The sequence below is a fragment of the Salvia hispanica genome, chromosome 2 (assembly GCF_029641045.1).
Source record: "Salvia hispanica isolate PSC_SH4W2 chromosome 2, Shi_PSC_v1, whole genome shotgun sequence".
Lineage (NCBI taxonomy): Eukaryota > Viridiplantae > Streptophyta > Magnoliopsida > Lamiales > Lamiaceae > Salvia > Salvia hispanica.
Window position 1 is genome coordinate 57,649,279 of NC_142693.1, and position 59,616 is coordinate 57,708,894.

Here is a 59,616-nt window from a genome sequence, read left to right on the forward strand (position 1 = left end):
TCTATATAAGTGTGGATAACCCTCCCCCTTATGAAGCCTTTTAAAGAGTGAGTGGCCCATTTCTAATATTGTCTTTCTTAACAAAATTAAAAAAATTAGAACTATTGGCTTCATCTTTTAACTCTTTCACTAGCGGTGTTCTTGCCTCTGACAACTGTGAATGCTCTGAGCACGTTTTTGGTAATCATTAAAAATTAATGATTGTTTTGCTTAAATATCTCTTTAGCCATCTAGATCATTCTACATTCACATTTATTAGAATGTACAAAATTCTATAGTGAAAAGCCAAATTTAAATTCTACAAGTTATTGTCCACTAACTAAAGGAATATAGTTATAATTTCATCTTGGTGTGGATAGGTACAATATACCTTACCGTATTCTTTATTGAAAATTTGGTATACGAAAAAATCATACATTTAACTTATCAAAAGGTCTATCGTATTTTCGGTACGACAAATTTCAATTTCGACACCGTACCTCATTATCGATATACCGTACTAAAATTCAGTATACCGTACTTTTGCGGTATACCTGAATTTTCAACATTAATGAAAATAGAATATTTGATTTTTTTATAATATTATTTATATCTAATAATTTAATTAATATATTAAATATATTTTATATATAATTATATTTATATTTCACAATAGATTTTATAATTTAAAAATATATATTTATATTTTACTGTACATACCTTAATTTACGGTATATACCGAATTTCGGTATGCTGCGGTATACCGTGATATATGAAAATTCATACCATTACCTTACTGAAATCTTTCGGTAAGGTATCATACCGTACCGAAAATTTGGTATTTTCGATATTTTTTCGGCATGATAATTGACGGTATTTAAGTATTTTTCTCTAGCCCTATTTTCAACGCCAAAAAATGGGCAAAGGATCGACACTCCAAAATCGGAAAGATCAATTTTATGAATTTTCTTTTAATACATCTAAATTACTTCCTCCTATATGTACACATGTATACTTGTTTTAATGTCGATTCGTGTATCCTTAATCAAGCCTTAAATTAAAATTATTTCAAACATCTAGTTGCTATAAAATAATATTCACCAAAACTAATAATTGATGATATTGAATTTATTATCAGATAATCTTAAATCGATCATTTTTCATCGAAATACAAGATTCAGTCTAACCCTGTAATTAATATACAAGTCAATGCAAGTATAATTATTCAAACCAAGCGTACAACGTGTTTAAATAGCACAACTTCTTATCAGTCATGAATTGATAAGACCTTTTTTCTTGTAATTCTCAACAGAATCGAAAAGAGTTTCTTTCAATGGCTTATATTTCCATCCAAGTCCTTGCAGTTTTTCCGAACTCAACTGCGGTGTGTCCTTACCTTCTTTGTACCTACAAAAATGGAACAGCTTCAAATTTTTATCATGCTTTACCATAATTTAAAAGTGATAAATGAAGTTTATTACCTCTTGGGATAGTCATAGTTAGGATAGATTTCCTTAACAGTTTGGACCAAATCCTCAATGCTGATCATGTGAGAAGTGCATATGTATCGACCTCGAGCTTGAGGTGTCTCGTATACTAGTTTGATTGCTTCAGCCACGTCACGCACATCTACTATTGCACGTACGCTGTTCTCAGTTACCTCGTACCCTTCTATTGAATCAAATTGTATTCATATCAGATTATGGTAAAATTAGAATAAGTTGGTTCGTAGTTGCCAACAATATTGATGTTGAATACACCTAAATATTGTGGCTCCCTTTTCATATCAAATCAACAAAATACATTCCTACATGAGTGCTGGTTTATTTAAATATTTACTACTACTACTACTACTACCTTTCAAAAAGTTTAGGAGGAATATACTGCTTAAATTTGGTGTAGGCTGCAGCATTGGGCCAAGGACAATGCTCGGGCACAAGGTGATTAAGTCGAGCCCGTTAGTCTCTGCATATTTTCGAGCCTCAGACTCGGCTAATGTTTTTGAGAAATGATACCAATTCTGCACACAAAAATTAATCCAAAAGCTAATTGAACATAATAAGATAGGATTATTAAATAATCATCGAAAGGGGAATGTTCGAACTTTTTCACTAAGTAGATCAAAATTTAATGAAATTCGGAAAAGAGGATTGCACAAATTGGGAGGCTTGAACATAGAAATTCTTGAAACAAAAAGTTTTTACATTAGTTCTCTTGCAGAATTCTGTATCGGACCAACAACTCTCATCCAAAACTTTATCCTTAGGCCAGTTGGGGTTCATCACGACCGCAACACACGACGACACAACCACGACACGACTCACGTTTGCCTCTGAGCATGCTTTTAGGACATTGAGAGTGCCCTTCACTGCCGGCTCAACAATTTCCACCTAATAACATGTAATGTACTACTTCAAAATCAATTTTTTAAATTTAAAATAAAAATAATCAAGATTTGTAGTAGCATTTGACTTGATTTACATAAGTTTTACTCGTACCTGAGGATTGGGTACCGATGCAGAAGAAGCAGGGCTGGCGACGTGGAAAAGACCATTACACCCTTTGACTGCAGCGAGAATGGAGTCAAAATCTAGTAAGTCTGCTTTGATGAGTCTCAGCTTTTCAGCTGCATTCTCAAAGCTCAGCAAATGAGCATTTTTGGCATCATCTGCATTAGATTCAAATGAGTTAATTTGTCTCTTACAACAAAATTATTGTTCGATTAAAAGTATTTGGAGAGAGAGAGAGAGAGAAGTAACCGGGATTTCTAACGGTGCCGTGAACGGTGTAGCCTTGAGAGAGAAGAAGATTGATGAGCCAAGATGCTACGTAACCTCCGGCGCCGGTTACACAAACACTCATACCATTCTTTGCCATATTATTTATGTATCTCAGATATTGCTACGGATCTATATATACTTGGAATTAATACTACTCCCTCCGTCCCACTGAAGATGACCCATTTTCCTTTGTAGTTTGTCCCAATCAAGATGACTCATTACTTAAAATGGAAATCTCTTTATCTCTACTTTATTCTCTCTCTCTTACTTTACTCTCTCCACTTAACACACAAAATAAAATTGCATAAAATCCCGTGCCGTCCAAGAAAGGGATCATCTTCCTTGGGACGGAGGAAGTATTATTTATTCATTTTGGTAGTTAGTAGTAGTGCAATAATTTAATCAAACTAATCTTCAAATTATATTTAAAATAGAAAATAATTCCAATTTCCAACTTCCATGATTCTCGTGGACATATAATATAGCACATCTATATATACTTGGAATTATTACTACATTTATTCATTTTGGTAGTTAGTAGTAGTGCAATAATTTAATCAAACGAATCTTCAAATTATATTTGAAATAAAAAATAATTCCAATTTTCAACTCCCATGATTCTCGTGTACATATAATATATAGCACATCACGTCAATACGTAACTTGGTTGCCTTTTTTTCATTGGCACTTTAAAGTGGACGACCGAAGCTCGAGCAATGAGACAGTTGGGCACAATCTTACTCTGCTTCTTCAAAACCCTCAACCCACAGTACTAAAAACTAGTATAAGAAAGTAAGGATCGAATCCCACAGAGATGGAGGCGTAAGAAAACATGCAAGAGAATTTGGAACTGGTTTTGGCTGCTGCCACGCACTTTTAGGGTTGAGTTTTAACTACTAGACTCTGGAAATGTAAATAATATATTCTAACAGCTAGACCTAGGCAAATATAACGGAAACATGCATCATGAAAAACAAGACGTAAGCAAGATAACCCTCCAGAGATAACAATTTACCAGACCTAGTGAACAAATTTTCCTAAAATTAGCCTAGACAGAGGAAAGACAGATCGTGGGGACCATTTCCCAAAATAGCAAGGTACGAATGAAAAGCTGCAAAATAACTAACTAAAGTTCAACTAACAACTAGCTTCATCTTCTCTAACGATCCTTATCACAAAATGCAGAGAAAAACAGAGTAAACTATAAAACAAAACAGAGCAAGCTGAATTAAACCATTTAACTACGATTAACTACGAAAATTAAACAGATCTAATATCACCATTGGACGCCCGATTAACTATGATCTCCACACAATTCAACTCAACAACTCAGATCAATCGCCAAAAACATCCAAAGTAAAACAGAAAAGCAACAATAACATGAAACAAAACCATAGCGAGAACTTTCATAGCTAAACAAGTGCAGATTCAACAGAAATTCAGCAAAATAAGGCCGAGCTTCGAACAACGAAGACTCGGGAAATTCAGAAACGGGAACTTAAAACATAAACTGTAAATTGTATCTTCGCCTCGCGTAGAGATGGTGTTGCACAAACTGATTCCCAAACTATGAACCGAACCCCCAAATTTTTACCCCCTAGATTGTGTGTAGAGTGTGAGAAAACGAGCTAAGAGCTAAAGGATGATGGATGATTCTTTAAAATGCTTCTCGCGTGCTCTTATTTATAAGGAGTTGAGCTTCTAGATCCTACCTTGAATTCTCCATTCTGCTCTTCGTCTAGGATGCTCCTCTGTCTGGTGAGTTTTCTTCTTTCTGCTCACTTTCTCTGTCAGACTCCTTCTCCAGGCAATCTCTCCTTCCTTCCTAGATCTGACATTTTACTCTACACACCTGACTTAAAATATGTGTTAGACCCAAGAAACTACAGAATTTAACCCTATAATCAATGCATGAAATTTGTCTTATCAACAACACATTATTTTGATTCAGTCCAAATTACTGTACTTCCCAACTAAAAACAAAAAAATCTTATCTTTTTATTTTCGTTTGTTCACCGTAATAGAAAGTCACGCCAAATTAATAATTCATTTTTTACTTTTGCTCTTTTTATTCACATTTTCTTTTTGTCTTTCTCTCTTCTATACTTAACAATGAAAAAATAAATAAAAATTACACAAAGTACTAGTGTGAGAAAATAAAAATACAATACATGAATAAATTCATTATAAAAATAAAAATGCTAATGAATTAACTACGAAAATCATAAAAAATAAATTAATTAATAGACAAATGAATTAGTATAAGAAAATTCAAAAAAGAAACTAATTATAAAAGTGAATTCATTTGTAGGTAAATGAATTACTAAGGCAAAATATATATATAAAAAAAAAAAAACAATTCCAAAACAAGGGTCCTAGTTCTCAGCCCAGCATTTTAACCAACTAAGCCAGTGAGCTAATCTGTAAGTGGTGTAACCATAGTATCTAATATAGCACGAATGGCTGGGGTCCAAGGAACCCCCATGCCCCTACGTAGGGTTTTCAATGATAATACTGTATTTCATTTATAAAAATAGTTTCATTTTTGTCATTTTTGGTGTCTAAAGAAAATAGTTTATTTTAAAAAATAAAAATTTTATCTCATACTTTATCCACTTTTTCTTCTTTTCTCTTTCTATATCCTACTTTATTTATTTTTTCTCTCAATCTCTCTTAATTTATCTAATTTTTTGAATAATTTATCTAATTTTTTGAAACCCATGTTCTCCTCAAATGAGACTATATTTTTAGACGGAAAGAGTGCTATATTTATGCTCATTAAATGCATTCACTATGGTGGCCGATGGCCACCGCCGAGCGATCGGTCACCCCATCGGCCCCCATTGTGGTGAGCGGGCCGACCATCATTGTTAACCGCCTCCGCCCCGAAGCGATCCAGCAGCCGAGGCGATATCCTTTTTTTATATTCATTTTTTATTCACATTCATCCCACTTCATTTTATCTCACTCTACGTTTTATTCACGTTCGTCCCACTTCATTTTATCTCACTCTACATTTAACTTTTTTCTAGTCACAATGTTTTTTGTATTTTTTTAAATATAGGATATTTTCTTTTTAATAAAAAATTATTTTTTTATTGAGTTGTCTTTAATTTATTTTTCTTATTTTATTTCACATTAACAATTAAAAGTGAAAAATATAAAATAGTGAGGGTGTGGCAGTGAAGGTCTCTGGAATGTGCTGCTGACGTAGCAGGACGAAATGAGATAGAATCTAAAATGAGCTCCAAATTTAAAGCCACACTACAGATGCTCTCTATCATCGTGAAAATGGGTAACACTAGCATGTGATATTAAAAAAATGGGCCGGCAGCTACACAGAGATATAACGTGATAGAGAAGCATACTACAATATTAATAAGGGCAAACTGCCTTAGAAGTCACAAACCTTTTTCATTTTCCGGTTTTTTCCTCAAACTAAAACATTGATGTAAAATGTAATGAACTTTACATTCAATTGTCGATTTCCCATGACTGATTTAATTCCGGCCATGAAGCAAGCTGACGTGTCTTTTTAAGTTGACGTGGCTGCTGAGTGTATAAGTTGATGTGGCTGCTGACGTGTCAAACTGCCCAAAAAGTCACAAACTGTTCCCATTTTCCGGTTTTTCCCACGAATTAAAAAATTTATCCTGCTAAGTGTGTACTGACGTGTTAAAGTTAAGCTTACTCGTATTTTAACCCACAAAATCCAAAATTTATCCTAATTCACACTCCATTTTTTACCCTAAATTCATCCACAAATTCCTTTCACTTCACTCTCAAATCGATGTCAACGACAATGAGCACGATGGCGGCGAGGGGCTTCTGTGTGGTGGCAGAGGAGTCACTTTCATGTTTTTCTAAAGCCGCCACATTGACTGACGCGACTTCTTCCTGCTCTGCTTCCTAGACAAGATAAATAATAGTAACAGCAAGAGAAATCACCGTAAAACAGATCCAATTCATTTCCCGCAATGGCGCCGCCGGAGAGCTTCTTCTTTCCTTCGCCACCGCCACTCGTGGCAATAGCCAGAGTTTTGGGGCACACAGTGTCAAGAGGCTTCCCACACAGAGAAGTGTCGAGAAGTTATTCCTTCGATTTTACTACAAGGCATTTTGGAATGGAGTCGTTTAATTTGTTAAAAGATACGTTGAATTGGTCAAGATTTGGGAGCTAGAGTGATTAATCTAAAAAAACAAAATTGAGATTGAAACCATACATGCAAAACAAAAAATTGTCTAATTTTGAACTAATAAAAAATCGCACATTCAATCAAAATTGACCAAAAATTGATTGTTTGAAGTGGAAAAAATTGAAATTGGATTACGATTGAAATCCGGGGAGAATGAGACAAGTTTGTGGGGAAACCGGAAAATAGGAAAAGTTTGTGACTTTTAGGATTAATGAATTTCTGCTATTTTCCACGTCAGATTTCAGGCTTGCCACGTGCGCAAGATTTTGACCGGAAAACTCTAGGGTGGGTCAAATGGGAAATTCCAACAACTCGGTAAAGTTCATGACACTATAAGACAATTTCTTAGTTCGTGGAAAAAACCGGAAAATGGAAAAAGCTTATGACTTTTAGGGTAGTTTGCCATAATAATAATAATAATAATAATAATAATAATAATAATAATAATAATAATAATAAGATATTATCTTTCTAAGGATTTATTTAGATATCCTACTTCCTCCGTCACCTAATAATTATCCATTTTGATTTGAGCACAAATTTTATGAAATATAAAAAAAATTGGATTGACAAAGTTAGTAGAATATCGGTTCTACTATTGTATATTCTTTCCGTCCTAACAAAGTTGAGTCAAAACTTTTGAACACAAAGATTAAGAAATTGTGTCAAAAAGTATGAGAGAGGAATAAAGTAAAGTAGGCCATGTAATAAAATAAAAGTGATTAGATGTTTTGTTTATTGTCAAAAAAGAAAATGACACGATTTAGTTGGGACATCATAAAAATGATTACGACTCAACTTAGTTGGGACGAATGAAGTACTCCGTCCGTCCTGAATAATTGTCACATTTCATTTACTGCACTCATTTTGAAAAAATGATACTCCCTCCGTCTCAGCTCAAATGATTGATCTCTTTTTGGCCGTTGTTTTGCGAAGATGATAATAAATAGTTAAAGTAGAGAGAAAGTAAAGTAAAAGAGAGAATAATATAGAATAGAGTCGTATCTACATTATTCTCTTACTTACTTTATTTTCTCTCCACTTTAACTATTTATTATAATTTTCCCTAAACACGTGCCGAAAAGCAGTCAATCACTTGAGATGGGACGGAGGGAGTGATAAATAGTTAAAGTGAAAAGAATAAAGTAAGAAAGAGAATAATGTAGAGAAAAGTCTTATATAAATTATTGATAAGTTGTATTCTAAGCCTTGGTTACTGGTTAGTATGTCGTGATTTACATGTATTATCCACAAGGAAGTTGCTTAAGTGTGCAGGAAAAAGGGGTCCAAGTCAGTAAGAGACGGTTCGGACAACTCTGGTGGAAAAGGACGCTAGAAGGGTGCAATACTGATCAGGATGCATGCCAGAGAAAAGGCTCGAAATGGAGAAGAAGGATCGCTGGGATGATCAACCATAAACAAGGGGCAAGAGAGTCATTTCGCTAAGGAAGTCTACCCTAAAAGCAAGGGCAAGCCTCCCTATAAAAGAAGCCACTTGGAGAGAGATAAGGAGTTCTTAGTTCGAAGTCCAACCACCACACTTAGTTAGAATTCTCTCTCGAAGATCAGTTCCTTCAGCATTGCCCACATTTTTCTCGTTCCTCGCCACAGCCATGGTCATTTGAAGTTTCAGATGTCCACCGGAGAGTCATCATCCACCGTTCCAGCCAGTTTGTCTAGTAGTAGTAGCAGTTTCATCGCCCGGAGTGGCATAAACAATCTTTAATCGCTTTCTTAGTTTAAACTTTACTTTCTTTCTTCGTTGGATTTGTTGCAAACTTAATTCTTGTTGCCTTTTGAAGTATTCCGTTAAGATCCAAATGTTTTAGTTATTAAATTTGTTTTTCGCATCTCTCTTTGGTTTGAATCTGCTTCATTCTGCCTAGGAAAGTTAGATCTAGTTATCGCAATTGTCTTCTAAGTGTTTATGCATGTCTTCGCTTGAGTAGCCTAAATCTGGAGTTGTTAATTGAAATTTCAAAGTTCATGTTTCAGTTTATGTTTTCATGCATGAGTTTCTTATTTTGCGTTGTCATGACCACGTTGCATGTTAGCCAGTAGGAGTAATCTGGAGTTATTAGCCGTTAATCTTCAAGTTTAAGCTTTTTAATTAATGCATCTTGTGTTTGAAGTTGAGAATCTAAGTTTATCCATGGAGTTTGTGTTCATATAATTTCTGTTAATACTTGTTGAAGAAGAAAACATCACAATCTACTTTTGCTTTGGACCACTTGCTTTTTAGTTACTTTTTACTTTTGTCCTTTAATTTAAGTTTGTACCTTCCAGACCTGTCAGAGTTACCACCCATCCACCACATATCCCGTGTTGTTCTATATTTCCTTATTTAGTAACTGTCTACTTTTCACACGTCCCTGAGATACCTTGTCCCTTATTTTTACGTACACAACCACATGTCGGTCATTTTCACGCCCACTAGTCAGTAGAGTACCATCTTTAATTTCTGTCTAGATAGAATCTCAACCCAAAAGCGTGGTAGCTAACCAAAACCTCCCAAATTATCACCACAATTATCCGAACGTGTCCATCTCTATGGGATTCGACCCTTACCTCCATTATACTAGCCAGTAGAAGTGGGTTGAGGAATTTATTTGATACCAGGTTCCGGTCGTCGTGCCAACGACTCAGCTAGGTTGGGATTTTCATCCTGATCATTTGGACGCACCCTTAATTTAACACAACACGGACAACCTGCACTTTCAATTATTCTCTCTCTCACTTTACTCTATCTACACTTTAACTATTCATTATCATTGTTTTAATTTACTAAACACAACTTTTTTAAATCTTGTACCGAAAAAAAATGCTTCAAGTAATGTAGAATGGAGGAAGTAAAAAAGAGTGGACAATTAGTGAGTGATAGAACTTAATTTGTAATTTATCAGATTAATAATATACGTTCACTTTTCCTCCATATGTGAATGTCAAGGCTAACTGTAAAGACTAATTTTATAGATCCATAAATTTTATTACTTCCTCCGTCCTATAATAATATTCACTCTTATTGAGGGCACAGATTTTAAGAAATATAAGAAAAAATTAGTTAGAAAAGTTAGTGCAATGTGAGATCCATCTTTTTATATTAATTTTATAATAAAATATGAATGAAGTGAGTTAGTGAGATGTGAAACCTACTTACCAAGTATGGTGAATTGAAATGTGACAATTATTATGAAAACTAGTATATCCCCCGCGCGTTGCGCAGCTGAGAAAATTTGTAGTAAATCATATAATTTGTGCGAGATATGAATAAAGAAAATTATTTAACACACTCTATGCCTAAATGTTTTGTACCAACTTAATTGGGACAAAGGGAGTACAATATTTAAGAATACATATTTTCTTATAAATTTATAAGAAAAACATACTCTCTCCAGTTAAGACTAAGGAGATTATTTTAAGATATCCCCAGCGCGTTGCGCAGCTGACGAAATTCGTAGTAAATCATATAATTCTTGTGAGATATGAATAAAGGAAATTATTTTAACACACTCAGTGCCCAAAAGTTTTGTACCAACTTAATTGGGACAAAGGGAGTACAATATTTATGAATACAATATTTAAGAATATATATTTTCTTATAAATTTATAAGAAAAACATACTCTCTCTAGTTAAGACTAAGGAGATTATTTTAAGATTTCATATCAAAAAGTTATGTACCAACTAAGTTAGTACAAACAGAGTACAAAACTTAAGAATAATATTCACCTACAAATCTATAAAAGCAATAACTACTACAATTACACAAAATCAATTACTACCTCAAATCTTCTCTCAAGTCTTACAGCAATTACATTTTCCAAACTTTCTCTTTGGCAACGGATGATTAAATCAACAAAAGATGTATATTTCGACGTTGATATGCGAAAATTCTTCAGAATATTTCCCCTAGAAGAACAATAAAAAATGGTATGCATTTGTTAATCATAAACATATGATAAAAAATTTATTTCGAAATAGATTATCATTTCTATTGCAATTTGTTTAGCATAGTAATATTTTTGCATATATCATATTATGACATTGACATTCACTGCAACACAAAACTACTACGATAATACATCAATGATACAATTTTATTAATCTCTACCCATTCTTCCGTTTTTTTTTTAATTTTCTTAATGACACTTTTCCACAATATTTCTTCCAAATTTAGAGTAGTACTATTCTTTAAATATTAATGATATCTCTTCACGATAAGTTTTATAAAATATTATGAGTAGTACTACTATTACTTTTTGTCATAAAAATAAATGATTTAGTCACTTTGAAACTTTACAATATAGGAAAATTACTATTAATATACAAAGTACAACGAATTGAATATAAGTAATTAACGATTAATATTACTTTGATATATCACGATGAAATATGTAATATAAATGTATGACTACAGTCGAATCCCGTTAAAATATGTAATTTTGATTTTGATTCTTTAATTTTTAAAATTTCAATTTCTTTAATTTCTTTTATGTTTGGAATGCTACAGTCGAATCTCGTTAAAATAATTCTTGTATTCTTAAATCATCTATTTCCCATTTTAAAACTATATGATTGATGTTTTCTCCGTTTCTTTATAAAATACACTTTGCAACAAAATCAATTGTTTATACTGAATATGTCATATTAATATTAATTTAGTTTACCGTTGTGATTTTAATAATTTCATAATTTTAATTCTCCATTATATTTATATCTTTTAAGCTCTCTAATCAAAATCAATAGAAACATAATCAAATCTTGCAATATATAATAAAGTGATTTGAATTTCATGAAATTTTAATTTTTGAACATTACAATCGAACATCGCTTGTAAAATCACATGTTCTTAACTCATCTATTTAATATTTTAAATCTATATAGTTAATATTTTATATTTTATATAGAATATTGCATAGCAAAAAGTACATTACACAATGTTGTTAACTTGTAAACTATGTTGCTAAGTCAAGACTACAACCTAGCCCTATGGATTACTAAACCCTTTGGGGGTGGATTTAACTTCGATCACCAGTGAACACTATGTCATTGAGTCGGTGCTACACCCTAGCCTCATGGTGCTACACCCTAGCCTCATGGACTAAACTCTTGGAGTGTTGTGCCCAAATCACATTTAATTGTCAATCAAATGACATTCATATGATTAGTAAATTTGTACTTCAGCTCAGCGCGATGCGCATATGACGATATTTATAGTAATCAAATAAGTACGTAATCATGTATTATTGATACATGTGAACTTTAGTACTGTTATATAGTACTATCAAATTGTTATACCTGTGAACTTTTTGATTGCACATTGGAACTTTCGTAAATTCATGTTCACAGTAAAAAAGTCTTTAATTACTAATATACTCAACTTTATTGCGCATAATTACAAAAGACATAAAACTTTTTTCACCAGCAACATTTGGTACACTTATTACATTCTTTTAAATCAAAAGGTTAAATTAATCATAGTTTCAACTTTCAACTCACCGTAGAATTGTTACATATTAAATTAAATCATAGTTTCAACTTTCAACTCACCGTAGAGTTGTTACAGATTGTATAACCAAAAATTAAATATTATAATGTCGTACACATTTTTCTACTTTTCATATTATTATATCATACTTTAGTGACACATATAAACTTCGTGTATATATATATATATATATATATAAAGGGTCTTGTTAGGTTGAGATTTTTGAGCCTAATTGAGAATTGAGATGCAACCACAATCACTCATTTGCGCGATGTCAACAGCCTGTAGTTTATGTCAACAGGGGGTATTTTTGTCATTTCAGTTCTAAAATGTTTAAACTGTATTCTAAATACGCTGTAAAACTTTGAACGGTTTCTCAAAGTTCTCTCCCAAGTTTCAGTCGCGATTCATCGCGATTCTAAATACAATTTTGCATCTTCTCTCCTTTTCGTCGCGATTCATCTCCTAATCTTAGATTTCGATCAGTTTTCTACATCAATTAATTTCGAAAAATGAGGATCAAAGAAATAGTTGAAGCTGAAGCGGCGATTGCATCCAGAAAAAGGCATTCCAAATCGGCGGTCGTTGAATCGACTTCTTCAGGTTAAGAAATTGATTCAAATTTTAAGTATATTGCTTCGATTTTAGTGTATTACAACACATCTGGATTTGTTTTCTTATGAAATCGATTTCTGCTGATTTTTTTTTTGTTGATTAGCGATGGTAGAATCGGAAGAGATGGAAAGGAACAATGCTTCTGGAAAAAACAGAAGAGGACACGCATCACCTTCCAGTTAAGGATTTGTTTAAATTTTTAAGATTATTGACATTTTATACAATAGCTACTGACCTAGCTATAATAATATATTGTTGACATAGTGTACGATTGTTTGAATGACTGTTGACATAATTATATTGACATAGTGTATGCTTGTTTGACGAAGTGTATGTTTGTTTGAATGGTTGTTAGGATGGTTGTAAAAAACATATGTATGGCTGTAGTAGCATGTCAATAGCTATTGACATAGTGTATGCTTGTTTGAATAGGTGTTGACATAATGATATTGACATAGTGTATGCTTGTTTGACATATTGTATGCTTGTTTGAATGGCTGTTAGGATGGCTGTAGAAAACATATGTATGATTGTAGTAGTATATCAATAGCTATTGACATATTGCGTGTTTGTTTGAATAGTTGTTGACATAGTCATATTTATGTGAACAGAGTATGCTTGCCATAAACTTTATAAGATAATCAACCGGGTATGTCAACATTATAAACTTAACTATTGACATAATAGTAATAAGATAATTGTTCTTGTTATATATGGGATACCCCTGTTAATGACAGAGTATACTTAATGCTTAAACTTTTGTTAATTGTGCTTGGTATATCTATTGACATAATTTTAGTAATATACATGCACTTGCTGTCAACAGAGTATACTTGTTATTGTCATGATATTGTGTATAATTGATATAGATTTATTATATTTGATGTTAAACCAATAACAGAAAAATATCAAAGCGAAAAAGGAGTACCTTAGTATCTCAGAAAGAGTTGATGATTATTGAGAAAAAACAAAAGAAAAGTGTAGAGGATGAAAAACAGATTGAGATTGCTGAAAATTTATTTCAAAGGCTTCTAGTGAAAAGGAAACCATTATTTTTTGTTGATGCAATAAGCAAACTGAATTAGGAACAAATTAATGATGTGAAGGAGTTGGGTTTTGAGAGTATCCTACATTTCAACATTGATTACATTCCTAGTAGATTAGCATTCTCATTATTAAAAAGTTTTGATGAAAAAAAGTGCAAGATAAAGCTTTATAATGGGAAAAAAAATCATATCATTGAAGAGAATCTGTTCACTTATGTTCACAGATATTCAAGGAGGAACACAGTTCAAGAGAATGTTCTTGGTCCTGTTAGAATCAGCATTGATTGAGCAATCAACATGTGGAATGATAAAATCTAAGATTGGAGAGATAATTGATGATCTGGATAGCGTGAGAAATATCAACTGTTGTTCATATACAATGTTTGTGCTCAAGTTTGCAATGGAAAATTGGTCGAAGACAGAGAAGAACGCCTTTGCAGGACCACTTCCCTTCCTTATGGTTTGTTTTACATTTTGCATTACACATTATTAACCGTTAACATGATTACATTAGGTTGTATGTGTAAGTGATATAGCTTGTACTATAGTTGTAATAAGTTGTATTAGTTATTTAAGTGGCTTGTGAATTGAGTTGACACTACACACTAGTAATTGACATGCATTTTTTAACATATGCAGCTCTGCTACTTAGACAGAGTTACACAAGATAAGCGTTCTGTTCCTCGGACATTTCCATTAATGAAAGGATGGAAAAGTGAGCATGTTTAGGCTAGAGAAGATAGAGAGACCAGTGCAGAAGTTTTTGGTTTAGGACGTATAAAGAAGAGATACATTCGTAATGAGGAGTAGCAGCAAGGGAATGAAGAACAAAGTCTTGATGTAGATGACAGATGACAGTGGAGTTGGGTCTTCTTCTCAGAACCTACTCCCATCAGATATGGTGACAAATGTATTGCTTCACGATGATTGCATCAATTTACAATAACCAGAGGTTGCCGATGTTACAACTGACTCATGATTGGATAGAAGCAAACATGGACAAATTGTTTGAGCTAAACAACAAGTACAAAGAGTTGTTTAGTTGTAGAAACAAGAATTGAACAAAATGTGATTTTAATGTTTGATGTTAACTTATTTTTTGGATGAGTTTTAAAACTATTATTGTGGATTATGACTTTTGAACTTATCAGTTATATCAAATGTTAATCAGTTCAACAAATTATAATGAAATGTCAACAACCTATAACCAAATGTCAACAGCTTGTATAAAGTGTCAACAACTCGGAAAACAAATATTATACTCCCTCCGTCCCATCGTATTCCTTTTTGGGTTATCCCAAGTTACTTGAGTCATTTCTCTTTTTGGCTAAAAACAAAACATCTAATCACACTTACTTTTTTCTTTTTTTACTTTACTCTCTCTTCTTTCTCTTACTCCATCCGTCCGCGATTAGGAGTCCCGGTCATTTTTGCACACCCGTTTTATAAAAATCATAAAAAATAGTTAAAGTGTAGAAATGGTAAAGTAAGAGAGAGAATAATGTTGACATCTTGTCAACATTATTCTCTCTCTTACTTTACCATTTTTCCACTTTAACTATTTTTTATCATTTTTATAAAATGGGTGCGCAAAAGTGACCGGGACTCCTAATCACGGACGGAGGGAGTACTTTATTCCCTTCTCTACTTTATTTAACTCATTAAATATAACTTTCTTAAATCCCGTGCCGAAAAGAAACGCCTCAAGTAATTTGGGACGGAAGGAGTAATTAAAAAAGAAAATCATACGATAGATGTCAATAGAGAGCAAAATCAAATATCACAAACTAATAAGAAAATGTCAATAACTTGTAGTATATGTTAACAACAAAAAAACAACTCTGATTGTTGTTGACATGGCTTGTACGTGTAGTTGACATGACTTATAATTGTTGTTGACATGTTTTCTATGAGTAGTTGACATGGCTTGTACGTATAGTTGACATAGTATGTAACATAGTTGACATGACTTGTATGTGTAGTTGACACGATATGTACCGTAGTTGACATGACTTGTATGCGCCGTTGACACAATGTGCACCATAGTTGACATAATTATATTAGTTGTTGACACGGCTAGTATATATAGTTGACATGATTTTTAATTGTAATTAACCTTAAAAACATGAATTGTAGGCAGGATTGGGGCAGTCTAGACAACCTCATCGGCGAGGAGCACGGAAGGAAGCCTGACTCCAACTTATATTGAAATGTCAACTTATAACCAAATCTCAACAGCTTGTATAAAGTGTGTACAACTCAGAAAACAAATCTTAAAATTAAAAGAAAATCATGCGATAGATGTCAATAGAGAGCAAAATCAAATATTAACAACTAATAAGAAAATGTCAATAACTTGTAGTATATGTTAACAACTATAAAACAACTCTGATTGTTGTTGACATGACTTGTACGTATAGTTGACATGACTTATAATTGTTGTTGACATGTTTTCTGTGTGTAGTTGACATGGCTTGTACGTATAGTTGACATAGTATGTAACATAGTTGACATGACTTGTACGTATAGACATTATTTATGTCAACTACGATGTCAACAACGTTATTTATGCCAATTATTATGTCAACAACAACATTCTACAAATAATTAATGTCAACAACATATATTTTCATGTCAACGACCTATATTATTTATGTCAACAACAACATTTTACATATAATTCATGTCAACAACAATGTTTTACATATAATTTATTTCAACAACATTTTTCATAAAATTTATGTCAACGACCTATATAATTCATGTCAACAACACACGTAATTATGTCAACGAGCTATATAATTCATGTCAAGAATAAATATTTTCATCTCAACAAACTATATAATTAATGTCAACTGCAACGTTTTACATATAATTAATGTCAACAACAACATTAAAAAAGGGAGATGGCTAATTCCCAATTGAGGAATATCACCAAACACCTAGAGTGCATTATGATTAAGCTTATTCCCCAATCCAATCCAATCCAATCCAATTCCTCCAGACTATCATCAGCAAATCACAGATCAAAAGAGGCGGTTGGAGATGTAGGAGAATGGAGTTAGTGCCGACGCGGTGGAGGATTTCGCCAGCGACGGCGGATGCGGCGAGAAGTCAGGGTACTTGACGGCGGGGACGGCGGCGGAGCATAGAGAGATGTAAAAATCTGAACATATAATCTGCAAATATACAACAATTCTAACTAATTAAATAATTGCAACAACACTAAATTAGTAAATTAAAAATTGATTTCATCTGAACTGAGGATTCGCGATTTCATCTGAATTGAGGATTTCATCTAACTAATTAAATAATTGCAACAACACTGTCGTCCGCCGACCCTCAGAGGCGGCAGAGGTAGATGGGGCCGATGTCGTCGCTCCTGATCGAGCTTATCAGACTCCGATCCTCTCTCCACACCTTCGAATTTGTACTCCGCCGCCAAACTCGTCGGAAATTCAGTTTCACCATCTCGATAGGTAGTTGCTGCACAATCTCTGTACGGCGTTCAGATTCTACCTAGAGTTTCAATTTTCATCTTCTTTCTCGATTTTCTGTATTTTCTAATCTCCAGTTCTCTCTCCGATGGAGGAATACAATCATGAGATGAACGAAGCTCGAATTCGAGGTGCAATTTTGTGTAAGGAGATTCCTCAGTGTATGGAAGGAACACCTCAGAGATGGAGAAAGAGAGATCGAGAAGCAGAGAGCAAAAGATGGGAGTTGCTGAATTTTAATTACCATAAAATTACCATTATACCCTTTTGTTATAAATTAATCTAAAAATATTTTTTATGTGGCAAAATCTGGACCACTCATTTAATAAAAATGAGTGGCTGATATTACATCTCATTTCTCAATTACTCTAAAAAATCTCAATTGATCATGGACCTATATATAAATATAAACTTTAAGTTTTGTATATAAATTCAATTTATTAAAAAATAAAAATTTTTACAAATTTGTTAGTAAAACATTAAATGGGATACATAATTAAGTAAATTGACTTAATCATGGAATATGCGTATAATTATGTGTACAGATATGGGTATTATGTGGATTATGTGTGTAGTTCTATATTAAAAACAAATTTTTCAAATTTATTAATAAAAGATTAAATGTAGTACATAATAAAATTAAGTAAATTGACTTTATAGTGGAATGTGTATAATATGAAATATGGAGATATGGAATAATTATGTTGATTACAACAAATAAAAGAATATGGAATGCATATGGTGTGGTTGATATAAAATTGAAATTTGGTATAATGCAAATTATGACTGATTTAATGTAAAATATTGAAGGCATATAATACAAATAGTGACTTATTTAATTTGCCATGAATCAATTATAAACAAAATGCTATATTTTTCTTTTATTAATTCCATCAACCCCAAAAGATGAAAAACTCAACTAAATATTGGACACTATTTCCTTTTTATATAATTTGAAAATTAAATTAAATAGAAAGACTATTTTGTCATATCTTTTAATGCTAGTAATGCTAGTAATGCTAATTAGTAATAAATTGATAAAACAGTCATATCTTACGAACCACATTTGACCTTTACCTTATAAAATATGTAAAATTGAAAGTGTGATTTATACACACCTGAATTAAAAAAATAATCTATCCAAATATCTGATTCTGCTTCTCGTTTCAGGACATTCGATCTTTCTCATTTTCTTCTTGTGTTTTCGTTCTCTACTAAATATGTCGGTAACTAAAAGAATCAAAGTACTTGTTGTTCATATATATCCACCGACTCTCCATATATATATACAGAGAGAGAGACATTTTGTTCATAAAATAAATTAAACAATTGACATACATGCCTACTAAGTAGATTAGTGGCACTTCTAAATAGGAATATGTGTGCAACACAATTATATAAATTACATTATATTTATTATAATAAAATATTCATCTAGATTTACTACGTGGAACTTATTTCATTTTTAGAACTCCACGTGTATGTGTATATGTTAAAATGGCTTATGTATAGAATACAAAGAAATCACATCATATATGTTTATACGTACCCTACGACATTTTAATTAACAACTAATTAAATATTCAAAATTATTATTAACATATACAACTGATTTATTATATTAATCTCTTAAAATATATTAAATGTTCTCTATGTGGCTATCAAATGGTGTATTTATATATGTTGAGGTAGGGATGTTACAAATATATTAAATGTTCTCTCTATAGTTATCGAATAATGTATTTATATATGTTGGGTTAGGGATGTTGCACAGGTTTCTCTTTTTTTTAGTTCCAAGAAATCCCTCCATTTTAGAGGGGGAAAACCACATTATTTTTGGGAAGGAAAACCCACGTTCTTTTTTTTGAGGGAAATTTACTTTTTAATTGAATGGGAGAAGCCTTGTATGCCATGGGTTTCATATGCATACAAAATGTATTGTATATATATAAATGATGTGATGTTTAGTCAGCTTTACAACTAAAAATGATAGTACTATTATTTGCTGGTTTTAATGTATGAAGATGGTGGAGTTATTTTAACTATTGGTCAAAGAATGGAAGCGTGGTGAGAGTAACTATTAATATTATACTATCACATATTGCAATCCATGTTAACAATGATAATATTAATTGCTATTATTATTAGATTATATCAACCTTCTAATTGGAAAAATATATTACTTTTACAAAATGTTATTTATAATTAATGTTATAATTTGATTTTTCTAAGAGAGTGGGAGATGGCGGCGATGAAATAGAAATTGCATGTTTTTTTCAAAAAAATTATTCTATTTTAAGATTTTACTGTATAATTTTTATAATAAAATATAAGTTGAAATTAATTATCATACCGTGTTTAAATTGTTGTACACGCTACTATAGTTCAAAAAACAATAATTGGTAAAACTGATTTATGAAATTATATTAAAATACACTTTATATTTTTAATGTAAATTGATAATATTAAAATATAATATGAAAATATATAGTATCACAACTGTAAGTTATTATTGACTTCAACTTTAGTATCATATAACAGTAAAAGATTTTTTAAAAAATTAAAGTTTAATCATAAATCAGTTTAAAATAATTACTGAAAAAAATTAATAAAAGAATAACTCTGGAAAAGAAATGTTAGGATTATAAAAGAGAAATTTAAAAAAAAACAATGATTAAATAGAAAGGGTAATATTGTGAAGTTATTAGCGCATCGAATGAGATATTTGATTTATTAATATGTATGGTATCCAAATTTACTAAGCATTTCCTTCTTAAAATTTAGTCATGCTAAATATACATAAGGAGATGGAAATATAATAATAAAACGGTACCATATTTCTAGTTAAAAGTAAGAGATCTAAAATTTAAACGAATATAAATGTTTACTTATTTTTCACTGTTAACTTTTTAATTATTTTTATTATATTATGATGGGAAAACTAATAATCTAATTTTTAACCTAAAAGTTTGTAATTTAGTTGGTAGTTTGTTTTATACTCCCTCCGTTCCATTGAAGATGACTCACTTTCCTTTTTAGTTTGTTCCAACTAAGATGACTCATTACTTAAAATGGAAACACCTTTATCTCCACTTTATTCTTTGTCTCTTACTTTCCTCTCACCTCTTAACACACAAAATATAATTTAACTCGATTGATATTAAATTTAATTAAACAACTGGGAGTTTCAATTTATCCTGGTTTCAACTATACTATTGTTAATTTGAATTTGATCTTAAATCCAATTGAAGATTTAATATTTCTGACTCAATTTAACTCTAAAACAAATGCCCAATATGGAAATATCTACTGTAATATTTATGGATTTTTATACAATAAAATAATATCATCCTAAGATACTTATGTTAATAAACCAACATTGAAAATAATATTATCCTAGGATATACCTTGAGATTATGTTAATAAACCAAGAATACAAATTTAGTAAACATAAATATGTAGTCTTTTATTAGACTACATCCACATTGATGGGACACATCACATCACATTATATTGATGAGATTACTTTTCTTAAGATTGAAAATTTGGCTAGTATCATAATTGTTGCTAGAGAGAGTGGAAGAGGACAATATAATGACAACTATGAATTAATGCTATTGGTTTCAAGTTTTAAATTTCTTTTAATCAAAATATATTTCCAAAATTTCAGTTTGTGGTTTCAATAAATAATTATTTTCATGTTCTTTTCTATGATTTAAGTTTAGGATTTCAATAAATATAATTATTTTCATTTGTTTAATTTCTTTTTCAAGATTTATGTGTTTGTTTCATTGGATTAATTAGATTGCCATATACTACTACAATATATATATATATATATGTATACACACACGTATATTGATATCATAATATGATAATATTTACACATAAAAAATCTGATCATATTGCATTACTTTTCATTTTTCAAGTCAAGGAAAAAAATTATACTATAACAATTCTTTAATAGTGTATATCGATTTTATGGATAAGACTTCTTTTTTCTTGTTTTATAGTTATATATATACAAAAAATTTACCCATAAATGTATGACGTATAACTTCTTTTGTTAGCATAATAAATTATGGTAGTAAATTTTATTATTTTTAACCGTGTATAAATGAGATTAATAAACACAAAGAGTTCATTCAAATTAGAGCGCCGTTGTACTGTGATTGCCCCTTGATTTTCAATTCTGATTGAATTAAAAAAAATTGTCATTCCCAAGAGCTGTCATATAAACCCTAAATTAATATTTCATGTAATATTACTATTATAAAAATAAATATATAATGGTGAGAAATAAAATGCAAATATATTGAGCCGATTGGTCATTATAGACTCTGCAATGTAAAATGGGAATAGGAAAATGCATTGAGAATAGAGAAAACTTTTTGAAATATGCATCATTGATATACGTGTGATATGCCATTAGGAATATGACATTAGTTTTGTTGACTTTTTTATACACCATCTTTGATAAGTAGTATTTGTTGATGTATATGGAAAAAATGTTTTGATAATTCTGAAATATAATAATATTATATTATTTACATTTGTTTTGAAAACCATTCTTGGTGTATTTTTTTTAGACTATACATATCTTTTAGACTATATGTACAGTATATATCGTTGTTGGTGTATTTTTTACTGTACGTACGGTAATATGTCTTTTATGTTCCTCTCGATGGACTCATGAACTGATTTACTAATTAAAATGTTATTCTTAAATTATTTTCTTAAACATTAACTTGCATATCCAATTTTTTCATAACCGATTGGATTATCTATTGATTTATGTTAGTTTATTGCTTGATTATTCCACCATATGTTGCAGATTTATTTGTTCATTCAACTCTATTCCTAAACACTTTTCTTCCCTTTTACTCCTATGTAGGAACACCGCAATTAAAGTATTATTCATATTCTTACTTGTTCAAATTATAAGGAAGGTGAATGAGATGCATGATGGTACTTGTGTTTATCTTTTTTGTCCCATCAATTTTCAATCTCTTTTTTTACACATGTCAACTTTATGTCTTTTTTTTTATCTTTTTGTCATTTTATCACACACTTCAACTTTCTTTATGCAGTAATCAACTACTACTATTGTCATACAATATTAAAGTATAATCATACTAATTTATCTTTAATGTTAGTTTTTAAAATAAATATTTATAAATATATGTTAATAATTCTTTCAAAGGTTTAATTATTTAAATATTAAAAACAAATATAACTAATGGAAACCTGAATCTAAATGAATTTGTTATTTTTGGATTTATTTATGAACTGCCATTGATCTAGATCCTAATTATTTTTCATATAGTACATTTTCACTTAATTTTTAAAATTCGGAAAAATATTCACTATCCTTGATTCTAAAATTGAGAAATGTTTATTATTGGAATGAATATTTATAGAGCAACTTCTAGTTGAGTTTTGGCTCTTAAAATTCAAATTTTAAATTTTTAGCTTCGGAAAATGATCATATTTTCCTCCCATTGCTTGGGAGGGAAAACTTGCTCCTTTTTTTAGGAAGAAAATTCCTCCCATTATTTTGGAGGGAAAAAATTGTTCCTTTTTTTTGGGGGAAAACATGCTCTTTTTTTAGGAGGGAAATCTTGTTATATAAAAGTCACGCTCATTTTTTGGGGGGAAAACCTTGTTAGGTATAGTTAGTTTTGTCTCTATATTTAAAAGTTGATATGTAGCAATAGTTATGAGAAATAAGTGAATGAAAATGCATGATGATACTTCTGTTTGTCTTTTTTGTCACATCAACTTTCAATATCTTTTCTGGCACATGTCAACTTTATATCTTTTTTTTTTTTATCTATATGTCAATCTTTTTGTCATTTTATTATAAACTTAAACTTTGTTTACATAGTAATCAACTACTATTGTCATGCTCCTAAAACAAAATAAATACTCCACATAATAACAGAAAATGATACATTTATGATTAATTAATTAGCCTATCACAAGTCTAAAAACAAATACATATATTAGTATTTAATTAGCCTAGCCCACTAATTATATTCTACTACTAATTCAAACCTAATTTTCTCTCTCTGCAACACTACTATCTTCTTTCCCTTCTCTGTTTAATAAATTTATTTTGTTTCATATTTAATAAAAATTAACATTAACTTAAGAATTAAAATATATTTAAAATATTGCAATAATATAATATCACATATCATACAAAATAAATATCACAAATAGTACAAAATAAAATAAATATCAATATACGTTTTAACTAAATAATTGATAAAACTTCTATCTCCTAAAAAAAATTAAATTAATCCCATGCACTATTCCATCACTCCAAATCCACTCAAATCAAAATAATAATAAAATGTTGCAATATCTAATAAAGTGATTTGAATTTCATTAAATTTTAATTTTTGAAATATTACAATACAACATCGCTAAAAAAGTCACAGGTTCTTATCTCATCTATTTAATATTTTAAATCTTTATAGTTAATATTTTATATTTCATATACAATATTGCATAGCAAAAAATATATATTACACAATGTTGTTAAATTGTAAACTATGTTACTAAGTCGCAACTACAACCTTGCATTATGGATTACTAAATCATTTGGAGATGAAATTAACTTTGATCACTTAGTGAACGCTATTTTATTGAGTCGGTACTATACCCTAACCTCATGGATTACTAAACCCTTGGAGTGTTGGATTTGCACTTCAACCCGCCGCGATGCGCAACTGACGATATTTATAGTAATCACATAATCTTGTATTATTGATACCTCTGAACTTTAGAATCGATTTGTTATACACTCCATCCGTCAAATGAAATATTGTTCATATTTTCAATCCTAGGCCCAACACGATGCACTATTTTATTAATTGAATAAGTATATAATTAAGTATTGTTAATAACATTAAATTTTGATATCACTATGTAGTATTAAGATTGATTTTTATTCCATAAAAATAAACAATTAACATGATTATAATATTATTAGGAAGATGAATTTTAGTATTCTTATATAAAATTTAAATTGATTTATATTATTTAAAGCAAAGTTGTATTTTTTTCGTATTGCTATGTAACATTTGACTTCATTTATATTGTTTCACATTTGCTATAAGTTCACTGCATAGAGGGTTTGATAAAGTTAAGACGTAATGAAAAAATTAAAGTCGCTGAAATTTGCACCATTTTCTAAAATTTATTCATTTTGGGAATATGCTGTTAAAACATTTCATTATTCACCTTTTAGTCGTGTATAAAGAGAAAAACACAACAAAATTAGACAAAACATTATGAAATCAAATACTCAATTTAGATTTAATTGAATATGATAACCAAAGAGTTTATCTAATGTTATGTTAAAGAAATTGATATTCAATTCATCTTTACATTCGAATAAAAAATCAATTTGAATTTATATCAATCCAATTCCTAATAATTAATCACATTAGAATATAATATTATATTGATTATATTATATTTATAAATTAATATAATTTTTGATAAAAATGTTATGACATATAACAATTAATACTATTGTTATTGTCCTCTAATAAAGTACAAGCTATATCATAGTATCACAATTAATATGTATAACAATTAATATCTTTTATATGTAGTAATCTTTGGTGGAAACTTTTTTGGAGTAATTTTGGAAACCTTTTATTAAGAATACTACGTCAGAAGTATAGATTTTAAGAATATGTATACGATAAAAATCTGTCAAAAAAAAGGTTAGAAGAGAAAATATAAAATAATCCATCAAAACAATTTTTAGATTGTGGAGTAATAGTGATTCCAACAGCTAGCCTGGAAATGTCACATATTACATGTAATTTGCTACATATATAATCTTTTCAATATTCGTTTTTTTATATTATTTTTATTAAAGTAAATTTGACTAATTTGATAATCTATTCAGCTTTTGTGTTGTAGAGCACAAGGATTGTGATGCAGTGCTTAAAGTTTTACTAAATCAATCACCTGTAACGAATTTAAATAGGTCTTCGACAAATTTCGCTGCAATTTTTAACTTTTAAATGCAAAAATATAAAAATTAGTCACATCTTAGATAAATTCCAACTTTTGTCTATACCAAATTAGTCATTTTCAAATCTTGGGACAATTAAACATTTAAACATGAGATTATTCGTCATTTCCAAAATCTTGAAACAATCTTGGAACAATTAAACATGAGATTATTTATTGTTCTTTTTTTAAGAACATTATGTGAAAAATCAACGAAAATAACTTAAATATACACACATATTTAATGAATTAACTATATATGTATCATATTTACTTGTATAAAAGAAGATTAAATTGATACATTAGATTCTACAAAATTATTATGTGGTGAAGTATAAGATGAGTAAATATGTACTACTAAAACATAACAAAGAAATAAAAGAGGAGCATAACAATAAAAGGAGTTTACCATCAAATCTCAATCTCAATGGCAGTAAATTAAGATTTTTTTTAATTGATGTGAAAATGATTGATGAATCAAATACATAGAAAATTATGAAGCTTGCCATATACTCCATATATGTGTTTGAATATATGGTAATATATACTATCATATATGGGTGTGTAAAAATTTAATAAAATATATTATAATTGGGGCAATCATGTATGCTTCAGTTAGAGGTGGGGCCCTTTCGTATTTCCACTTGGCAAAATAATGTTGGTGGGACACATCATATCATATCATATTACTATGATAGTATCAATACGACAACTATGAATTAATGCTACTTGTTTCAAGTTTAAAATTTCTTTTAAGCAAATTCATTTTTCAAGATTTAAGTTTGTGATTTCAATAAATATAGTTATTTTGATGTCCTTTTCCAAGATTTAAGTTTAAGATTTCAATAAAATTTTACTTTTTAAAATTGTAATAGTAATTCTAATAGCCTTGGAATGTCATATAATACGTGTAAAAAGGTTATTAAATCTGACCTTTTATTTTGCCTTCATATAATTCTAAAATAGTACATCGTACTTCTATTATGGAAAATTCTTTTATAAGGTTATTAAATTTAACCTTTTATTTTGTCTTCATGTAATTCTAAAAGACTATACTATTATGGAAAATTCTTTTATTGAAAAAATTAAAATCATAAATAATCACTTTAAATGTATATTGCTATAAATATTTTCTTTATCTTTTTCATTTTTAAAGAAAGAAAAGCATAATAAAAAATTTAAGCTTTTAAAATATAACCTTTCTAGTGTAGAAAATATTAAAAATAAAATAGTTTCATCACACAATGAAAATGTAATCCAGTAAAAAAGTTTAAAAATTTCAATGAACCTTTTAAATATATAGAAAGTATTACGAATAAAATAGTCAGCTAAATAAGTATCCTAATATTGGTGTGTCAAAGCTATTACTATAAAGATAGCCTTCCTATTTAAATAATAGTACTCCTACTCTTGCCTTCCTATTTAAATAATAGTATTACTCTAACTTTTTGGAAGAAAGTATATCACTATGAAAATAAAAAAAAAAAACCGGAAGAATGGAAAGGGACTAATAAATGCAAAGAGATAAATTCCTGTTGTGAATCTAACAAATTAAAATTTTGAATTAAATATTAGAAATAGTAATAAGCCTCATTTCTTTTATGGTTGTATTCAACTACTTGTGACCCTATAAGATGTGTCTTCTTCCAATGAGAGTACTAATCTGCAGTTAATTCTAATTAAAGAGCCGTTGTGCATTAATTCGCAGTAATTGCCCCTTCGATTTTCAATTCTGATTAATCATAAAATTTTGTCATTCCCAATTTAAACCCTAATTCCCAATAAAAGAGCCCATTCATGAAAGGAGCGGCGACTTCCTCTGAACCAACAACCTATATAAGTACACCTCTTACATCTTCTTACAAAACATCACGCGCCTACTACTCTCAATCCTCCACAAAATTTTTATTTTTCAATCTTTTATTTTTTCTTCCAAAATATCATCTGCCTCCTCAATCCTCCACAAAATCTTTATTTTTCAGAACAATGGTTGGACCATAATCATTTGATGGAGGAGTCTATATACCACTGGTTATTTGCTTTCTCGAAAAGGTAAAAATATTGCTTTTCTAGAAATATTATTGTGAGGGTTTTATCCTTAATCAGTGATGGTTGCTGTAGTCATTTTTCTTGTGCAATTTTTGCATGGAAAAATATTTACTTTATGAAATGACCAATTTCCTTTATTGTCTTTTCATTTTGATTTCATATTGTCATATTGATGGATTATACATCACTTATTGCTTATTATCAATCCTTGTAATTTAAATTCATGAAATTTTGAAATACCAACAAACTAATGGTTTTTCTCCCAACTATTATTACTCAAAACTTCTTTCGGAAAACTCACGGATCTGCCTATGTATCATTACTTTTAAGAATTCTAAAGTATTCGATTATGTGATTTTATCTAAATTTATTTTTGTTGTATGCGTAGGGCTGATATTGTGTTCTGTGTTTGTTGTGGAGATATGGTAGCAGAGTTTGTGAGGTGAGTTGGGGCATATCTATTTACCAATTTATTTCACACGTGGTATGTATGTCACCTATATTTTCTGCAACGTAACTTTTATTTTCTCGACTAATAAAATTTTACTTTGAATGTACCTTTGTCTACTCTCCATGTTTCGGGTGAAACTTTTTCTAAAGTACGTTTCATTCTTTATAAACCTAATGATGTATTTAAGATTTTAAGTGCAGTATGATGAAACCCTTAATTTTTAAAGTTGTCCTTCTTCTTTTGTTTTTACTTTCTTATAAATTTTTATCTAGATTTCTACTCCCTCCGTCCCGCTCAAGATGACACGTTTTCCTTTTTAGTTTGTCCCAACTAAGATGACACATTTCTTTTTTTGGTAACTTTCTCTCTCCAATTAATATACTCAACCACTTTTTCTCACTCCTATTAAAATATTCATCTTTCTTTATCTCTCTACTTTAATACTTATACCCACCTTCTCTCTCTCCAATTAAACACTTTAACCAATAACTTCTAAAATCCCGTGCCGGCTAAGCAATGTGTCATCTTAGCCGGGACAGAGGGAGTATTACATACCAATTTTACTATTTATCCACGTAAGTGTAGTGAGGTTTGCAATTTCTCTCTCTAATTGATGTCTTTGCTTTCAGACTTGAGTGATGTGATTGATTAAACACAACAGTCAGTTTATATTATTAGAGTTTTTGTTGCTTTCAGAATAGTAATGGAGTTCATGTCATGATAAAATTTCTTCAAAGAATGGTAATCTTTATTGATAAAATCTCATTAAATTGAGATGTATTAAAACGCGAAATTCATTTTTTACATTTGATACGTCTCTTCTTCATCTACTCTTTAGTCTAAAGCCTTTTGTTTTGTGGATCTTCATTGTCTTTCTTCATCTTCTCTTCTCCTATCTTTTTGAGTTGATCTTCTTTTGCAGTTCTTGTTAGTAGCTGCAATGCACAGAAAATACATCTCATCTTCATCTTCTCTCCTGTTTAATGCCTTTCCTTTTGTGGATCTTCATTGTCTTTCTTCATCTTTTCTTCTCCTATCTTTTTGGGTTTGCTCTTCTTTTGCAGTTCTTGTCAGTAGCTGCAATGCACAGTAAATATTTCTTAAAATTTACAAAGTAATGTATTACGGTAATAATAAATAACCTGTAATGATGTTGTCTTCTTCCCATTCTTCATCTATTATTATTTATTTGCATTTCCTAAAATAAGTCTTCACCTTTTGTCTTTCGTTTATGTTTATTCATAAGGTTTCTGCATTCGGAAGTTGATATTGCAGAAATAATTAACTGTGTTATTCTCTCTTTGAGCAGCTGTCCTTTTTGATACAGGTTGGACCGTCCTGCTATTTGGATAATCTGCATTTAGAAAGAACAAAAAACTATCAGAAGGTATCGATTAAAGGTATTAATATTTTGTTAAAACAACCACATAAAATGTACTTGTATTGCTGCTGCTTTCTTCTCATTTTGAATTTTCCCTTGTTTTTTCTTTGTGCAGTGTGAGAAGAAGATGCAAGAGGATTGCATCTATTCTGTATTGTGCTATGTACTGTGCTATGTATGTGCAATAATATATAAATACATCGGAAATAACAAACAAAAAAATAATAAAAGGAATGCTATGCAAATTAAAGTAGGAGTTAAGCTATGTACAAAAGAAAAATATTAGATAATATTCACATACCTTAATTATCTGCAAAATATAAATAAAAAATGTTAGATAATATTATCATACCTTAAATATCTGCAAAATATAAATGGTGAAAATAAGCAGTGAAATATTAAAATAAAAAAAATAAAAAGAAGAAGAAAGATATGAAAGCAAATGTAGAGAGAGAGAGAAGAACCTACAATTTATGAATATGTGTTGTTGTCATTGATATTTATTGAGCAACTTTCTAAATACTCATGGGTTTTAAATTTTAAATTACATTTTTTTTATTCTAAAATGAACTGATTTCCTCCCATTTTTTTGCCTCCAAGAAATCCCTCCATTTTAGAGGAGGGAAAACTCACATTATTTTTGGGAGGGAAAACCTACTTTTTATTTATGTGGGAAAACGTTCTCATGCTATGGGTTTCATATGCATACAAACTGTAAATTGTATATATATAAATGATGTGATGTTTAGTCAGCTTTACAATTAAAAATGATCCTATTAACTATTGGTTTTAATGCATGATGTTGGTGGAGTTATTTTAACTTTTGGTGAAAGAATGGAAGTGTGAGTTGGCGCCTAACACTTGGAAAATTCCCCCCAAATCGAAAATTTGAAAACAGGGGAGAATTCCCTTTGATTTCCCCCCAAAAAAAACCGAGCTTTTAATGATAGTATAGATGACTGAAATAAAAAAAGTGACAATTATTGTGACACGGAGGAAGAACTACTGTAGAAATGTCATTAATTCCATTGACTTCAATAATCAGTCGTAAGCATCCATTTGATTAAAACTTTTTTATTGACTGTACGTAAACGTGGGTAGATGGCATATGTTCTCAATTTTGATATTGCCAGCTATACTACATAAAAAACTATTTCAATGTAGCATTTAAAGTGGAAAGAATTTTATATTATTCTTACGTTTATAAATTTTTGTCGGTGCTGCGCAACTTCATTAAAATAAGGAAAATTCATTTGAATTTTTCTAAAACATTCCAACGTATGCAAATTATTGCTTTTATGAGTCAAAAATTAAACCCACTTCAAATAATGCTGCTCTAACCATTTGCCGAAACTCTGAAACGTGTTCACACATGATAACTTGAGGATTTCCTAAAAAAAAAATAATAAATCCAACGTATAGAAATATAACAAATAATACCTAAAATTTCAAATGAATACACAAAAAATACAAACTAACAATAAAATAATATTCATATATGGATAAAAGTGATGCCAAGTGTAGTAGGTCAGACTAATTTATTTTAGCAATTTTTTTAATACAAAAATAGGAGTTCTAACTTTAGAATTTTTTAAAAAAATAAGTTTTAAAATTGAATTTCATTTTTGCCTTTTTTGGCTAAACAAATATTCATTGGAATTTCCAATACTAATTGATCTTGTTGTGACTTTTTGATTTATAACGGAACAGTTAATAAATTGTTCACAAATATGTTAAAATTGTATGTTAAATGAATTGTTACATAAATTTGTTATAGAGTTAAATTTCTATCATATGAAATAATATTGTACTTGTATTAGTTCTTTTGGAAATTAAAAATAAACTTAAGGGACCAAGTTGCTCCCTAAGCCGATTTTCAGCACTAGGATCGTTGATCCGCCCAACTAGTGGGCCACTTCAAGTCAAGCCAATGACTTAAAACAAAGGCGCTTGTTGGGAGGCAACCCAATTTTTATTTTTACTCTTTTCGTTTCGTTTTTATCTTTCTAAAAAAAATTAACGAGTGGCGGTCGCCGCACTTAACACGGCGGTCGCCACACGTGTGTTCACATGTGCAGGATAGGTCGGGTTTAGGGCGGGCCGGAGTAACCGCTAAGCGGGCCGCGGCGGCCCGCCAGACGCGCGCCGTTTCTGAAAGCCCGTGTGGCAGCCCGCCACGCTTTACGCGGCGGTCGCCACGGGAGAACATACGCGAATTCATGCCTTCTAAAGGTAAGTTTCCATTCCTTTTCTCATTCCTTCTCTAATTCCTTCCTTGTACACACCCCCACTATTATAAATCACCAAATTCACACACCCACATTCTCATTCTCTCAATTCTCTCCAAGTGTAGAGTTCTTCTTCTCTCCAACACAAGATATGAATCCTACACTAAATTTCTGAGTTTTGCTTTAATTCTTTCATGGATTTTGGTATTTCTTGGATGAATTGTTCGGTAGAAACTCTTATTTTATGATGAGGGATGATTGTGTGTGCTTATTCTTGATTTTCCATGGTTGAATTTTGATATAGGGCGGTGAATTGTTGTTTTGTGAATAGTGATTCCCTCTTGTTCTTAAATGCTTATATGTTGCAATCATGTTCATAGCATTGTGAAGCTATTATTATTTCCATGAATTGTAATACTTGTGAATTTTTAGAGAATGTTGATCTGTATTGATTTATTGTTGATACGTCTCTGCATGGGGGACGAATTTACGTGGGGGGTGGATTGTGGTGTCCTATTTTTGTTGTTTATGCTCTACATGTCAACATGCTACAATTTAGGATGCTATGATACACAAACTTGCACATGATTGTTATTTCTTGATTTTTGCTTGGTTACGTGCAAGTTTAGGGGAACTTTTGATTGCCTATTTGTTGGTGCTCTTTTTGTGAGTGTGAATTTTCTTTTGTAGGACAATGGGATCAAAGAGAAAGCCCGAGAATGCGAAGAACTATGGCATTAGCCTTGCCACGAAGGAGCAAAAGGCTATGTGGAAGAAGGTTTCGGCAAGAGAGACGGAACCCTCGAGATATCCCCACGATTTCCCTCTCCAAACTTTGGAGATCATGGAGGATTTTTTGGAGGTTGTGCGACGTGGGCGATGGGAATGGCCTCGTCTACATGTTCCAAAGAAAGTGACCGTCTTTTAGGAAGCTCACTCTTGAGTTTCATAGCTCGCTAAAGGTCGCCAAAGATCACCGCCACAATGTCCCGCTAAGCATCGACTTCCGCCTAGGCAACCGTTGGCACTCTCTCACCATGGAAGAGCTAAGTGGGGTGTTCCATTGTTTTGACCCCAACCCCGAGGAGGACAATGACTACGATTTCTCCGAGGTTTGGGGCGCGATGACCAATGAGCAGGAGCACGCCGCGGGCTATGCCAAGTCTTCATGCATTCGCAACTCCGTCTTGAGATATCTCCATCGAGCTATGACCCAACTCATGTTTGCTAGGGTCGATGGGGGAAGTGTCTCCTAAACGGAGCTAAATGTGATGTGGTGACTCCTAAACAAGAAGGGATTCGACTATGGAACCCTCTTTACTCTCTATGTGGACCGGATCAAGAAGAAAGACAGAGGTGTTATATGTTGTAGGGGCATTTCTCTCGCCGGTATGACGGAAGAGGGCGGGGAGAGGTTCATCACCTATGAAGTGCTATTTTCGGTGGGGTTATTGAAGACCAATTATTGGGGTCAAGGTTACTTTTTGCAAGTGGCGGGGGATCACTTTCCCTTTCCTATCCCGCAGTTGACCAAGGTCGATATTTGGGTCAACCAAGCCAATTGGAAGCTCAACACTCGGGCCCACCGAAGAGCCATTGAGGCCAACCCCATCAATGGGGAGTTTAGAAAGAAGAACACCCCTTCTCGCATTCCTATTTTTGAACCCGAGGATGACTCCGCCTTCGATGCTATTGATCACTATAATGAGGAAGGGGAGCATTTGCATGCCCAAGGAAGTGGAGTGCCGCCACCACCGCCGCCCCAACATCGCCAAGAAGAAGAAGAAGAGGAAGTGGAGGTCCATCGCCGCCGAACTAGAGCGAACCGCCGCCGCGGGAGGCCAAATCCCTATGAGGAGTTCCAATCGAACACCTCTGCCCAACTAGGAGATATTTACTCCTATATGCAAAACATGTCCATGATGGGGTTTAGTGCCCCTTGCACAGTGGAAGATTTGTACAAAACAAATAAATCAGACATATGATCTATTTGACCGATTATGCGATTAATCAATTCACATGTTAAACCGATAATTGCATGCTAGAACGCAAATAATTCATGCTCAAAGAAAGTAAATCCTAACCATGAATACTACGGTTTAGAGTTACCGATTTGATTCTCCAAAGAATCGTCGATTGCTCGCGCCTTCTGCACGTGATGATCTTCAATACTAGACCACGGATCTTCTCTCTGGTTCCCGAACTGTATCTCGATATCAGGGTGGGCTGATCTTATCAAAATACTAGGACTCGAATAAAGAAGACAGAAGAAATCCTTTTGGGAAAAGGAGTAGAAATCGAAATCTCCTTCAGCTGGGGGGGGAGCCAAAAATTTCAAAAATTTCAAGTATGAAAATTGTGTTTCTTCTGTCTCCTTTATTCTCCTATTTATATTAAGTTCCTTATGGGCCCAGACAAGGATCTATGGAAGGTTTTGGATATGGGCTCGCCCAATTAGCTTTTTACTAATTAAATTGAACCCACAATTTAATACAAGCTTATATTGGAATATTACGAGCAGCCACTACAGAAGTAATATTGAACTCTCCCCATCCAAATCCGAAATTACAAGTAATCCGGGTTTCCGTTATTTATTATTTATTTCCTGTGCTTAAGATATAAATGTCCATTAATTAATGTCTGCTATGGACTTAATTAATTAATATCTTATTAATTCCAAGAGTGGACTTAGCAAGAAACACTTATTTATTATTCATAGAGTAATAAAACTCCAACTGACCAGTTTTTCGAATAATAAAACCTTGTTCGAGCTCCTCTTGAAGACATTATCAAACGAGACTCACCTCGTGCACGTTTCAACATAATAGCAATCCTAGCACCGCTAGATATTAATCACCACTACCCAATATATCAGGATTATTGGGTTGCGAAAAACCCGCACCATTTGATAAGTCAAAGTAGTGCATAATCAATACCGTATGCTCAATGCTAACATATGTAGATTAAGAAATAGTGTTTTATCAAGACCTAGTCTTTTAGTAGATAGCATAAATGCACGTCTTGCTGTTAGATCCGTTCAGTGCTATACCACACCAATGTCATCTTATTTCAGTAAGGCTTAGAAATATGCGGACTGACATTGCAACCTTTCACGATAGGTAGCCAAAGCCTATCTAGGTTGTGAAATTCTTCTTTTTCTTTTGCAAAGCATTGCATAGATCTGACCGTGTTACCTTAAAGTGGACGACGCCCACAACCGGTCTACTAAGCAAAAGACTTAGACTTTGTTTGCTTCTTATACATTTAAATGTTTATAAAACATCTTATAAATGGACAAGCAAACACAATGTAATAATAATAGTGATTCTATTCGTGCGAGACTGCTCGAATAATACTGAATCGGGTTAAAAGTGGATTGTAGAGTTTTACGTATACAAGCAAGATTCTATTCGCGCGAAACTTGCTCGAAACATGCTTTTCAGTATACCAAACCTAACAGTCTCCCACTTATACTCAAAACATGACTTTAAATGGGCATTTATATCATTATTTTGGATGTTTTTGAGACAATTTTTTTTATGTTTAGACAATTTTTGCTTCAATTTTTAAGTACCTTTTGGTTTTGGTTTAATTTTGTGCTTTGAAAAAATTTTCGCAGGTTTTGACCTCTACGTGGCGACCGCCGCACGTGCTGCGGCAGTCCGCCACCTGCTCGCTGGAAGAATCTGTTGACGTGCGGCGACCAACAAACGGCCGCGGCGGACCGCCACCTGAGCACAGTCTCCAGCGCGAATTTTTCGAAATTCTTTTTCGAATTTTCGCCCCGTCAAGCCTCTACGAAAATTTTTTCAAGGTATGTTTTCTTTTTAGTAATTTTCTCACGTACCAACCGACTCTATAAACTTATTTTACACTTTGTTGTAAATAAGTTTGAGGGGATGAAGTGGTGGACTGTGAGTTTAGGTTTTTGTTTTAGGGTTTTCATTTTTGTTTTAAGTTTTTACTTTTGTTTTTCAAAACCCTGTAAGAGAATTTTGTTTTCTAAAAATGTTTTCTTGAATCCATGTCGTGAACTTAACATGAAGAACTTAGAAACATGCATGCTTAGGGACACACTTTAGACTGAGTTGTCGATGATATTACATTCCATCTATGTTTAAGTATGACTTGACGTTTTGATTTGATGGTTTGGTGAAAAGGTGCATAATTAGTGAATTGCTTGTTCGCCTTGATTCATGCTTATACCTTGTGAGATTTGAGCCATAATTTCTTTCTTGTGTGATTTATCTGTATTCATGTATATGTTTCTAGAACTTGCTCTTAGTCTTGCCTTTAGGTTTACATAGTGTTTAAGTTGATTTAGGAGGATGATTGGCCATCTTTTCTAGCCTACTTTTATCCAAAATTTTTGACCCTCTCAAAATTTCAAATTTTTTCTCTTTGGAGCCAATTTTGAGCCTTTAAACCTATTCTTTGGAAGCCAAAATAATGAGGAAAATTCCTTGGGTTAGTATAGTTTTTGTTATCTTTTGTAAAAGAATTGGAGAGATAAGGAGGAAAGTATAAAAAGTAGTGTACTTAATGTAAAAAAAAAAATAGAAAAATTAAAAACATGTGCTTGATTCTAGAAAGGATGCTTATGAAAAAGAAAGAAAAGAAAAAGAAAAAGTATGAAAGGTTGTGAAAAGAAAAGAAAAATATCGAAGGATTGAAAAGTGAGTTGAAGGAGAAAAATAAAGTGTAAAAAGTGTCTTGGGGTTTAGAAAAGTGGAGTCAATTTAACTCTACTTGGGATTTTTATTCTTAGTCACTTTTTATCCAAGTATTCCTCACCTACCAAAGAGCCTACGTTACAACAAAAAAAAGACCTTTCGGACTTTTGATGCTTAATCACATCTAGTAGAGGAGGGATTAGACTTTGAGCAAACATATGGTAAACTTTGCATGATGCATGATTTGAGTGCTATACACTTAACCTTTATACACTTTGAGAGTGAGAGAAAGAACACTTACCATCTTTGGAAGTTTGCCACATGTGAGTGCTTGAATTCAAGGTGTTTCACAAGTTAGTAATGAAAGTGCACTAATAAGCCTTGCTTGATTTGATTGTGTTAATTCATGCTTAATCTGCTCTTTGATCTTTTGAGGCAATTATGACGTCTAGTCTTTGTACATTCCGTGCGTATATTCTTGTGTCTTTATTGTTTTGTTTGAGGACAAACAAAAATGTAATTTTGGGGGAGTTGATACGCTCGGATTTTGCACAGTTTTAAGACCATTATTTGGTCCGTTTTTTTATGTCAAAATCAGTATACATGTCCAATAATTTTATATTTTATACATTTTGGTATTTTGACGTGTTTTGTGAGAATTGTGCATATTTGAGCCGAAAAAGGGAGTCAAAATGCAAAGTTTGGAAAGCTGGAGTTCAGACGGCGACCGGCGACCGCCGGCGCCCGATGGTCAGTGTTATGTAGCGGCCCGCCTCGGAAATTTACGCTTGTAAACGATTCACGCTCGGAGACCGCCGGAGGTCATGCGGCGGCCCGCCGCCGAAGGTACCGGGACTCCGGCCAAGGTGCGGTGGCCCGCCGGAGAAAGGCGGCGAATCCGAATTTCTCTAGACCTGCTCCAAGATTTACCATATTTTGAAGATTTTTTCCTTCTACAATGAGGATTGACTTTCCCCTATAAATAGGACCTCAAGCTTCATCAAATTAGAGCTTCTTTTTGCAACATAAATTCCCAGAGATCAAAAGATAGAGTACGTCATGGTGCAAGGAGTTGAAGAATGATTTCAAGAACATCAAGAACGACAAAGATTCAACCTACGAGTTTTATTTTCTTTAGTTTTATGTTCAAATTGTCTTCCCTTCAATATATGTGTTTAGCTTATTCCATTAAGTGTAACTAAACTCATAGAATTCTAGGGATGTGTTAGTAACGACTTTGGTTATACAATTCTAGTTTTCTATTTAATATCCGTTTTGTTTTTACTTTGATTCTTCCCCATGTATTCGTGATGCTACATGATTGAGTGACACAATTATGTATGATTTAATACAACTTGCTTCATAACTGTAAGAGAGTTCTAGCGAGTTAAGTCCAATTAGTAAACGCTACAGTTAGTTTCCCTTAAAACAACATTGTTAATTGAGAGTGGGGACTTTTCAAGGGTCTTAGGAGCTTTTTGGAGTTACGTGTTAAGATTGATAATCCTAATATTGTAATCAACGTTTGTATCGCATGAGTATAAGCTAGGTGCCTCGTTCTGTCAAAGTGATAATTGTGCTAGGGTATTGTAGTTTGGAATATGTATAACCATAACTGTGAACGCACATCCCTGGAATTCCCCTTATCTGTATCGTTTATCTCTGTGTTTTATTTGCATCTAGTTGTTTATTGCTTTCTATTGCTTTCAGTTTTCAAAAGTTTTCAAAATCTTTCGATTTTCCAGATAGTAATAGAGTCTTAGTAGAAGATAGACAGTCTATGTTTGTTTTCCCCGTGTTCGATATCCGGTACTGACCTTTAGCTATACTATATATACTCTGTATACTTGCAGGTTTATTTAGTGCTAAAAAATAGTCCATCATCTAGGCTTATTGGCTTGTTTAATTTCATAACTTACTTTGTGCTATTTGTTATAAAGACAGTTAATTAGTTTAGAATTCTATATATAATCTCTAAAATTTCTTCCATGACATCATGGTTGAATAGTACTCTCTCCGTCACTTATAATTTGTCATCATTTGATTAGACACGGGTTTTAAGAGATGTACTATTAGAAAATGATCAGTAATGATTCAAGCTAGACAGCATAACATGTCTAATTAAGGGGATGTTTGTCAAAGTTTATGTTAAAGAGCTTGTAACATGTTTCAAGTGCAATCCGATTGCCGATTAACAAATGTATTTCGTCGCCACATAACAATCACATAATATTAACTAGAAAGAATCATTTATTTTAAAATAAATTTCAATTTATCCAGGCAGTAAAATAAATTTCAATTTATCCAGGCAGCAAAAACGACGACGGCGTCAAAGGTGTCGGATTGTGCTCAAATTCAGCCGGGAGCTGCGGAACGTGCCAACGACCAATCGCCGCCTTCACTTGCCCCCTCCTCGTGATCGGACGACCCTGCTCTCTCCTCCCCCACGAACATGTTCAAGTTCATTACCTGCATCACGGTTAAATAGTACTCTCTACGTCACTTATAGTTTGTCACCATTTGACCAGACACGAATTTTAAGAAATGTACTAATAGAAAGTGAGTTAGAAAAAGTTAGTGGTATGTAGGTCCTACTTCTATATGGTATTAGTTTTATAAAAAAAATATGAGTATGAATGAGTTAGTGGAATGTAGGGTCCTATATCAAAAATGGTAAAAGTGAACGGTGACAAATTTTTAGAAACCTACGAAAATGGAAATAATTATCAAATTTTTAGAGACGGAGGTAATAATCAAATTTCCCATACAGTAGTAGATAAAATCATGGCGAAAAATCATTGTACATCGATATATCCGTGAGAAAACATTAATTGTAAAGTTATAAAGCAAATACAACAATCATACATAAAGTCATAAACACAGCCACATAGATAAATTTGTCTCAAACAAAATTTAAAAAAACTATAGTCTATTTTGATTAGACAAGAATATCTTGGTAATTCTTGCGCTCCGAATTAACACGTTCAAGCCGGAATCTCTCCTGCACGGTGGATATATACTTGGCTGCCTTCGCGTCGACGCCTTTATCGGCTGCGGCGGCATAGAAATTCTCCGTCCGGCCGCGATTCCTCTCCGCCACGACGAACGAGACTCTAGGCGCTGGCTATGGAAAAGTGTTTAGTACAAACTCATCCGACATCGAGAGTATGAGAGAAAGTTGGAAGGTGTATATAATTCATGTCCAACCCCATTAATCAGTTTGAGGCCATTTCGGAGTAACCAAAAACAAATTCGTGCGGCTTGACCCAAAGCGCACAATATCAAACTGTTGTTGCAGTCGACAATCCGAACAAGTGGTATCAGATCCAGGTCAAGTGGGGGCACAGGATGACTCAAGTTCGAGTCGGGTCCGTAATGTCTCGATGCGTCGACTGCATCTGTCTGTTCCCGATGTGATCTGGTTTGAGGGAGAGGTTTGTTGAGTACAAATCCACCCCACATCGGGAGTCTGAGGGAAGTTGGAAGGTGTATATAATTCTCGTCTAATCCCAATCAATATGAGGCATTTTGGAAGAGACCCAAAAATATATCCGTGCGGACTTGACCCAAAGCGGACAATATCAAACTACTGTTGCAGTATGATTTAATTATATATATATCGAAATCTAATTACGCTTCTATAATAATCAATAATTATGGGGTTGGTTGATTGTCATTCACAATAAAATGTGAATGGAATGAGATAGCATACAGATACATAATGATTTAATTATATTTATATATCGAAGTCTAATTACGCTTCTATAATAATCAATAATTATGGGGTTGGTTGATTGCAGTTAATGATAAAATGTAAATGAAATGATTTAGTGGAATCAGATAACATACGTATACATAATGATTTAATCATATTTATATATCGAAGTCTAATTACGCTTCTATAATAATCAATAATTATGGGTTGGTTGAGATAAATTAAATTGAATAACAAGCTTGACCTAATTCACGTATTAGGTTATGATCAGTAACATCAAAATGGTTTATTATAAATAAAATAATATCAACTTGCTTGCCATTTAATATTGTTTCACATTCAACAACTGCTGGTAGTTGTGAAATCAAAATTATAAACTATTCAATTGATATTGTTTCACCATCGACATAATTCATTATGTATAGGAAATCCAGAAATTTTATTAGAAAAATGTATCTTTTTATCAAACAAATGTTTGTTCTTTATATATTAGCCATCAAATATGACCTCTCATGTTCATAACAAAAAAATGTTCAATTGCAGCTCACTGATTCTAACAACCTTCTTGCTTCTAAATAAACAATTCTAACAACTTCATCATTTCTTAACTATTCAAAAAATTGCTTATCTCTCATAATTTTTTTCCTTAGTATATTTGTTTTCGAGTCGTCGTCCCTTATTCAATTTAATTAATACGATGCTTATGAGAATAATAAGACCTTACACCTTCACATATAACTACCCAAATAAGAATCTAGTTCTAGTATTAAATGTATAGAATACAAAACAAGTAAACATATTACCACCAGCAAAAGGTTTCAGGATTAAAATCATCACACAATCTTGTGATGCGATTATGATATGCCCATGACATGTTCTCATATATCCAAATCCAATCACAATCAATAGAAGAAAGGGGTTTATATCAACAAACAATTAAATGAAGGCCAAATTCATCATCATTTATGGCTTCTTTGTATACTGAAGTGTGAGCCTGCCTTGGACTGAACCAGAGATAAGCAGCAATACTGCGGAAAAAGGTATTTCCTAGTGTTAAATATATTTAATTCATGTTACTATCAAGTTATTATCCGATGTTGATTTTGAAAATCCATTGCTCCATACAATTTTATTCGAGTAGAAGTACTAATTAGTAATTGTAGGGATCAGACCACTCGGGATTCGCTAATTACCGGGACCTCTTTATTGATTGGTTCTGAGATGGCTAATCTCAGAGGTACAAGCCAAATATAACAGTGGTATCTTGATTACACACCAAGTACAATGTTAGCAGAAACCCTAGACTAAGCTTAAGAACTCCTTGGTTCTTGAGAGTCCATCTTTTCTGGTTGTACCTGCACACTTAGAAGCTGAATTAGTCACACAAGAAACTGATCCCGAAGGATCTAAACACAAAAGAGACTAAGTCAGAGAATCGGGCCACGAGTGGCTCAGGTCACAGCAGTGACTGCACTAGGCCTCAGACCTCCCCAATCCTCACAGCAAGTCACAAAGGAGAGCACCATTGAACGAACTCAAACCAGAGATCAGTGGAACCCTAGATCTCACCGGTCAACGCACACCACGACCGTCTCACACGCGGACTCACCCACACAGCTCCAGGACAAAGCCAAGAACACAAGATCCCTCACCACACACCCCAAGCACTTCGGGATTGGTCACTGACTGAAGACCAAACCCTAGAAAGAGAAGGAAATCGAAGAAGTTGCCTAGCACTCAATCTACACCGGTAGAACTCTTAGGAATTGAGAATCATCGGTGGAACAGAAAGCTCGAAGGAGAACTCCGGCTAGGTTCGCCAGAATCTTAGAGAGAAGGGAGAGAGGAGGCGGTTTCTGGAAGCAAGAGAGAGAGAGAGATTGAAGCGAATGAGAGAAGTCTAACAGGCTTCTCTCACTTAACAAACACAACACTCATCCAACGGCTGAGAGCCACAATCCGCGTGGAGTTGCCAGGTTTCACACATCCAACCGCTCTGGATAAGTAAACGGGCAAGGCTCGATTTGGGCCAACAATTAATCACATGGGCTCAGCATGGACCAGCCCAATCAATTAATAAAGGAAGCCCAAAGCAAGGAGTCCAATATTCAACATTCTCCACCTTTGGACTACTTCTGGAGAAACAAGGGAGAGCCTTGGTCTACTGCTGCTTCATCATTGCCTACAAGGCATTCCTATCACCAAAGAACACAAAGCTCATTAGATAGAAGATGTCAGGTTGCCTAACAAAACACCAGATGGTAACCTAATTAGTTTTGTAGGACTTAAACTGCCTTGTGACTTCAAAGAGTCAACAAGGTCTTTCCCCGGGACATGCAATGCACATGCTCAACCAAAATCAAAGTGCAATTTTTTGATGCATGACAACAACTTATCCACAGAAAGACATTTGGTACCCATATCAGGAGGGTTATGATCAGTATGCACCTTTTGTAAAAGAACTTCACCTTTTTCCACAACATCTCTAATAAAATGGAACCTAACATCTATATGCTTAGTTCTATCATGGAAGACAGGTTTTTTACAAAGTTGAATGGTAGACTGACTATCAGAGTACAACACAGGAGCAAACTTAATAAACTTGAGCTCAGAGAGAACTCCCTTTAACCAGATTGTCTCCTTCATAGCCTCTGTAATGGCTATATACTCTGATTCTGTTGTAGACAGAGCTACAATGTGTTGGAGTTGTGATTTCCAACTAACACAAGACCTGCAAACCTGAAACACATAAGAAGTTGTGGACTTCCTCTTGTCCTTATCATTGGCATAGTTAGAATCAACAAAACCACACAACTCAACACTTTGATCATGCTTAGAAAAACACAAACCATACTTAGAAGTATTTTTCAGATATCTAAACAACCACTTAAGAGCTTCCCAATGCACTGGCCCAGGGTTAGACATGTATCTACTCAAAAAAGAAACAACATAGGCAATGTCAGGCCTAGTACTAACCATAAGATACATCACAGAGCCAATAGCATTAGAATAAGAGACCTTTTGCATAGCTTTAACCTCAGATTCAGTTGTAGGACAAAGGTCCTTACTCAGCATAAAATGAGCAGCTAAAGGAACATAAGCAATTTTAGCACCAAACATATTAAACTTTTCAAGAATTTTTTGCACATAAGGCTCCTGATGAAGGACCAGAGAAGAGGACTTCCTATCCCTAAGGATATTGATCCCCAAAATCTTTTTAGCATCACCAGCTCTTTCATGTCAAAATTTTCACATAAGGCACTTTGCACATGTTTAATAGACTTAATGCAAGGACCCATAATGAGCATATCATCCACATACAACAGCAAGAACACAGGCACTTTATCAAGGTTTTTCACATACAAGCAGGCATCAAAGGTACTCCTAATGAAACCTAACTTCTGCATGTATGTATTAAACTTAATATTCCACTGCCTAGGAGATTGTTTAAGACCATACAGAGCCTTTTTAAGCAAACACACATGATTGGGAAAGTTGGGATCCACAAAACCCTCTGGTTGTTTCATATATATGGGTTTATCCAAGTCACCATGAAGAAAAGCAGTTTTAACATCCATTTGCTTTAATTCCCAATTAAAATGAGCACATAAGGCAAGCATCACTCTTACAGTAGTAAACTTAACCACAGGAGCAAAAATTTCTGTATAATCAATCCCCTCTTGTTGAGTAAAACCTTTGGCAACCAACCTAACCTTGTACCTCAACCCCTCAATCTCATCTTTCAATTTAAACAGCCACCTGCAATCAACTACAGAGGCACCAGGGGGCAGAGGCACAAGGATCCAAGTTTTATTGACAAACAGAGAGTGGATTTCATCTTGCATAGCTTTAAACCATAAATCCCGGAACTTGGACTTTTGAGCCTGCTTAAAAGTTTGAAGCTCAATTCTATCAGATTCAAACACATTAGAAGCTAGGGCAACTAAATTCACAAAAGAACCAAATCTATCAGGGGCTCTACCAAAGCTTCTTGCTCTATCCCTAGTTAACTGATAATTGTGTAAATCTGGATTATTATTAGGTTGTGGCTCACCATCAAAAATATTTTCATGGTCAGGGTCTTGGTTTTCTAGAGGCTCAGGGGGTATAGGATCTGGGTTGATAGGGGAAGAGTTCCACACCTCTCCTCAGATTGCTCCACCTCACTGAGAGGTTCACCATCTGAGGATAGAGAAGAAGGGGACCTGGGGACAACACAGGGGAAGTCATCTTCATTGAAGATAACATCCCTACTTACCACAACCTTGAAACCAGGTTCATCCCTAACCCACACCCTATAACCCTTAATACCATCAGGATAGCCAACAAAAACACCCTTCCTTGACCTTGGGTCTAACTTGTCAGTTTTTGAATGAATAAAAGCACTACACCCAAACACCCTTAGGTGTGACAGATTGGGTTTTCTACCAGTGAAAACATGCTCAGGGCATCTGCCCTTAAGAGGAACAGAAGGGGATCTATTTATCAAATAACAAGCAGTGTAAAGAGCTTCACCCCAAAACTTTTTGGACAAACCACTTTTGGACAGGATACACCTAACCTTTTCAAGTAAAGTCCTATTCATCCTCTCAACAACACCATTTTGCTGAGGGGTGTAAGGAGTAGTTTTATGTCTCCTAATCCCAGATTTTTGACACAAAGAATCCATTTGAGCATTGCAAAACTCAAGGCCATTATCTGTCCTAATGGTCTTGATACATTTTCCAGTTTGATTTTCAATTAAAACTCTCCAATTTGAAAAGGTTTGAAACACATCAGACTTATGTTTTAAAAGAAAACATCAAACTTTTCTTGAAAAATCATCCACAATGGATAAGAAATACACAGATCCAGAGTGGGTAGTAACAGAGGCAGGGCCCCAAACATCCATATGCAAGTACTCTAAGACAGATTGACTAACATTTTCAGTCACAGGGGTGGGAAAAGACACCCTGTGCTGTTTTCCCATCACACAAGTTTCACAAAAGGGGAGCTCATTTTTTAAATCCAACTCACTCAAAATATCAGAATTTTTCAAAAGTTTTAACCCCTTCTGACTCATGTGCCCAAGTCTATTATGCCATAGTAGAGCCTTATCCATTTTAACCAGATTTACACTATGATCATAACTAGTTAGAGGCTTAGCAGTACACACATACAGATTACACTTTTTCACAGCTTTAAACAGGCATAGCACACCCTTACAGATCTTCATAATACCCTGCCCCCACTTACCCTCAAAACCCTCAGATTCAAGACAAGAGCAAGACAACAGATTGTAGTTCAGATCAGACACATATCTCACATTTTTCAAAGGCAGCAAGTATCCATTCTCAAACTTTAAAAGCACGGTACCAATGCTAAGAATTTTACACTTCTTGTCATTAGCCATAGACACAAAAGCATTTTCCACAGGTTTGAGAGAAGTAAAAGCATCTTTGAAAGGATATATGTGAAAAGTGCATCCAGAATCAATTAGCCAGTCATATTTGATAAAGAAACACTCAGAGGTCGAGTTTACAGAAAAAACATCATGGTTCATAAAACAAACACCATCTGCACCATCATCCCTGTCCAGATTTGCAACAGACTCCATCTGGTTATTACCATTTGGATTCTTACCTTTCTTGGGTCTAGTACATTCTGCCTTGTAATGACCCACTTCACCACAATTAAAACATTTTCTTTTAAACTTAGGGTCCTTACTTTTAGATCTAGACCTGCCTCTGTTTGACTTCTTACCATTCCCAGAGGAATTACTGCCATCCCCTCTAGATTTAGACCTCCCCCCACAGTCAAAGCCTTAGTTTGAGAAGATTTAGGGTTAAAGTTTTCTTTAAGCTCCAATTCTTTTGACTTTAAAGAACTGATTATTATGTCTAGAGGGGCACTATTCCTTCCATACTTTATAGCTGCCTTAACATCATCATAAGTATCAGGGATAGCATTCATGAGGGCTATGATGGTATACTCATCAATGGTTTTATCTCCAGACCTTTTAATGTCCTGGACCAATTTTTGAAAGATATCAATATTATCATCTATGTCCTTTGAAAGATCCAATTTAAATTTAAAAAGCTTATCTAGGAGATACATCCTGGAGGACATAGAAGTTTCAGTATAGAGGGTATCCAGCTTAGCCCACATCTCACCGGCAGATTCAATAGCCCCAACCTTTCTAATCACAGAGTCAGAAAGGTTGAGGATAATTGAAGACCTAGCTAATTCATTCATTTCAGCCTTTTTCTCAGCAGACATATTTTCAGGAAGAACCTTTTGCTGAACCAGAACACATTTTACCTTTTGTTTCCATATAACAAAAACATTTTTCCCATTGAAAGGGACAATGCCAACTGGTTGAGTCATTTTGAGAAAGATTTTTACACACACAAAAGAACTCAATACACCAAGGGCAAAGCAAGCAACTCTGCTTTCACAGATAGTGGATTTAAACAGATAACAGTCAAAGGATCCACTAGGAACAAAGATGCAGAGATTTTTCATGCAAAGATCACAGATGCAGCTAACAGCAAGCACACACACAGGAAAAACAACTCAAGGTGATCCCAGACACACAAAGATCAAGTCCAGGAGAGTTCCTCCCTATCTGTCACGTGTACCCCAGCAAGAGGATTTCCCAGTTCACAATCACCCAATGTATGGGAGCGCAGGGGGTCACTCAAGGCGGTTAAGGCACATGGTGGATAGGTAATTCACTCAAGACACAGAAGAGAGTTCTGAGATACACACCTTAAGTAAGAAAAGAGAAGCAAGCAAGCAGCGGAAGAAAAAGCGGTTACTACCAACAACAAAAGCCCAAGCCTAGGGTTCTAAGAAAGCAGAAAAGAGAGGTTTAGCCAATTTACCAGAGCGGTTACACTTCGTTAAGGTGTAACCGTCTTACCTCAGGGCCTATACCGGAGGCCGAGCTTTACTCTGACGAGCCCACCTCCTTAATTTGCGACCTGGCGCGCCCAAGTGATCCCCCCGTGGCTCTGATACCACTGTAGGGATCAGACCACTCGGGATTCGCTAATTATCGGGACCTCTTTTATTGATTGGTTCTGAGATGGCTAATCTCAGAGGTACAAGCCAAATACAACAGTGGTATCTTGATTACACACTAAGTACAATGTTACAAGCAGAAACCCTAGACTAAGCTTAAGAACTCCTTGGTTCTTGAGAGTCCATCTTTTCTGGTTGTACCTGCACACTTAAAAGCTAAATTAGTCACACAAGAAACTGATTCCGAAGGATCTTAACACAAAAGAGACTAAGTCAGAGAATCGGGCCACGCGTGGCTCAGGTCACAGCAGTGACTACACTAGGCCTCAGACCACCCCAATCCTCACAGCAAGTCACAAAGGAGAGCACCGTTGAACGAACTCAAACCAGAGATCAGTGGAACCCTAGATCTCACCGGTCAACGCACACCACGACCGTCTCACACGCGGACTCACCCACACAGCTCCAGGACACAGCCAAGAACACAAGATCCCTCACCACACACCCCAAGCACTTCGGGATTGGTCACTGACTTAAGACCAAACCCTAGAAAGAGAAGGAAACCGAAGAAGTTGCCTAGCACTCAATCTACACCGGTAGAACTCTTAGGAACTGAGAATCATCGGTGGAACAGAAAGCTCGAAGGAGAACTCCGGCTAGGTTCGCCGGAATCTTAGAGAGAAGGGAGAGAGGAGGCGGTTTCTGGAAGCAAGAGAGAGAGAGAGATTGAAGCGAATGAGAGAAGTCTAACAGGCTTCTCTCACTTAACAAACACAACACTCATCCAACGGCTGAGAGCCACAATCCGCGTGGAGTGATAGGTGTCACACATCCAGCCGCTCTGGATAAGTAAACGGGCCAAGTTCGATTTGGGCCAACAATTAATCACATGGGCTCAGCATGGACCAGCCCAATCAATTAATAAAGGAAGCCCAAAGCAAGGAGTCCAATATTCAACAGTAATTACGTTAATATTCTCTCATCTTTTTAAATTTTCTTCTTTTCGAATTTGACTGTATGTATAACTTTGTCAATTTGTAGGATTGTATCGGAAAGTCAATAAAAAACGATCAAAAGATAAGAAGAAAATTCACAAAACTAAAGGTATTTTTTCTTCTCCTTAGATTTCAATAGTACTATGAAAACTTGCTTGATTATGATATTTTTAGATCGAAAAGTAGTTTTTTTTTGCCTTCAAAACATCTAATAAAGCCCCAAATCATTTCGTTAACCATTTTTATAAATGTTTATTTTGATTAATTATTTTTCAGAAAATTTCTTTTGTTTATCTATGATATTTTAATACAACTCTTTATCTATCTTTTTTCTGTTTTTATACAATGACAAATTATGTGATAAAATTGTAATTTTATTTTGTTATTTTGATTTTAGTGGTAAAATAAAGATAGACAAATGAGTAATTGTCCTATTATTGTGAATTAACTGTTTTACCTTCAAACTAAATCAACCGTGCGTATTTTATTTCAATAGGTACACTAAAACTTACAATAATGAATAATATAACTACGAATGAAGCATAATGTAAAGAATCATTTTAAATAGAGAGAACTACATTTTTACTTCTTTGACATTATATTAATATTATCAACAATCTTTACTTTTCTTAAAAAATATCACCAAACATTCCTAGAAAAAGATAAATGAGACAGCAAACCGCAATCTGTGCTGAGCAATGATATGTGTGTTATTATGCTGGCAACGACAGATCTAGTTAAGAACAAAAGGGTACAACTATACCCCAAAAACTCTAGGTAGCCTAGTGGTTATATGCTTCTCTTGCATAGCATTGACGCGGGATCGAGTCTCTTTGTCGCAATTTTTGCTATTCTCTCTTCTATTTTGCATTGATTAGTTGCCGTTGATTAAGACATCGTTTGATAGCTATGTTACAACTAGATAATAGGATTTATCCGGGTTTAGCTGTGGGTTTGGTAACTATGTTACAAATTTGCATGACCTGTGTTTTGTATCCGGCCCAGACAAAGCCCACTTAAAAGCCTATGTTTCAAGCAACAACGTAAATATCCATTTGCCTAGGTTACATATCTAGTCTACTTCGCTATGGATCACCTACTATATTTCTTCCTACATCTGCTAGTTAGTTCTAGGAAGATACAATTTTACCCACCAATTTTATACATAGCCGTATTTATATATACACTATATTTTATGCACACACATACTTTTAATTATATTTCAATATAACAAAAATAATTAATTTAATTAATAATGTTCTATAATATAATAAAACAAGAATCAAACTATATAATTATTCATATAATTAATGCAAGATAGAGAAATGCTAAGTTATGGTAGCTTGGGTATATTTTAATATACATAAAATATGTAATAAAAATAAAAGTAACAAATATTGTTATGATCATATTTATTTAATTTCTTATTTATCATTTTTATATAATAAGAAATGGTATGCTTGTATATTTTTCATATAAATAAAATTATATAATAAAATATAAAATTAACAAATTTAAGGTATGATCATATTATGTATTCCATTTTTAGCATTTTATATAATAAGAAATGATATACTTGGTATTTTTCATTGTCAACAAATTCCAAAACCATCCAAATTAAGGCAACATGAGGATAGTTTAATCATTAAGTTAAATTAACGAGGATGATTTTGACATAGGAGTTTTATATTGCTAACTCAACACTTAATTGTTAACTACAACTAAATAATAGTCATTAAATATTCAAATTAAGGGTCTAGATCATCAATCCCGAAATGTCAATATGATAAAAAAAACGTCAACAAGGGTATTAAGGTCAATTTACAACAAATTAGTTGTAACTAACTTTTGAAAAATATCCCATAACTTTAAAACGCATATAACTTTCTCGATTTAAATTATTTCTTCGCACAACATATATCAAATTAAAGATAATTTCATAAGGATTCTAACGAGATCTCACTTGCATATGTTCCAACGCCAAAATTTTAAAAAAAAATCAAATTTTTTTATTTTTTTTGTACAGCACAAATGTCAGCGTAGTATATAAAATATGTCAATATAATCCATGTAGAATGTTAATATAAGCAATGTGTTAACATTCTCAAAGCATTGTGTTGACATTCTCAAAGCATTGTGTTGATATTTTCGAAATACTAAATTGACATTTTCATCCAAAACCCTAATTTGGTAGTTTTCTTTTTTCATCTTTTTCGATTTAATTAATAAAAATGAAAATTACACGTGGCAAATTGTAGACCACAAGTTTTCTAAAATCCTATGGTCTTAAATTAAATGCAGTTAGCAATTAAATGATGAGTTAGCAATTGATCACTCCACGATTTTGACAATCTTTATTTTTATCTTAAGTTATAACTTATTGCACCAAACATCTAAATAGGATAACTCACAATTATCCTTAGCTACCAAACACCAATCAAGATAAATTAACTAATCGAAACTGTGATAGCTATCATTGTTTGTATCATGTCTAATCAAAACATAACATAGCTACCAAACATTGTCTAATTGTTTATAGTTTCTATCTAATGTTTGATTAAACATTATAATTTATTTAGTATTTCATTTATTTTTAACACAAATTAGTTGCTATTGATTAATTGTTTATAGTTTCTATCTAATGTTTGATTAAATATAATAATATAATATTTATTCTTTTATTTATTTTATATACAATAAAGCGTGTACGATCGAATATTATAATTTCTAATGCTCGGATTTGGGATTTATATTGCGTGTATGATCGGATATTATGATTTCTAATGCTCAAATTTGGGATTTATATTAAAATATGATATGATGTGATTTATTTTAGTTTAAATATTTAAATCTTTTTAAAAACTAAAATGAATTCTTTGCAATATAAATATCCAAGAAAAAATCATTTCTAACAGTGAAACATTTTCAAGTAATCATATAAAAAATAATCTACTTTTATATAGTAACAGGGAATTGGAGCAATATATATATTGCCATATGTCAAAAATTTATTGGTGTGACGTGCCAAATAGGATTGTCACCCTCCCTGGTATTCCTTGAGTAGGGAATTTTTTCTCATTGTTAGTAGATAATGGGTCCCACTTCATTACAGAGAAAAAATTACAATAAATAGAAGGGGATATTTTTATGGACCAAAATGAAAAGTGTTCATATTTTTATGGGACGGAGGGAGTAACATTTTATATTTCTTAATTTTTTTTTTTTATTTAGGGTAGATCTTAAATATTTTATTTGATTGAGGTCTATACCAATTTTAGTTTTCATTATAACAACATTTTTTCGTAGAAATAATTATGTTACATTTTGAGTCACAACTTACACAAAGCATAAGATAACATATTGTTTAGAAGGGGATCATTTTTTAATTGAGTTGGGTTTTTCTTGTTTAGATAATTTCATTCTCCGGTCTTAGTATAAGTGAATCATTTCTATTTTGGTACATGAATTAGATAGTAGTGTGTAATGAATAAAATTATAAGAGTATTAAACTAAGAAAAAGAATGAAATAGAAAAAAGAAAAGGTAATGGACCTCACATTTTGTTTTGAGCACGGAATTTTAGCCACGTAGCCTTTACGTATGGCGGGTTTATAGTCTTGTTGAACTTCGCTTTCAGTTTGAAAGAATCACACACGCCGGCAAGAAAAGGCAGTTACCTTTCGTTTTCTTAGATTTAGTGAACGGTTTTTAAATTCACGTGATTATGATTTTCAATTTAAATTTCAAAATATAATAATTTTTTTTTGTAATAATAATTTATCAAACTTATACATTGGTCATTGTTATTTTTTCGCTAGGAGTCCAGTTTTTCAATTAAGCAAGCAGAAACATGGCAGAGGCAGTCATTTTATCGCTGATACAAAATCTGGAAAAATATCAAGATGACGGACAAGATGAGAGTGAAGAAATGGAAACAGTAATTGAAGACATGAGAGAGATTGTGGATATAGTGAGGGATAAGAAATATGGAGAGGGAAGAAGACTTCGGTTTTTGGTATCTGATTTGGTCTACATGGCTCAATATGCCCTCGACTTCAACAACACGGGAAGAAGTGATAAGATAGAATACATCCAAAGTTGGGTTGTAGAGATCAAAATGCGGTTGCTAAAACTGGGAGTTGATGGGCCAGAGACAGAGTCCAACTCAGAAAATGATGATGAAGATCATGTGGTGGTAGGTCTGGAAAAAGTTATAGAAATGGTGCTCCGCACATTGATTCTTCATACTAGCCAATTTCCTTCAATGGTTGTTATCAAAGGCATGTCTGGGATTGGAAAGATGACTCTGGCTAGAGAGATATACAACCATGCAGATGTCATTGCGCGATTCAAGTATCGTGCTTGGATATGTGTTTCTAATGTCTTAACTCTTAAAGAGATATTTATCAAATTACTTCTGCATCTTCATGGAGTAGATGGTGCAAGTCTTTATACATCTTCATCATTGGAGGAAATGGACAACCAAAGCCTTCTAGATATGCTTCCCCAGCACCTACAAGGATTGCCATATTTGATAGTTCTTGACGACCTGCCCAAACAAATATTTTTAGAATCTCTTTTGTGGGCTATTTACTCACAAGGTATGTATATACTAGTTAATGCTTATGATGATCATATGTCCTATTCATGATATTAATCTTGGTACGGTAACTTAGATTTCAGCATAAATAAATGAATATTACGCTAGTTCTAAATGAAGCAAATTGACAAACAAATTAATAAATTTTATTGTTAAATGATTTATTTGGAAAATTTTCTAAATATGAAATTTTGTTTATAAATTCTAAAGTCTCTAAACAGGTTTAAAAACTATTTGTTTTTTTTTTTTTTTTTTTTATAAATTAGTCATTACTTAGTGTTCAACGAATTTTTTATATCTTTAAAAATTTTACATCAAGTAATGAAGTTCTACTAGTTAAAAATTCTTTTGATTATTCATTTGTGTTTGTTCTCATGTAAGGATGTGGCGAAAGTAAATTGGTGTTCACTAGTCACATGATGCATGACTCTCTAAAACTCAAATTTGGTGTTCATAAGATGGAGCTGGAGCCTTTGGATTCTAATATGAGCTGGCAATTGTTTTATAAAACAATAAACAGTAGGAATAAATTGAGGAGTGAGCAGAAATTCCCAAAGAAGTTAGAGTACCAAGGAAAACTAATGTTGAGAAAATGTGGTGGTCTGCCGTTAGCTATTAAAGAGGTGGCAAATCAGCTTGCTCAAAAGAAAGCCTCTATTTGGAGTACTGAATAGGAACAACTTCTTGCATCCGTTGATTTAGGTTCAACATTGGAGTTATTGGAACCATATTATCAGAAATTGGATCCCAGATTGCTGCCGTGTTTCATGTTTCTGGCCTTGTTTAAGGAAAATACAACTTTGAGGGAAAATAAGTTGTCGCAGATTTGGGAAGCGGCAGGAGGATTGTATGATAGTGATTCATACATATATGGTTTACTTGATGAATCTGTTATTGATAAAGTCAACGACAAGAGCACATGGTATCGCATGAATCCAGTGCTACACCGATTATCCATTAAAAAAGCAGAGGAGGGAATAGATTTTGAGATCCTTGGAAGTACTCAATTAAACAGAAATCCAAGCCATAGTGTGATCATTTGTAGCAGAGACAATTTCAGCTACCCAACGAAACAAGACAAATATCTTATTTCTCTCTTCTTCCATGGAGGTGGTTATTTCAATGCTAGTCCATCTTATTGGAAAGGCTTTGAAAAACTTGAGATACTTGACTTGGAAGATTTTGGGTTGAAGAATTTACCTGAAGCGATCGGCACATTGATGGAACTAAGATACTTGGGATTGAGAAATAATTACATAAAAGAGCTCCCAAAATCGGTGGGGCGCTTGAAAAAGCTTGAGGTTCTTGACATAACTCAAAACTTTATGGTGCAAGTACCGGATATTATATGGGAAATGGGTAGCCTTCGCCATGTCTACATGTGTGATGTTATTTCCAATAAGCCTTTAAAGATACATGCGCTACGGGGGCTGAAGACCTTAACCTCGGTCTCATTTAATTATCTAATATGTAATGAGCTCTTAATGTGGAACATGTTGACTTCGCTGGAGAAATTGGGTGTACATGATTTGGATGGAAACACACGTGTAAGAAATCTCTTTTGGTTACTGCCCGGCTTAAAAAAATTTCGCCACCTAATCTTAAGAGGCCACCGTTTTAGAAGCATGCCTTGTTTGGATGGGTTTGGTATTGTAAAAGATCTCGAAACACTCAAATTGGATGGACACCTTGATAGGTTGCCAAATAGTTTCCCTTCCAAGCTAACTTACTTGACGTTGGCTAATAGCTGTCTTAATGAAGATCCCATGCCACTACTTGGGAAGCTACCTCACTTAGATCCCATCCCAATTGCATAATGCCTACACAGGTCAACAAACGGGTATTTGCGAATTCAGTTTTGAACATCATAAAGTCTTGTGCATCGAAAATTTGTTGAATCTGAGGAATCTACAAATTGGAAGATGTGCACTCACTCGTCTTGAGAAATTAGAAATCCGCAATTGTCCATGTCTGGAGACCATCCCGAAAGAGGTGCATTCAGTATGTGATCTGGAGTTAAAGATGGTGACAACCAAAACCATTTCAACCAAGATCAGGAATTCTTACTCAACCTCTTATATAAGGTTTGCGAATATCAATCCATAATAGTTAGCTCTAATCTTGTTGTATAGTAGTATCACGTAATTTTATAGTAGCTGCAAATGGTGTTTAGCTTGAATTGCATTTTCATGATTATATATGATGTTATCCAATTGGATTCTCCCTCCTCCATGCTTGCTAGTTTTACCTGCCTGCTTTGGGAATTAATTTGTCATGAATTGCCTTTATCCAATGAACTGTATATCATATATAAATTCGTCAAGGTAAATTGATAAATAATTCATGATTATTCATTAATCACGTCACGATAATTAAGATTGTTTATAAAGTTGAGCTTTTACAACATGGGATATATTTTTATGTAAAACACTAAAAAACGTCGATTAACGAGCATTTTTGTTGAATTTGCTGGGTAAAAAACCGGAATACCATAAATTCATACTAAGAAACACAGCCACATAGATAAATTTGTCCCAAAACAAAATAAGAAATATACTGTAGTACTCCTCGTCATCGTGTCATCATTTGTAGCAGAGACAATTTCTTCCACTCAACGAATCGAGTAATTATCTTATTTCTCTCTTCTTCCATGGAGGTGGCTATGTCAAAGCTAGTCCATCTTATTGGAAAGGCTTCGAAGAACTTAAGATACTTGACTTGGAGATTTCGAGTTGAAGATTTTACCTGAAATGATCGGCAGATTGACGAAATTAATATATTTGGGATTGAGAAATAATTACATAAAAGAGCTCCCGAGCTCGTTGGGGTGCTTGGAGAATCTAGAAGTTCTTGACATAGCTCAAAACTTTATTTTAAAAGTACCAGATAGTATACGGGAAATGGGTTGATGCAAATGAACGGTGAAACGTACGCGAATGACTGAACTGATAGATAAAAAGAACTCAAACTTATTGAGAATTAGGAGTATAAAAACTCAATATCAAATTATTATTCAAAGTCTATCTTTTAAAATCAACAATGAGGCCTTTATATAGGCAAAGGGAAATCCTAAACTTATGGAAAGAAAATAACTAAAAAGATAATAAGCAAAAGTAACTACAGGGAAAATAAGCAAAAAGAAAAACCTAATTTGTAGAAGGAAAACAATTACTCCCTCCGTCCCGGCTAAGTTGACACATTGCTTAGCCGGTACGGGGTTTTAGGAGTTATTGGTTTAAGTGTTTAATTGGAGAGAGAGAAGATGGGTGTAAGTATTAAAGTTGAGAGATAAAGAAAGATGGATATTTTAATAGGAGTGAGAAAAAGTGGTTGAATGCATTAATTGGAGAGAGAAAGTTACCAAAAAAGGAAATGTGTCATCTTAGTTGGGACAAACTAAAAAGGAAAACATGTCATCTTAAGCGGGACGGAGGGAGTAATATTTTTCATCTACTAATTCTACTTAGGGGTGGGTCGATACGATATATCGTATCGAAAACGTTGTATCGTGTATCGTATCGAAAATATCGATATGAAAGAATTTCATATCGTTATCATATCGATATTTCGATATATCGTACCGAAATTCGATATATCGTTAAATATCGATATATATCGAAAATTTTGATATATATCGATATATATCGAAAATAAAATATCGATATATATCGAAAATATCGATATATCGAATTTCGGTACGATATATATCGTATTTTCGATATAAAACGATATATCGCGACATAAGGAAATTCATATCGTTATCGTATTGAAAACTTACGATACGATACCGTATCGTATCGAAAATTACGATATATATCGAAAATTCGATAATTTTTTGATATTTTTCAATACGATACGAGCGATATATCATTTTTATCGGTATTTTTCCCCAGTCCTAATTCTACTAACTAGGAAATAAATAAAATCCAAAATATAACTTTCTTAGATGGATGTGCTGCAGCGTCTGAAAGACGTTAACCTGGGTCACATTTGATAATATGATATATGACGATCAGCTCATAGGCTTGAGAATGGTTGAGATATTGAGTGTACAAGATTTGGATGCAAACACGGCCGTGAGCAAGATCTTCGTGTCATTGTCCGACAAGAAATATTCACACAAAGAGACTCATCGATTGATGGGACGTAAAAAATTGGATAGAAATTTTGTAGCTAAGCTTAGAAGATTTTGATTGATGATCCCAATTTCCGAAACCAATAATCAAATCGGCCAGAATTGGAGGACCAATAAATGGAAATTGATCTTTTTTATTACTCCTTCCGTCCATAAAATTAATTGCACTTTCTATTTTATTTTTCCCTAAAAAATGTGCATTCCATTTTTAGAAAGTTTTATTAATTTAATAATTTAGGTCACATTATCCACTAACTTTACTTTAAGAGCATCCCCAACAGTGCTCTTGGGGAAGGACGTCGTCCATGCCTACGGCGCACCACCCTGTTGTCCGCCGTTGTGCTCTTGCCATTGGCACGGCCCTACACTGTGCGTAGAGCACGTCCGTGCCAACGGCAAGAGCACGATCAGCCGACGTGGCATGCTAATTGGCCGTTGGTTTATCATTTTTTTTATTATTTTTAAAAAGTTTTAAAAAATCTGAAAAATTCAGATTTAATAAAAAAAATATTTTCCCACTTCCTGATAAAATATATCTGTTTTTTTCACACTTTTAATTTATTTTTTCATTATTTTTACCCCAAAATTCATACTTCCATCTATAAATACTCCCATTTCAAACAAAAAAATTACACTATACCAAACAACTCTCTCAATCTCAATTTTTAGGATTTTAATTATGAAATTTTTAATTTTTAGGAATTTAATTATGTAATTTTTAATTTTTTAGTAATTTGTAATGGTATCGGGTATTTTTAATGCATTTGAATATTGTGCAAATGTTTTTATTAATTGAAGTATTTAAATTGAATAATGGAATGGTGGGACCCTTGAGCATGCTCTTGCGGAAGAACATCGATGTGGGTGTTGTGTTCTTGCGGAAGAGCAAGGAGTAAAAAATGAATAAAAGTGGGTCCAGCCACTTCCATGCTCTTGCCAAAGAGCACGGATGGGGATGCTCTACCATTCTCCTCCCCTCTCTTACTTTACCATACCATTCTCCCCCTCTCTTACTTTACCATTTTTTTCTTAATTCTCGTTTTATACCCATTGCCCCATATTTTTATGATACGGATGAAGTAATATATATGGTAATTTTTAAACAGTAGTTTACATACGTTAGGATACAATTACAGAAAAATTCAAATGTTTTTTTTAGTGAAGATGGTGAAACCGATAATATTTTTGAAATGTACAACTAAGTACTTAAAATTCTTTCTATTTCTTATTTACTAAAATTAATTTCTACATCGTAGCAGCTGGCAATATAAAAACAAATCAAACTTGTTATTAAACAAATTGCTAATTAAAGTCAACTGATTTAGAATATTATAGAAAATTATAGATCTAGAATCTCAACGTTGAACAAGCTAATTAAATCAAGGCCAAATTCATCATCATTTTTGGGGCTTATTTGTATGCTGAAGTGTGAGCCTGCCGAGGATTGAACCAGAGATAAACAGCAATACTGCAAAAAAAAAAGTATTTTCTATTAAATAAATTTAATTCATGTTACTAACAAATTATTATCAGATAGTTGATTTTGAAAATCCATTGTTCCATACAATTTTAGGATTTGTTATTATTCTGCCATATTTTCAAATTTTCTTATTTTCGAATTTGACTGTGTATATAGCTTTGTGAATTTGTAAATCCCTTTTAACTTTGTGTTATCTTGAAAGACAAGGGAGGATTGAATCGGAAAGTCAACCAAAACGATCCAAAGATAAAAAGAAAATCCATAAAGAGGTATTTTTTCCTTCTCATTTTGCTTTCACAACATTTTAATAACCCCAAATCATTTCGATGCCCAAATAAATTACGTTCTTGATCAATACATGTTGTGAATCGACGACCTGGTTATTTCGCAATATATGTTTACTTCCAAGATTCAAATTTTATCTTTATATTATGGTACTCAATTTCTTTGAAAGTTAATTTTTCTTATAAATGTTTATTTTGACTGATTATTTTTCACAAATATATTTTCTTATGGCTATTTGTCTCTCTTTAACTAAGTTTAATTGATACTATAGTATTTCTTTCTTTCCATCTTAGTTGATGCATTTCTTTTCTGCACGGAGATTATTAAAAAATATTTATTACTATATTAAGTGAAAATATTAATAAAGGAAGAGAGAACAAAGTATTATACAAAAGAATAAAATAAGAAAATATAGAGAATGTGTTAATTATTACTCCTATTATATATTGAAATGGAAATGACTCAATTATGGTGGAACGTCCCAAAATATAGAAAAATTATTCAACTATGGTGAGACGGAGGAAGTATCTTTTTCTAATTTTAAAACTATTACAAGTTATTAGATAGAATTGTTTTATTATTTAATTATAATGATTTCATTGGTGGAATGAAGATGAATAATTTGATCTAGTATTGTTGCATATCAATTTTACCTTCAAATTAAATCCAGCGTGAATATGTTATTTCTACAGGAGCACCAAAACCTATTCATAAAGCTTTCAATATAACTATGAATGATACATAAAATAAAGAATCATTTAAAATATACTCCCTTCGTCCGCCACTAAATGTCCTATTTTCCCTTTGTCATTCATCCACCAATAAATATCCCATTTCATTTTTACTATATTTGGTAATTAGCCCATAAATTCCACTTACTCATTGCACTCACATTTTATTATAAAACCAATATAGAAAAGTAGGTATTAACATTTTGTAACGGTGCAAATCATAGTTTGAAGTTTGTACAATATAAGAAATCCA

General features: G+C 32.9%; 1 protein-coding gene, 1 long non-coding RNA gene and 1 pseudogene across 2 annotated transcripts; 2 read left to right on the forward strand and 1 right to left on the reverse strand.

Moving 5' to 3' along the window:
• Nucleotides 1-1,121: 1,121 nt before the first annotated feature.
• On the reverse strand, nt 1,122-2,998 carry LOC125202399 (cinnamoyl-CoA reductase 1-like). The gene is made up of 6 exons (XM_048100790.2): nt 2,739-2,998; nt 2,478-2,647; nt 2,184-2,369; nt 1,837-1,999; nt 1,461-1,650; nt 1,122-1,386 (listed from the first exon to the last, which is right to left on the reverse strand). Exons 1-6 carry the CDS (start codon nt 2,854-2,856, stop codon nt 1,251-1,253), a joined length of 963 nt encoding a protein of 320 aa, XP_047956747.1. The 5' UTR covers nt 2,857-2,998; the 3' UTR covers nt 1,122-1,250.
• A 24,465-nt stretch (nt 2,999-27,463) lies between these two features.
• On the forward strand, nt 27,464-30,020 carry LOC125198529 (uncharacterized). The gene is made up of 4 exons (XR_007172429.2): nt 27,464-27,688; nt 28,074-28,127; nt 29,464-29,536; nt 29,633-30,020. It is a non-coding gene; the product is annotated as an uncharacterized LOC125198529 (long non-coding RNA).
• A 21,956-nt stretch (nt 30,021-51,976) lies between these two features.
• On the forward strand, nt 51,977-54,861 carry LOC125198260 (putative disease resistance RPP13-like protein 3; annotated as a pseudogene).
• Nucleotides 54,862-59,616: the final 4,755 nt, after the last annotated feature.

Coding starts and splice junctions, on each gene's coding strand:
- LOC125202399 (XM_048100790.2), bottom strand. CDS start 2,856: ATGGCAAAGAATGGTATGAGTGTTTGTGTAACCGGCGCCGGAGGTTAC. Junction 2,370..2,477: donor CATCGGTACCCAATCCTCAG/GTACGAGTAAAA, acceptor ACATGTTATTAG/GTGGAAATTGTTGAGCCGGC. Junction 1,387..1,460: donor AACTATGACTATCCCAAGAG/GTAATAAACTTC, acceptor CCATTTTTGTAG/GTACAAAGAAGGTAAGGACA.